This window comes from Anomaloglossus baeobatrachus, chromosome 12, assembly GCF_048569485.1.
Source record: "Anomaloglossus baeobatrachus isolate aAnoBae1 chromosome 12, aAnoBae1.hap1, whole genome shotgun sequence".
Lineage (NCBI taxonomy): Eukaryota > Metazoa > Chordata > Amphibia > Anura > Aromobatidae > Anomaloglossus > Anomaloglossus baeobatrachus.
Genome location: NC_134364.1, coordinates 21,766,217 through 21,838,305, shown reverse-complemented (window position 1 = coordinate 21,838,305; position 72,089 = coordinate 21,766,217). Strand labels below are relative to the sequence as shown.

Here is a 72,089-nt window from a genome sequence, read left to right as displayed (position 1 = left end):
AAATCCCACCTTCCCCTCCTCCATGCTGGCCCGCCACTCCTGAGAGCCTGGCCGCCCCCCGCAGCTGTGGTCCGCTCGCACGGTCGGACCGCAGACGCAGGGACACTCGCATGACACTCGGCTCCTGCTGTGCTGCCAGTGCGAGCCAAGTGTGATGCCAGCATGGCAGTAGTGCCCTGTGTGGCCCCAGCCTCTCTCTCACAGTCACACTCACTCTCTTACCCACTCACTCACCGATTAGCGGTGCGGCGCTGCACGGCTGTCACACTGCTGGCGGCTTCTCCTGATTTGAAAATGCCGGCCGCCCATTATTCAGTCTCGTATTCCCTGCCCACCGGCGCCTATGATTGGTTGCAGTCAGACACGCCCCCACGCTGAGTGACAACTGTCTCACTGCAACCAATCACAGCAGAGATGGTGCGTGCGGGAGTGCCGGCGTATGTGCAGAGATGGTGCGTGCGGGAGTGCCGGCGTATGTGCAGAGATGGTGCGTGCGGGAGTGCCGGCGTATGTGCAGAGATGGTGCGTGCGGGAGTGCCGGCGTATGTGCAGAGATGGTGCGTGCGGGAGTGCCGGCGTATGTGCAGAGATGGTGCGTGCGGGAGTGCCGGCGTATGTGCAGAGATGGTGCGTGCGGGAGTGCCGGCGTATGTGCAGAGATGGTGCGTGCGGGAGTGCCGGCGTATGTGCAGTGATGGTGCGTGCGGGAGTGCCGGTGTATGTGCAGAGATGGTGCGTGCGGGAGTGCCGGTGTATGTGCAGTGATGGTGCGTGCGGGAGTGCCGGTGTATGTGCGGGGATGGTGCGTGCGGAAGTGCCGGTGTATGTGCAGTGATGATGCCTGCGGGAGTGCCGGTGTATGTGCGGGGATGGTGCGTGCGGGAGTGTCTGTGCAGAGATGGTGCGTGCGGGAGTGTCTGTGTATGTGCGGTGATGATGCTTGCAGGAGTGCCGGTGTATGTGCGGTGATGATGCTTGCAGGAGTGCCGGTGTATGTGCAGAGATGATGCGTGCGGGAGTGCCGGTGTATGTGCGGGGATGGTGTGTGCGGGAGTGCCGGTGTATGTGCGGTGAAGATGGGTGTGGGAGTGCCGGTGTATGTGCGGTGAAGATGGGCGTGGGAGAGCCGATGTATGTGCGGTGATGATGTGTGCGGGAGAGCCGGTGTATGTGCGGTGATGATGTGTGCGGGAGAGCCGGTGTATGTGCGGTGATGATGTGTGCGGGAGAGCCGGTGTATGTGCGGTGATGATTGGGTCTCTCTCTGCCTTCAATAATAAAAAAAAAAATAAATCCATTTTTTTACTGGATCAGTCACATCAGTTTTTACACACTCAGAGACGGATCCGTTGCATCAGGCACAAACCGGATTGTGCCTGATTGCAAAAAACTGATGTGTGAAAGTAGCCGAACAGAAAGGAGAAATGTTTATACAGCTTTATTTTTATAGAGAACCATTAATTCCACGCTGCACATGGGAACGGGTAACACACAAAACACAGATATAAATTACAGTGAATAAACCAATCCTCACAGACTGGTGCAGAGGGGAGCGGACCCAGCCCTCGGGGGCTTACAGTCTACAGGGTAATGGGGAGGAGACAGAAGGTCAGGGATACAAATATATAACACTGATAGACGGGTACAGAGGGGAGCGGACCCTGCCCTCGGGCGCTTACAGTCTACAGGGTAATGGGGAGGAGACAGGAGGTCGGGGATACAAATATATAACACTGATAGACGGGTACAGAGGGGAGCGGACCCTGCCCTCGGGCGCTTACAGTCTACAGGGTAATGGGGAGGAGACAGGAGGTCGGGGATACAAATATATAACACTGACAGACGGGTGCAGAGGGGAGCGGACCCTGCCCTCGGGCGCTTACAGTCTACAGGGTAATGGGGAGGAGACAGGAGGTCGGGGATACAAATATATAACACTGATAGACGGGTACAGAGGGGAGCGGACCCTGCCCTCGGGGGCTTACAGTCTACAGGGTAATGGGGAGGAGACAGAAGGTCGGGGATACAAATATATAACAATCCACTTTACAAATCAATGTCTAGAATTAAGCCATGTTGGACATTAGCGACAATGAAAGAAAAAAAATCTTTTGTATCGGAGTCCCGTGCGTTTTAGGTGTAAAAATTTACCATAAAAATCCTCTCTCGTTGACTACATTGGAGGACACAGGAGGGTGATGGGGATTACACCGCACTGTTCTCTCAGTCTCTAAGGGGGGTCGACGGGGGGCAATTACACACAGTGCCAGTAGTCACAAGCTGTATATGAAAAACAAAGGGAGAAGATTAATAACACGCAGAGTTCCCTGTGAAAGCCCCTCCCCAACATGCAACACGGCCCCCTGCCCAGCACGAGCCCCCTGAACGTGCAACGTTGCTTCTTGCAAGCCACCACAAAGTGCAACACAGCCCCCTGAAAGCCCCAGAAAGTGCGGCGTCACCCCCTACCTAGGGCGAGCCCCACTAAAATGTGCAGCCTCCCCTGCGAGCCCCCACAACGCGCATCAACACCCCGCTGCCCAGTGCGAGCCCCCACAACTCACGCCAACACCCCGCTGCCCAGCGTGACCCCCACAACGCGCATCAACGCCCCGCTGCGATCCCCCACAACTCGCACCAACGCCCCGCTGCCCAGTGCGATCCCCCCACAATTCGCACCAACGCCCCGCTGCCCAGTGCGATCCCCGACAACTCGCACCAACGCCCCGCTGCCCAGTGCGATCCCCGACAACTCGCACCAACGCCCCGCTGCCCAGTGCGATCCCCCACAACTCGCACCAACGCCCCGCTGCCCAGTGCGACCCCCACAACGCGCATCAACGCCCCGCTGCGATCCCCCACAACTCGCACCAACGCCCCGCTGCCCAGTGCGATCCCCCCACAATTCGCACCAACGCCCCGCTGCCCAGTGCGATCCCCGACAACTCGCACCAACGCCCCGCTGCCCAGTGCGATCCCCGACAACTCGCACCAACGCCCCGCTGCCCAGTGCGATCCCCCACAACTCGCACCAACGCCCCGCTGCCCAGTGCGATCCCCCACAACTCGCACCAACGCCCCGCTGCCCAGCGCGACCCCCACAACTCGCACCAACGCCCCGCTGCCCAGTGTGAGCTCCCACAACTCGCACCAACACCCCGCTGCCCAGCGCGACCCCCACAACGCGCATCAACGCCCCGCTGCCCAGGGTGAGCCCCCACAACTCGCCCCAACGCCCCGCTGCCCAGGGTGAGCCCCCACAACTCGCCCCAACGCCCCGTTGCCCAGTGCGACCTCCCACAACTCGCACCAACACCCCGCTGCCCAGTGCGAGCCCCCACAACTCGCACCAACACCCCCGCTGCCCAGCGTGACCCCCACAACGCGCACCAACGCCCCGAAGCCCAGTGCGATCCCCCACAACTCGCACCAACGCCCCGCTGCCCAGTGCGATCCCCCACAACTCGCACCAACGCCCCGCTGCCCAGTGCGATCCCCCACAACTCGCACCAACGCCCCGCTGCCCAGTGCGATCCCCCACAACTCGCACCAACGCCCCGCTGCCCAGGGCGATCCCCCACAACTCGCACCAACGCCCCGCTGCCCAGGGCGATCCCCCACAACTCGCACCAACGCCCCGCTGCCCAGGGCGATCCCCCACAACTCGCACCAACGCCCCGCTGCCCAGGGCGATCCCCCACAACTCGCACCAACGCCCCGCTGCCCAGGGCGATCCCCCACAACTCGCACCAACGCCCCGCTGCCCAGGGCGATCCCCCACAACTCGCACCAACGCCCCGCTGCCCAGGGCGATCCCCCACAACTCGCACCAACGCCCCGCTGCCCAGTGCGATCCCCCACAACTCGCACCAACGCCCCGCTGCCCAGTGCGATCCCCCACAACTCGCACCAACGCCCCGCTGCCCAGTGCGATCCCCCACAACTCGCACCAATGCCCCGCTGCCCAGTGCGATCCCCCACAACTCGCACCAATGCCCCGCTGCCCAGTGCGATCCCCCACAACTCGCACCAACGCCCCGCTGCCCAGTGCGATCCCCCACAACTCGCACCAACGCCCCGCTGCCCAGTGCGATCCCCCACAACTCGCACCAACGCCCCGCTGCCCAGTGCGATCCCCCACAACTCGCACCAACGCCCCGCTGCCCAGGGCGATCCCCCACAACTCGCACCAACGCCCCGCTGCCCAGGGCGATCCCCCACAACTCGCACCAACGCCCCGCTGCCCAGGGCGATCCCCCACAACTCGCACCAACGCCCCGCTGCCCAGGGCGATCCCCCACAACTCGCACCAACGCCCCGCTGCCCAGTGCGATCCCCCACAACTCGCACCAACGCCCCGCTGCCCAGTGCGATCCCCCACAACTCGCACCAATGCCCCCGCTGCCCAGTGCGATCCCCCACAACTCGCACCAATGCCCCGCTGCCCAGTGCGATCCCCCACAACTCGCACCAACGCCCCGCTGCCCAGTGCGATCCCCCACAACTCGCACCAACGCCCCGCTGCCCAGTGCGATCCCCCACAACTCGCACCAACGCCCCGCTGCCCAGTGCGATCCCCCACAACTCGCACCAACGCCCCGCTGCCCAGTGCGATCCCCCACAACTCGCACCAACGCCCCGCTGCCCAGTGCGATCCCCCACAACTCGCACCAACGCCCCGCTGCCCAGTGCGATCCCCCACAACTCGCACCAACGCCCCGCTGCCCAGTGCGATCCCCCACAACTCGCACCAACGCCCCGCTGCCCAGTGCGATCCCCCACAACTCGCACCAACGCCCCGCTGCCCAGTGCGATCCCCCACAACGCGCACCAACGCCCCGCTGCCCAGGGCGAGCCCCCACAACGCGCACCATTGCCCCGTGCGAGCCCCCCAAATGTGCAGCGTCACCCCCTGCTAGCACCCCTAAATGTACAGTATAGCCCCCTGCAAGCACTTCCAAACGTGCAGCATCGCCCCCTGCCCAGTGCAAGCCCCCCCAAGCGTTCAGTCACCCCCTGTGAGCCCCCCCCAAACAGGCAACGTTGCCTCCTGCCCAGTGCGAGCCCCCTAAACGTGCAGTGACACCCCCTGCCCAGTGCAAGCCCCCCAAAAAGGTGGAGTCGCTCCCTAGCAAGTGCAAGACCCCAAAAACATGCAGCTTCACCTCCTGCCTAGTGTAACCCCCACACATCATGCAAGCCTCCAAAGCATCACCCCCTGCACCGTGTAACCCGTCTTTCTTATTGAAGCCTCAACAGTACGGTGCTGCAGCTTCAGTACATTCCCTGTGACATATACACGAGCCCCCAGCACTGACAGGAGACGCTGCTCTGTGCCCCCAGCACTGACAGGAGACGCTGCTCTGTGCCCCCAGCACTGACAGGAGACGCTGCTCTGTGCCCCCAGCACTGACAGGAGACGCTGCTCTGTGCCCCCAGCACTGACAGGAGACGCTGCTCTGTGCCCCCCGCACTGACAGGAGACGCTGCTCTGTGCCCCCAGCACTGACAGGAGACGCTGCTCTGTGCCCCCAGCACTGACAGGAGACGCTGCTCTGTGCCCCCAGCACTGACAGGAGACGCTGCTCTGTGCCCCCAGCACTGACAGGAGACGCTGCTCTGTGCCCCCAGCACTGACAGGAGACTCTGCTCTGTGCCCCCAATAGTGACAGGAGACGCTGCTCTGTGCCCCCAATAGTGACAGGAGACGCTGCTCTGTGCCCCCAGCAGTGACAGGAGACGCTGCTCTGTGCCCCCAGCAGTGACAGGAGACTCTGCTCTGTGCCCCCAGCAGTGACAGGAGACTCTGCTCTGTGCCCCCAGCACTGACAGGAGACTCTGCTCTGTGCCCCCAGCAGTGACAGGAGACTCTGCTCTGTGCCCCCAGCAGTGACAGGAGACTCTGCTCTGTGCCCCCAGCAGTGACAGGAGACTCTGCTCTGTGCCCCCAGCAGTGACAGGAGACTCTGCTCTGTGCCCCCAATAGTGACAGGAGACGCTGCTCTGTGCCCCCAAAATACAGTCTGACTCCCCAGAGTTATAACTGAACCAGATACAAGTTAGTCTGCAGTTAGACGTTAGCTATTAGATACTCATTCATGGTGACCAACTGTCATAGATGAATGAGTATCTAATAGCTGACGTCTGACTGTAGACTAACTGGAATCTGGTCTAGACACTTCAGCAGTGACCGACTAGAGCAGAGTGGAGAAAATGAGGCCTCCAATAATCAGCGCCGATACAGCCGATACAGCCGATACAGCCGGCTCACTGCTGAAGGAGAGGAGCACAAAACATCAACTCTCAACTAGCCTCTACCCTGCTGCTTCCCGCCCTCTGCACGGCCATGAAAAGGCCCCGCCCCTTCCGGTGACGTCATTCCCTCAAAATATCAACTCTAGTCCGGAAGTTCGTTCAAAATAATGGCGCTGGATGATGTCATGCGCCACACAGCTGCGGCGGTATCATCCCCCGTACTCCTGTATAAAGGCGGCCACACTCTACACACCACCCTGAGGATGCCGCCATAGAGCTCCAGGTACTGGCGGTGGCGGTTTTGATGGGTGGGTGTGTGTGTGTGTTTTGATGGGGAGGGGTGTGTGTGTGTGTGTGTTTTGATGGGGAGGGGTGTGTGTGTGTGATTTGATGGGGAGGTGGGTGTGTGTGGGTGTGATTTGATGGGGAGGGGGGTGTGTGTGGGTGTGATTTGATGGGGAGGGGTGTGTGTGTGTGTGTTTTGATGGGGAGGGGTGTGTGTGTGTGTGTGTGTTTTGATGGGGAGGGGTGTGTGTGTGCGTGTTTTCATGGGGAAGGGTGTGTGTGTGTGTGCGTGTTTTCATGGGGAAGGGTGTGTGTGTGCGTGTGTGTTTTCATGGGGAGGGGGGTGTGCGTGTGTGTTTTGATGGGGAGGGGGGTGTGCGTGTGTGTTTTGATGGGGAGGGGGGTGTGCGTGTGTGTTTTGATGGGGAGGGGGGTGTGCGTGTGTGTTTTGATGGGGAGGGGGGTGTGCGTGTGTGTTTTGATGGGGAGGGGGGTGTGCGTGTGTGTTTTGATGGGGAGGGGGGTGTGCGTGTGTGTTTTGATGGGGAGGGGGGTGTGCGTGTGTGTTTTGATGGGGAGGGGGGTGTGCGTGTGTGTTTTGATGGGGAGGGGGGTGTGCGTGTGTGTTTTGATGGGGAGGGGGGTGTGCGTGTGTGTTTTGATGGGGAGGGGGGTGTGCGTGTGTGTTTTGATGGGGAGGGGGGTGTGCGTGTGTGTTTTGATGGGGAGGGGGCTGTGCGTGTGTGTTTTGATGGGGAGGGGGGTCTGCGTGTGTGTTTTGATGGGGAGGGGGGTGTGCGTGTGTGTTTTGATGGGGAGGGGGGTGTGCGTGTGTGTTTTGATGGGGAGGGGGGTGTGCGTGTGTGTTTTGATGGGGAGGGGGGTGTGCGTGTGTGTTTTGATGGGGAGGGGGGTGTGCGTGTGTGTTTTGATGGGGAGGGGGGTCTGCGTGTGTGTTTTTTTTTTTAACTATATTTTTATTCAAATTTTTCAATAACATAACACTGGCATAAGCGAATTCAGCATTGCAAATTCAACATTACATTGTCATGTTTGATCATCCCAAATTCCATACCAATTTTTAAAATCAATAACCGTAACATGGCAAGATAAAGCAAAGGAAAGCAGCGACCCCTTAACCCATCATTCTTATCATTCCCCCCATTGAACTCTTGTGAACATGGTAATGACATACAATAAAGAAGTCCCACTCAAATCGGTTATTTCCCCCTCTCCTTTTAGTCAGCTTTCAACCTTTCCTCCCCCACCTCCAAGCCATCCAATGTACCCTTCAATTTTTCAGTATGATACCAGACTGTGTCTTTGAAAGGTGACATAATCCTGACTATCTCCTCCCGAGTACAATAGGCCAGTATGAATTTCTTCCATTTGGTAAAGTGCTGTCGTATTCTATCCGCCCTCCTTTCTGCATCCAATCCTTCTATTTCAAGAAGATGCATGAGCTGACCCAAGATCTCTTCAATCGCGGGGACCCTAGACTCCAACCAATTTTTTAGTATCGCTCTCTTGGCTGCCAGAAGTATCACATGTATAAGTCTGGGTGGGTTAGTCATCTTCCCTTTGGTATCGTTCCCCTCCTCCCAATGGTGAAAAATAGCGAACCCAGGTGAGAGCCGAACTTCAAGACCCCACACCTTTTGTATACAACTTTTGATCTGTGACCATAATGGACTCAAATGGGGGCAGGACCACAACCCGTGAAGGAGATCAGTTCCACTACTCTTACACTTAGGGCAATACGTAAGCCTGTCTGGCTTTGTTGCTGATGGAGGGAGATTGAAACCATAAATTGCCTTGTGCATAATTCTAAATTGGGTTTCTCGCCAATTCTCATTTAAAATTGATTTACGAAGAGCATTCCACCCTCCCCTAATTTTTACCCCCATAGACGGGTCCTCAAATTGTTTTTCCCAAGATTTAAATAAACCTTCCGGGTGCTGTCCTATTAGTATATCACGCATGGCTCCATAAAGAAAAGAGATAGATGATGAAGTTATTGAGTTCTTTACCAGACAATCAAAAGAGTTAAATACTACCTCCTGGGTCACATCATGCAACTGAGTCATAATACTATATCTCACTTGGTCATATTGGATTACTTGGTTAGGCCCCAGGCCATACTGCGCTATAATTTCGTCTCTACTCAACCATCTAGGCTCTGAGGTGTGCAAGAGATGAGCAACAGTCCTTATACCCCGCACCTTCCACTCTTCAAACAGCTTATTGCTTGTCCCCTGCACAAACTCTGGATTCCCCCATATAGGCAAGTATTTGGATATTTTATGGGGAAGTTTGTAATTTTTCCTCAACGCCTTCCACGCTGCAATCGTGTCTTTAAATAAGGAAGAGTGCTTGACTTTCACTGGGAGATTAGCCTGCCTAGTATGAAGCAATGCCACCAGATCCCAAGGTTGTGCATAGTCTCTCTCAAGCTCCAGCGCTGAATAATGCCTAGAGCCTTTAATCCAATCCAATATATATCTAGTCAAACAGGCTATATTGTAACCCCGAATGTTCGGCAAACTCAGACCTCCATGAACCTTAGATGCCATCAGCTTCTTAAGCCCTATACGAGGGCGTTTCCCCCTCCAAATGAAGTGTGAAAAAGCTCTATTTAGCTGGACAATATCTTTATGCTTGAGAAGCAGGGGAAGTGTTTGAAGATGATACATTAATTTTGATATCGACATCATCTTAATTAGGTGGACTCTACCAATTATGTTCAATGGAAGGTCGTGCCATCTTTTAAGATCTTGCTCTATTTGGCTCAGAAGGGGTGGATAGTTTAGACTATAAAGGGTTGCCGGAACCTTACCTATTTTAACTCCCAGGTATGTGATATATGACTTAGCCACTGTAATTCCTTCAAAAGGGTTCTGCTCCCGTGTTTGAACATTTGTCCCTCCCAGGTATAGGAGCTCGCATTTTGATGCATTAATCTTGAAGCCTGAGTACGCTCCAAACTCTCGCAAAATTTGTAAAATCTCGGGGACCTGCTGAGCTGGATTCGAAAGGAAAAGCAAAATGTCATCCGCAAAAAAAGCTGACCGAATTTGTCTATTATTTACAGAAATACCCTGGAAGGTGCTATGTGTAGATAACAATCGTACCAATGGTTCCAGAGCCAGATTAAAAAGTAATGGGGAAAGGGGGCAACCCTGTCTGGTTCCTTTCAGTAACGGAAAAGGGGCTGACAGATATCCTGGAATGTAAACTTGAGCCTTCGGATTTGTGTAAATTTCTCTAATGTAGGTATAAAATGACCCCGAAAAACGCATTTCATCTAGAACTATATAAAGCCATGACCACTCAATATTGTCAAAGGCTTTCTCGGCATCTATTGTAAGCAAAGCGGGAGATTCTCCTTTCAGAGGCTGAAGGTTAACCCTATCCAGGACAAGAAGAACTTTTCTAATATTTAGTGTCCCTGATCTTTTCTGAATGAAACCGGCCTGTGCTGGGGAAATCAGTTGGGGAAGAATTATAGCTAGACGATTTGCCATAATCTTTGACATTATCTTCATATCTAGGTTGATAAGTGATATGGGCCTATACGAACCCGGATCCTTCGGGTCCTTCCCCTGTTTAGGGATCAATTTTATATATGCCCGGTTATTATTTTGGAAAGACGCATTACCGTCTAGTATGCTATTATACAGCTCTAGTAATGTAGGTAAGATCTCTTCCTTTACTGTTTTATAGAATTCTCCCGTAAATCCGTCAGGGCCAGGGGCTTTATAATTATGCATGGAGTTGATTGTCCCCAATACTTCTTCCCCCGTAATTTTGGCATTCAGAAAAGTGCGATGCTCTTCTGTGAGTCGAGGTAGTGTCACTTTAGATAAAAGATTATTATCGGGAAATTTGTCTCGCTTTTCCGACGAATAAAGGTTTCTATAATACGTGCCTAAAGTCTCAATTATTGTCTTAGGGTTTTTGTGTATCTCCCCCTTTTGATTTTTTATTTGCATGGGTCCCTGAGTTATAATCCTATTTTTCGCTAAGTTGGCCAGTATTTTCCCTGCTTTATTTCCAAAGCGATGTAATGTAGCTTCTTGCATTGACCTAGCCATTTGTTCCCGTTTTTCCGCCCACTCATTAAAAGCTCTTTGGGCTATTACCCATCTATCTCTATGGTCCCTATCAGGATGCTTTTGAAAAGAAGTATATGCTTCCCTCAATTTATGGGAGGTTTCAGTAAATTTAAGATGAGCCTTTTTCTTCAAATAGGAAACATGTGCTATCGTTCTGCCCCGTAATACTGCCTTCGCCGTGTCCCATAATAACATAGGTGTGTCTTTATGTTGATCATTATGTACCATAAATTCCGTCCACCATTCCTTTAATTTCAAGGAAAAATCTTCGTTATCTTTAAGGAAGGAAGGATATCTCCACAGATAGTCCGTTCCTCTGGGATAAATGTTTGCTAGGTCTAGCACCACCGGGGCATGGTCAGAAATCACCAAATCCTGGATAGTAGCTGAGTGGAGCGCACGTACCAGGTTCCCTGAAATAAGGAAGTAGTCAATGCGAGACCAGGAGCTATTAGCATGTGAATAGTGCGTAAATTCCCTATCCTGAGGGTGCAATAGTCTCCACGCATCCCATAAGGCCGTGGCATTTAACAGAGGACGCATAACTTTATCATGGCCGCGCGGTACATTTGGGGGGCCTTTAGCATTTTTCCTGTCCTCTAGCACAGATCCCACCGAGTTGAAATCCCCCCCAATTATTAGATTAAAATGGGCATGTTCTAAAATTTTGGCCTCAAGTCGTTGAAAGAATGATTTGTTGTTTTCGTTCGGGGCATAAATATTAAAGATTTTATAAATTCCTCCAGGTATCTCCACTGAGACCATCTGAACCCTACCTTCCGTGTCCGCATATGTTTCCAGGACTTGATGTTGTAATCTCCTACTGACTAATGTAATAACCCCTGCTTTCCTTTTAACTGAAGATGACCCATAGACTCCTCCAACCCACAATTTCCCCATCCTCTGCATGTCTGAACCTTCCAGATGAGTTTCCTGAAGAAGTGCAATGTCCGGTTTGAGGCGATTAAGGTGGCGTAATATCTTAATTCTTTTTTGGGGGGAACGTAACCCCTTAACATTCCAGGTGACTATTCTCATAAAGCACATGTAATAAATGGAAATCCTGCCTTTCGTTTACCATGTTTTTGCTGCCCTCCCTTGCCAAAAAAAAATTCAACCAATTAGACAATTGAACATAGTGCTCACTTGCAATAATGAGAGTAGTAGTAATAATAATAACTCTGTGTAAAATCTTTGCTACTTCACTTGAATCCAAAATCCCCAAACATTTCAAACATCTCCCTCCCCTCCCCCCCCCAACTATACCAAAATACTCAGACTTCACTTTTTTCTGATCACTTTCCAAGCTCAGTCAACCTTATACTTATAGCATTTAACCAATATAAAGGACTGTCCCACCTACAAAGAAAGAGAGAAGGAAAAAAAAAAAAAAAAAAAAAAAAAGTTCTCTTTCCTTTCCTCCGCCTCAGATTTCTTAAACTTTTTCCACTGCGGCTTCTCCAGCCTAAATCAAAAACAGGTGTCCCACCTTGAACTTTACACATCCGACATTTGTCTATTTGTCTCAGGTTCCCTTAAGTTCCTTGTTTTGCTGTCTCCGGTCCTTCAGGGAAGCTGTAGCGAGCTTCACAGAGCTCCCTTTGGTCACTCTCTGGTTCGGTGAGTCGTTGCGCCCTTGTACTGGAGAATTCCTGAGGTCACGAGGACTGCTGATCCGCTCAATAAAGGCCTCTGCCTCCTTTGGACTTGAGAAAGAATTGTAGGATCCATCCTGATGTCTGATAATCAACGTTGCCGGGTACTTTAACTGGAAGCGTATATTTCTCTTAAATAAGGCAGAGCATATGTATGAGAATGCCCTCCGCTGCCGTGCGACCTCCGCAGAAAAATCCTCGAAGAGTAAGATGCGCGAGCCTTTCACCTCCAAGGGATGTTTCAATTTCCTGTATGCCTGTAATATTTCCTGTTTATCGGAGAAGTCCAAGTATTTCATTATGACTTGTCTTGGGCGTCTGTTATTTTCACTCTCATCACCTCTCCTTGGCGGACCAATGCGGTGCACCCTTTCCACTTTTCTCCTTCCTGCTACTCCCAGGGTTGTAGGAATAGTGGATTCACACAATGTACGTAGCTCACCAACTGGGTATGTTTCAGGCAGGCCGACAATGCGCAAATTGCTTCTTCTGGAGCGGTTCTCCAGATCGTCCACACGGTCCCTCAGGATCAGATTCTCCCTGGCCAGACGCATGACTGTAGTGTGGTCAGAGCCGAAGTCCTCCTCTAGCGTCGACATTCTGGTTTCCATAGCCGCAACCTGTTCCACCGTCTCATCAAGTTGGTTCTGTATGGCACTGAGAGCTGTTGCTATTGATGCTTTAATTGTAGCGGAGATGTCAGGTAGCAAACGATTGGCGACTTCATCAGCCAGACGCTTATAATCCATACCCTCCATTGTTTTGAATACATCCGGGGTCCCCTGGGAATCCTCCATCTCCATCTGATGAGTATTTTCAGGTGACCTAGGGACACTTAATTCTGTATGGGCAGTCACAATCTTTTTTTCACACTGTACGCTGGATGTATGAGGATTTTGTGTTTTGGAGCTGCTGCGCAGCAGGTATCTTTCCATCAAATAGTGAATGAAGGGACGCAAGTTTTGACACTGATTTAGTGTGGGTTGTCAGACAAATCTTGATTCTGCTCCCCCTTTTGTTTATTCTCACTTTCACCCCTTTCTCCCCCCTGCCAGAGTTATATGAATTCTCACTGTCCTGTAACTTTGCAGGGATGTATGTTTAAACTTCCCTCCTTCAGCTTCTTTCACTTTCTCCAGAGCTTTGCATTGATTCTGTATGCCTAGAGATTCAGCTCCTGCTTATGCACAGGTCTGGACAAGATGGGGGAAGGGCCCAGGGATTCTCTGCTCTTTGCAGAACTTGTCAGTAGCGTTGTTTGCTGCTGATATCTTATCAGGACTCCAGGAGATTTATTATTCTGCTGCCGGTTAACTGTTTAGTGCTGGGGGAGTGAGTGATCTGTGCAAGGTAAGCCGTCAGCTGTGTCCTGCTCTCTGTGTGCAGATCTGATTTTAGTGCAGGGAAGGCTCCGGCGCCATCTTTATCACGCTGCCAGACCTTGAGAGGGAGGGGGAGAGCGAAGTTCACCGCGCTGTTTCAAGTGATTATCTCCACGGCTCCCCTGCATGTAGCAACTTCACTCACCGGTGGAATGGAGCGGGGGAGGCTGATGGGTTGTCCGGTATATATGTCAGAGCTGCAGGGAATGACAGAGCTCAGGCGTCCTGTGTCCTACATGATCAGCGCAGGAGCCGGAAGTCTTCCCCAATTTATTTCTCTATCAAAGCCCTAATCCTGGTCTGCTGAAATCCAATTTGGGCGGCCATGTCGATTTCATACTGCTGTCACATTCAACGGAGAACCGAACGTTTCTAATTGATTGTGAGAGCACAGACACACACTGCTGTGGATGCTTCCGTTCGGTGACCTGGACCTCATAAGGTGAGCTCAGGTCACCGCAGTGACTACCTCAGCAGTATGTGCGGGCGTGGCAGTGATGTCACGGGTTAATCCGAGTTCACAATGAACTCAGATGACATCCTGATGACACCCCTGTGACGTACGCGCTATTGTTGTTGCCGCCGCAGTAACGTCATGGGTTTATCCGAGTTCCCAATGAACTTTGATGAACCCGTGAAGTCACGGTCACTACACCCGCAGTAGCATGGGTGTAGGCAGGATATCATTAGAGTTCCTTGGATACTCCTGACCTCACTGCACACACACTGCAGGATACTCACCTGTCCCCAGCGATGCTGTCCCTGGCACTGATGTCTCTAGTGCTGCTGCTTCCAGGTCCTCCGTGCAGTGCATATTCATTGAGTATAATGAGCGGGGATCGGAAGGAAGTGACAGCAGGGCTGGAGACAAGAGAGTATATAAAAAAATGTTTATTTTAGAGACACGTATTTTCTCCGGTACGTGTCACATGGATCACATCAGTGTGTGACACCCGTGCTGCCGGAGTAAATACTGACATGTCTGCGTGCAGGGAAACATGGGGCCACACGGTCCATGTGAAAACACGCATGTGTGAGGAACACCATAGAATAACATGAGTACGTGTGGCATCCGTGTTTAAAATGGATGTCACACATACCTGAAACATGGATAAAAATTCCCTGTTTTCCCAATCAGTGCGGGACTCAGTGATCGGACACTGATCAGCAGGTGATCACCTGGCCCATGGAGAGGTGATAACTTGTGATAACTTGTTTTCACTAAACAAACCCTTTAAGGCCCCTAAACAATCCCTACAATCATTTGGCCTCCAGCTCTCGTGACTATCACATACAGGAGTGCTCGGCGAAATGTTCTTGTGTTCTCTATCTGAGAGCAGATGTTGACTTCTCTGGTGGTGGATTATCTTTCAAGAGAACAAAGGGATTAACAAGTGGAATTCCAACACTCCAGTTCCTACCCTCCCTTGACAGCCATTCTCAAGGTAAAGGTACCGTCACACTAAGCGACGCTCCAGCGATCCCACCAGCGACCTGACCTGGCAGGGATCGCTAGAGCGTCGCTACACGGGTTGCTGGTGAGCTGTCAAACAGGCAGATCTCACCAGTGACCAGCCCCCAGCCAGCAGCGACACGTGGAAGCGATGCTGCGCTTGGTAACTAAGGTAAATATCAGGTAACCAAGCGCTTGGTTACATGATATTTACCTTGGTTGCCAGCGCACACCGCTTAGCGCTGGCTCCCTGCACTCCTAGCCAGAGTACACATCGGGTTAATAAGCAAACCACTTTGCTTATTTACCCAATGTGTACTCTGGCTACGTGTGCAGGGAGCAGGGAGCCGGCACTGGCAGCCTGAGAGCGGTGGACGCTAGTAACCAAGGTAAATATCCAAGGGTAACCAAGCAAAGGGCTTCTTGGTTGGGCCCCCCCCCAACATAAGACACATGGGGTACGGGATAATGCACCGACACTCGGGGTATGGGATAATGACGCTAACACCCGGGGTATGGGATAATGACACCGACACTCGGGGTACGGGATAATGACACCGACACTCGGGGTACGGGATAATGACGTTAACGCTTGGCTCTTTCCCTCAGCACCCAGGTTTCCCATGATTTGAAATCCTTCTTTATATCATCATCCAGCTTTACTGTTTATGTTCTGATATCCATCTTGTCCTCAGGACCCAGCATCCCTGTGCTCTGCTATACATCTTTCCCTCAGCACCGAGCTTTCCTATATCAGAGTATCGGAAAGCTGGGTGCTGCGGGACAGAGCCTCTTTCCATCAGCACAAAACTTTCCCAGTCCAAGCTTGTGTCTTTGTGCCCCCTCGTATATATAGTTCTCCAAATACTATAATGTCTCCCACATAGCCTTGCATATAGTGTATTGGGTCCCACGCAACCCTTCATTTTATTAGAATGTACCTCATAGTCCTTGTATTATAATGCATTTCCCATAGTCCTCCATTTATAAGGTAGCTCTTATAGCCCTCCAATTATTATAATACAACTCCCATAGTCCTCCATGTATTATACTGCACCACATAGTTCTCCATATATTATAATGCAGCCACCATAGTCCTGCATGTATTATAATGCACCGCCATAGTCCGTCATGTTTTATAATGCAGGGTTCTGTTCCTTCTCTCATCATTCATTTCAATTGTATTGGCATCTGTGATGCCGATATAAATGAAAGTGCGATCCTTGGCACGGGGCCCGCGGGAGGGGAAGGGGGTCTATGCCAGCACTGGCATCGGGCCCCAGTGACTCACGGGCCTTATAGCGGTGAAGTGACCTGCCTCTATTGGTGGTGTGCCCCTGGTGGAGGCTACAGGGAGATCATCAAAAAATCCACTCCAATCTAGACAGCTCACTAATGAATCATCTAGAATGGAGTTCCTAAAATGAGGTCCTCAAAAAGTAACTACAATCCAATATTGTAGATTGTGACGACTCTGCTGCGCTCTGTTACGCTTCTCCCTGTGAGGCTCTGCCCAATCTTCAGAAAAACATCCATTCTAGTCACCTCAGCATCGACCTGTCCATAGTGGAGGCTACGATGAGGTCCTCAAAAAATCCACTCCAATCTAGACAGCTCACTAATGAATCATCTAGAATGGAGTGGCTAAAATGAGGTCCTCAAAAAACCCACTCTGATGTAGACGGCTCACTGCTGAATCAGCTAGAATGGAGTGGCTAAAATGAGGTCCTCAAAATATCCACTCTGATGTAGATGGCTCACTACTGAAGCAGCTAGAACGGAGTGGCTAAAATGAGGTCCTCAAACTATCCACTCCAATACAATGTGTGAAATTTTAAGCAGTTTCTCGGCTGCGCTCTGTTACGTTTTTTGCTTTGAGGCTCCTCCCACACTTCAAAAAACTGAATTCCAGTCACCTCAGTACCAAACTGTACAGAATGAAGGCTACAGGGAGATCCTCAAAAAATCCACTCTGATCCAACATTGTAAGTTATGAAGACTGTCAGCTGCGCGGTTCCGTTTTTCCTTGTGAGGCTCCGCCCACTCTTTCAATGTCAGTCCTGCGGCCACGACTCGTGGAAATACAGTAAAATTAAAATTCTAGCAAAATTAAACAATCAGCGCTGTGTGAAATTATTTATATTGCAAAAAGCAATAATAAAATGTAAGTTATAATAATAATGAAAATAAAAATTTGCCCTTTGGAAAAAAATAATAAATATAACAGTTTGAGTACCTATGGCTGCTTTCAAACATCAGTTTTTTTGCATCTGTACCGCTCCGTGCTCAGCTGCAGCCGAGCCGCTCGGATCCGGACTCGCTGCTGGATGGCTCGAGCGTCTTCGGACCCGGGGGTCCTGTGGTCACTACGGTCTAAAAGGGGCTGGCGGTTTAGGGGACGTAGGTGTACAGCCGGAGCCATGTTAGGTTCGTGATGCCACCCACGGGATGTGGTGAAGGTGGACACTAGAGATGAGCCACCCCCCTAGAGTTCGAGTTCGGTTCGGTTCGTCGATTGGTACCCCGTTCGACGAACCTCTCGAACCCCATTGAAAACAATGGGAGGCAATCAGAAACACATAAAAACACATTATAAATATACACATACAGTTAATAAACATTGCCATAACACTTACCTGTCGCCGCAATGCGTCCTGCACTCTGTCTCCCGCAGCTTTTCCATCGGTAATCGCTGCGTCCTCCCGGTAACCAGCACTGATGACAGGAGCTATCGTGACGTCAAAATAGCATGTGACCAGTCACGTGTCTATTAGCTCATTGGCTACAGACTGGTCATATGGCTTTGACGTCATGCTAGGTACTGTCATTGCATCTCTCCGGTACACGGTACACGGTGCACGTTTGTGTATCGCCGTGTACCGGTGACATGCTCTGGCACATGGTCGACTCCCCGTTCTGCTTCCCCGTTCCGTTATTGACCGGCTGACACAGCCGGTCAATAACGGAGATCACCGTTGCCATAGCAACGCGCCCGTTAGCGGTGACGCCACCGCTAACAGCACACAGCGGCACCGGGAATCACGTGATCGGAGCACCGTTGCTATGGTAACCCGTCTGTCAGCAATGATGTTACCACTAACAGCCAACAGCACTGATCACTAACGGAGTGAAAAGCCTGCACGGGGAGCAGCAGCGTTCTTACTCCCATGCTGTGCTGTCGGATGTAGCAGAGCTGCATGGGTTAAAGGAGAAAGAAGACAGAAGACCATGGATCGAGGAGGGCTGTCAGGGAGTAATAAACATGGAGTCTCTAAGTGTGTCTGTGTATTTATTTCTATTAAAGTATTTTTTCTCTGTGTGGTGTCTTTTTTTAACCCTTTATTGGAGATTCTTAATGGCCGGGTCAAACTTGCCTGACATTAAGAATCTCTGACTTAATACTAGCTAGTAAAACAAAGTTACTATTAACTCATCATTACCCAGCGAGCCACCGGCATCAGGGCAGCTGGAAGAGTTGGATACAGTGCCAGATGATGGCGCTTCTATGAGAGCGCCATTTTCTGGGGCGGCTGCGGACTGCAATTCGCAGCAGGGAGGCCCAGAAAGCTCGGGCTAACCTATGCTGCGGATCCAATCCCCAGCTGCCTAGTTGTACCTGGCTGGACACAAAAATGGGGCGAAGCCCACGTCGTGTTTTTTTTTTATTATTTCATGAAATAATTAAAAAAAAGGGCTTCTCTATAATTTTAGTTCCCAGCCGGGTACAAATAGGCAGCTGGGGGTTGGGGGCAGCCATACCTGCCTGCTGTACCTGGCTAGCATACAAAAATATGGCGAAGCTCACGTCATTTTTTTTGTAGTTTTTTTGGCAAAAAAAATAAAAAATGCTTCCCTGGATTTTCCATTGCCAGTGAAGGTAACACCAAGCAGTGGGGGTTAGCAGCCAGTAGCTGCTTGGATTACCCTTGGCAAGCAATACAAAAAATGCAGCGGGAGCCCATATATATATTTTTTTAATTATTTATTTAAATAACTAAAAACAAAAAGGGCTTCCCTGTATTTTGATTGCGTGACATCACAGTGCTGTAAAAATAAATCATTAAAAAAAATGACGTAGCGCTCCGCGGTGTTTTTGATTCTCAGCGCAGATAAAGCAGACAGCTACGGGATGCTACCCCCATCTGCCTGGCGTTACCTTGTCTGCCAATCAAAATACAGGGAAGCCCATTAATTTTTTTTATTTATAAAAAATAGTTAAATAAAAATGACGTTGGGTCCCCCCATTTTTGACAGCCAGCTAGGGTAAAGCAGACGGCTGTAGCCTGAAAACCACAGCTGGCAGCTTTACCGTGGTTGGTGATCCAATGTGGAGGTCACCCCAAGCTCTTTTTTATAATTGTTTTATAAATATTAATAATTACAAAAAAAAAGTAGGGTCCCCCCCAAATTGGATCACCAGCCAAGGTAAAGCGGACAGCTCTGGTCTGGTATTCTCAGGGTGGGAAGGTCCATAGTTATTGGCCCTTCACAGCCTAAAAATAGCAGGCCGCAGGCGCCCCAGAAGTGGCGCAGCCACTAGATGCGCCAATCCTGGCGCTTCACCCCAGCCCATCCCGTGCCCTGGTGCGGTGGCAAACGGGGTAATAAATGGGGTTGATACTAGCTGTAAGGTCACCTGACATCAAGCCCAGCAGTTTGTGATGTCATGGCGTCTATCAGATACCCGACATCACAAACTGCCAGTACTAACAAAAAAAATAGACAAAAAAAATGTATTTGAAAAAACACTCCCCAAAACATTCCCTCTTTCACCAATTTATTGTAAGGAAAAAAAATAAGGGGGTCCCAAGACGACTCTGGACCGTCTAGAATATGGGGGGGGGGACACCCTCAGGGAACGTATCCCCCATTTTCTAGGAGTGCAAACCCTCCATGTGAGGAGTGTGGGTGCAATGAATCTGCACCCACTCTCCCCGGATCCACAGCAGCAGAGTCTATGTCGTAACTGTTGCTATCAAAGTTGCAATGCCCTGCTCATGAGGTAAGGGCATGCCTAATCAGGAGAACTATTCTACATTTCCAAATATTGGTATTTGCTGATATTATTGCTATTCCACCTACTATATATTGGGGATAGGATCTTGGAGATGGAATACCCCTTTAAGTCCAGTTATCCAGCTGAATGAATACTAAACAACAGAGCTCGCTATTTAGACATGTTTTCGTGTGGCGTATAACGGACTCTCATGTTTGGTAGTTGTTCAGCAGGGCAACTATAAAATCAAATACCTCCATTTGAAAATGTAGTATAGCTCTCCTGATTAACTATGTTCCTTACCTCATGAGTAGAGATGAGCGAACCGGTCCCGGTTCGGCTCGAGGCGGTTCGCCGAACGGGGGGTCTGGCTCGAGTTCGGCTCGTCGAACGTTCGACGAACCGAACTCGAGCCCATAGGAAACAATGGCAGGCAATCACAAACACAGTAAAACACCTAGAAAACACCCTCAAAGGTGTCCAAAAGGTGACAAACAACTCACAACACAACACAAACACATGGGAAAGTGACAAGGACATGTACTCATGCGAAAACAAAACAGCTGGACAAGGAAAAAGAGGAGGACACACAGATATAGGCATGGCACGCCCTTCTAAAGTCATGTAAAACACCGCAAGGTGACTCCAAGCGGAGTCTCCCTTTTTTCCAAAAATTGGGCCCCACACACCCACCCCTTCAGTGGCAGCAGTTGTGCCCCAGTTGTACACTTCACAGCTAGATTTGCATCAAGCACATTCAAAAATACGCCATTCTTATCCGTCCCCAGGATGACACCGGGGTAGGTAGCAAAGTCTTTCCTGATCCCAGCTCTGTTCATCTTGGCTTCTTTTAAAAACACAGCAAGCAAGGGTTACTCCAAGCGGAGTCTCCCTTTTTTCCAAAAATTGGGCCCCACACACACCCACCCCTTCAGTGGCAGCAGTTGTGCCCCAGTTGTACACTTCACAGCTAGATTTGCATCAAGCACATTCAAAAATACGCTATTCTTAACCGTCCCCAGGATGACACCGGGGTAGGTAGCAAAGTCTTTCCTGATCCCAGCTCTGTTCATCTTGGCTTCTTTTAAAAACACAGCAAGCAAGGGTTACTCCAAGCGGAGTCTCCCTTTTTTCCAAAAATTGGGCCACACAGACACCCACCCCATCAGTGGCAGCACTTGGGCCCTAGTTGCAAACAGGATGTTTTGATTTGCATCAAGCACATTCAAAAATACGCTATTCTTAGCCGTCCCCAGGATGACACTGGGGTAGGTAGCAAAGTCTTTGCTGACCCATGACTTGTTCATCTTGGCTTCTTTTAAAAACAATGTAAGCAAGGGTTACTCCAAGCGGAGTCTCCCTTTTTTCCAAAAATTGGGCCACACAGACACCCACCCCATCAGTGGCAGCACTTGGGCCCTAGTTGCAAACAGGATGTTTTGATTTGCATCAAGCACATTCAAAAATACGCTATTCTTAGCCGTCCCCAGGATGACACCGGGGTAGGTAGCAAAGTCTTTCCTGATCCCAGCTCTGTTCATCTTGGCTTCTTTTAAAAACACAGCAAGCAAGGGTTACTCCAAGCGGAGTCTCCCTTTTTTCCAAAAATTGGGCCCCACACACACCCACCCCTTCAGTGGCAGCAGTTGTGCCCCAGTTGTACACTTCACAGCTAGATTTGCATCAAGCACATTCAAAAATACGCTATTCTTAACCGTCCCCAGGATGACACCGGGGTAGGTAGCAAAGTCTTTCCTGATCCCAGCTCTGTTCATCTTGGCTTCTTTTAAAAACACAGCAAGCAAGGGTTACTCCAAGCGGAGTCTCCCTTTTTTCCAAAAATTGGGCCACACAGACACCCACCCCATCAGTGGCAGCACTTGGGCCCTAGTTGCAAACAGGATGTTTTGATTTGCATCAAGCACATTCAAAAATACGCTATTCTTAGCCGTCCCCAGGATGACACTGGGGTAGGTAGCAAAGTCTTTGCTGACCCATGACTTGTTCATCTTGGCTTCTTTTAAAAACAATGTAAGCAAGGGTTACTCCAAGCGGAGTCTCCCCTTTTTTCCAAAAATTGGGCCCCACACACACCCACCCATTCAGTGGCAGCAGTTGTGCCCCAGTTGTACACTTCACAGCTAGATTTGCATCAAGCACATTCAAAAATACGCCATTCTTATCCGTCCCCAGGATGACACCGGGGTAGGTAGCAAAGTCTTTCCTGATCCCAGCTCTGTTCATCTTGGCTTCTTTTAAAAACACAGCAAGCAAGGGTTACTCCAAGCGGAGTCTCCCTTTTTTCCAAAAATTGGGCCCCACACACACCCACCCCTTCAGTGGCAGCAGTTGTGCCCCAGTTGTACACTTCACAGCTAGATTTGCATCAAGCACATTCAAAAATACGCTATTCTTAACCGTCCCCAGGATGACACCGGGGTAGGTAGCAAAGTCTTTCCTGATCCCAGCTCTGTTCATCTTGGCTTCTTTTAAAAACACAGCAAGCAAGGGTTACTCCAAGCGGAGTCTCCCTTTTTTCCAAAAATTGGGCCACACAGACACCCACCCCATCAGTGGCAGCACTTGGGCCCTAGTTGCAAACAGGATGTTTTGATTTGCATCAAGCACATTCAAAAATACGCTATTCTTAGCCGTCCCCAGGATGACACTGGGGTAGGTAGCAAAGTCTTTGCTGACCCATGACTTGTTCATCTTGGCTTCTTTTAAAAACAATGTAAGCAAGGGTTACTCCAAGCGGAGTCTCCCCTTTTTTCCAAAAATTGGGCCCCACACACACCCACCCATTCAGTGGCAGCAGTTGTGCCCCAGTTGTACACTTCACAGCTAGATTTGCATCAAGCACATTCAAAAATACGCCATTCTTATCCGTCCCCAGGATGACACCGGGGTAGGTAGCAAAGTCTTTCCTGATCCCAGCTCTGTTCATCTTGGCTTCTTTTAAAAACACAGCAAGCAAGGGTTACTCCAAGCGGAGTCTCCCTTTTTTCCAAAAATTGGGCCACACAGACACCCACCCCATCAGTGGCAGCACTTGGGCCCTAGTTGCAAACAGGATGTTTTGATTTGCATCAAGCACATTCCAAATCCACAAGCATTTACTCTCCCCAGGATGACACAGGGGTAGTAAATTCCTTCTGGATCCATGACTTGTTCATTTTGATGAACGTCAGTCTGTCCACATTGTCACTGGACAGACGCGTGCGCTTATCTGTCAGCACACACCCAGCAACACTGAATACACGTTCAGAGACAACGCTGGCAGCTGGACACGACAAAATCTCCAAGGCGTAAGTTGCGAGCTCTGGCCATTTTTGTAGGTTTGAAGCCCAAAAGGAGCAAGGCTCCAGTTGCACAGTCATGGCATCGATGTTCATTTGGAGATACTCCTGTATCATCCTCTCCAGCCGTTGACTATGTGTCAGACTTGTTGTCTCTGGTGGCCTTGCAAAAGAGGGTCTAAAAAAATTATGAAAAGATTCCATAAAATTGCTGTTACCGGCACCAGAAAAGGTCCTACTGGTACGGGTAGACTGTTGAAGATGACGAGACCGTCCCATGTTTGTCAAGTTACAACTGGGAGATTCACTCCCTGCACCTGCACGGTTGTTTGGTGGAAAAGCCGAGCTAAGATCTAGTAACAGCTTCTGCTGATACTCCTGCATACGTGCGTCCCTTTCTATGGCTGGAATTATGTCACAAAATTTGGACTTGTACCGGGGATCTAATAGTGTGGCAATCCAGTAGTCATCATCACTTCTAATTTTGACAATACGACTGTCATGTTGGAGGTAGTGCAACAAAAAGGCACTCATGTGTCTTGCGCAGCCATGCGGACCAAGTCCATGCTGTGTTTGTGGCATAGAGGTGCTACCCGTTCTTTCTTCCTCTGACATCTGACCCCAACCTCTTTCAACTGAAATTTGACCAAGGTCTCCCTCATCCGCTGAGTCTTCCATGTCCATGGACAGTTCGTCCTCCATTTCTTCATGTTCTCCTGCACCTTGCTCAACATTTCGCCTGCTACTATGCGCCCTTGTCGATCCCTGTCCCCCATGGTCCCATGCCTGCTGCGTTGGTGATGATGAACGTCTGGACCTTCGTGATGTTGTTGTCCCTTGCGCATATGAATCCTCCTGTAGTTCCTCCCCTTCATGTTGTCCCACCCCCTGACTCCGAATAGTGTTTAGCGTGTGCTCCAGCATGTAAATGACTGGAATCGTCATGCTGATAATGGCATTGTCAGAGCTAAACATATTCGTCGCCATGTCGAAACTGTGCAGAAGGGTGCATAGGTCCTTGATCTGAGACCACTCCATCAGGGTGATCTGCCCCACCTCTGCATCTCGTTGGCCCAGGCTATACGTCATGACGTATTGCACCAGGGCTCTGCGGTGCTGCCACAGTCGCTGTAACATGTGGAGAGTTGAATTCCAGCGTGTCGCCACATCGCATTTCAGGCGATGAACCGGCAGGCCGAAAGACTTCTGGAGCGATGCAAGTCGCTCTGCTGCGGCGCTTGAACGGCGGAAGTGAGCTGACAGTTTTCGTGCCCTGTTCAGAAGGCCATCTAGGCCGGGATAGTGTGTTAAAAATTGCTGCACGACAAGGTTCAACACGTGAGCCATACAAGGTACGTGTGTCACCTTGCCCAGGCGAAGTGCCGCACCCAGGTTTGCAGCATTGTCGCACACGGCCTTACCAGGCTGCAGTTTGAGTGGAGACAACCATTTATTAAACTCGGACCGCAAAGCTGACCACAACTCCTCAGCTGTGTGACTCTTATTACCAAGACATGTCAAGCTAAAGACCGCCTGATGCCGTTGCGCTCTGCTGCCAGCATAGTAATGAGGGGTGCGTGATTCCTTCTGCGCAGTGAGAACGCTGGTGGCCTGACCAGGCAGGCTTGGGGCGGAGGTGGAGGACCCAGATGAGGTGGAGGATGCAGAAGCAGTGGCGGAACTTGGACAGACAGAGGATTGACACACAAGTCGTGGGGACGGCAAGACTTGTGCAGCAGACCCTTCACCATCTATCACCATAGTTACCCAGTGCCCAGTCAGCGACATGTAACGTCCCTGTCCATGCTTACTGGTCCAAGTATCGGTGGTGAAATGCACCCGTTCACACACAGAGTTTCTCAAGGAAGCGGTGATGTTGTGTGCGACATGCTGGTGTAGCGCGGGCACACCTTTCTTAGAGAAGTAGTGGCGACTAGGCATCTGGTACTGGGGCACAGCGACAGACATAAGGTCTCTAAAATCCTGTGTGTCCACTAGGCGGAAAGGCAGCATTTCGGTAGCCAACAGCTTACAGAGGGATAGAGTCAACCTCTTAGCTTTGTCATGGGTCGGAGGAAGTGGCCTTTTATTTGACCACATCTGAGGGACAGAGATCTGGCTGCTGTGTGTAGACGGTGTTGAGTAGGGTGTCCCTTGAAAAATGCAGGTTTGTGAGGAAAGTGCAGGCGGAGACATGATGTTGCCTTCATCCAACGTTGGTGCTATCGATGTCTGAGAGAGCTGTACACACTCACTTGTTTCCCCTTCCAAACCAACTGACGACCTTACAAGCAAACTGCCTGTTGCGGTTACAGTGGTGGAAGTTTTGCGTGGAAAAACAGGTGTGGCAGCTGTCCCCACAGTCCTAGAAGATGAAGAGCGCGCGGATGCAGTGGAAGGGGCGGGCGGTGGATGGTTCGCTCCACTAGGCCGCATTGCAGCACGGTGAGCTTCCCACCGGGACTTATGATATTTAGTCATGTGACGATTCATGGAAGAAGTTGTCAAACTGCTGAGGTTTTGACCTCTACTAACAGAATCATGACAAATGTTACATATCACATGAGTTGGGCGATCTTTTTCGATGTGAAAAAAGGACCAGGCTAGGCAAGGCTTAGAGGCCATGCGACCTGTTGATCCACCCCGAATAATGCTCATAGGCAGAGTGGTGGCTGAGGATGCAGTTGTAGACGTGCTACCAGTGCTCCGACTCTGTCCAGGAAGGCGCAAGGTAACTTCGTCGTCGGTTGCATCCTCCTCCACCGCCTCTGTTGACCTCCTCGAGTGCCTGACTGGGGGTTGACAGTAGGTGGGATCTAGAACGTCATCATCAATTGTTGTGTTTGCACTCCCCTCCCCCTCAGACCGAGCCTCTTCTTGCCCTGACGGAATATTTAAGTTGTCATCCCAATCGGGTATCTGCGTCTCATCTTCATCAGTATGTTCCTCATTGTCTATAACCACAGGTGTTACAGTTTGTGACAAAGGGTCAACATTATGCTCAGAAACTTGGTCCTCACGGCCTGAATCTGAGTCACAAAGGTTCTGGGCATCACTGCAGACCATTTCCTGTTCTGTACTCACTGTAGCTTGGGAGCAGACCTCTGATTCCCAGGCTATAGTGTGACTGAACAGCTCTGCAGACTCAGCCATCTCAGTTCCACCATACTGTGCAGGGCTGATGGAGACTTCAGAGCTGGGAGAAAGCAAGTTTGATTGGGATGACAACTCAGAGGACTGGTGTTTTTTGGATGCGGTACTTGAAGTGGCAGAGAGGGCACTTGTTGGACCACTTGAGATCCATTCAAGCATTTTCCTTTTTTGCCCATCATCTACCTTTGTTCCTGTTGTTCGTGTCCGTAACAAAGGGAGCACATCGGATTGTCCACGGTAAGTAGTAGACATCTTACTTTTGCTGGTAGATGGTCTATCTTCAGCAGATGATAATGGAGCTTTGCCACCTTCCCCACGGACAAAACCTTTTTTGCCTTTTCCACCACGCCTCTTCCCCTTTCCACCAGCATCTGTCATTTTGCCACTCATGTTGATTGCGACAAGATTGTGGACTGAAAATGTGGTAGTAAAAATTGAGAGGTGGTGAAGATTGCAGTGGTGGTCTAGCTTTATTAACAGCAGAATAATAAAGAATAAATATCCCTGACAATGCAACTTAGTTATAATTAGTTGGAGTGTGCAACGCAGGCAGACGTGCTGCAAATGTCTTTGCACTAGTGGGACTATAGCAAAGTCCAATAGCCACGTATAGGATGCCACTAGGTACACTGAGTGTTTGCTAGTATAATGGCTTGGTTAGAATGAGTTGTAGTGTGCAACGCAGGCAGACGCGCTCTGCAAATGTCTTTGCACTAGTGGGACTATAGCAAAGTCCAATAGCCACGTATAGGATGCCACTAGGTACACTGAGTGTTTGCTAGTATAATGGCTTGGTTAGAATGAGTTGTAGTGTGCAACGCAGGCAGACGCGCTCTGCAAATGTCTTTGCACTAGTGGGACTATAGCAAAGTCCAATAGCCACGTATAGGATGCCACTAGGTACACTGAGTGTTTGCTAGTATAATGGCTTGGTTAGAATGAGTTGTAGTGTGCAACGCAGGCAGACGCGCTCTGCAAATGTCTTTGCACTAGTGGGACTATAGCAAAGTCCAATAGCCACGTATAGGATGCCACTAGGTACACTGAGTGTTTGCTAGTATAATGGCTTGGTTAGAATGAGTTGTAGTGTGCAACGCAGGCAGACGCGCTCTGCAAATGTCTTTGCACTAGTGGGACTATAGCAAAGTCCAATAGCCACGTATAGGATGCCACTAGGTACACTGAGTGTTTGCTAGTATAATGGCTTGGTTAGAATGAGTTGTAGTGTGCAACGCAGGCAGACGCGCTCTGCAAATGTCTTTGCACTAGTGGGACTATAGCAAAGTCCAATAGCCACGTATAGGATGCCACTAGGTACACTGAGTGTTTGCTAGTATAATGGCTTGGTTAGAATGAGTTGTAGTGTGCAACGCAGGCAGACGCGCTCTGCAAATGTCTTTGCACTAGTGGGACTATAGCAAAGTCCAATAGCCACGTATAGGATGCCACTAGGTACACTGAGTGTTTGCTAGTATAATGGCTTGGTTAGAATGAGTTGTAGTGTGCAACGCAGGCAGACGCGCTCTGCAAATGTCTTTGCACTAGTGGGACTATAGCAAAGTCCAATAGCCACGTATAGGATGCCACTAGGTACACTGAGTGTTTGCTAGTATAATGGCTTGGTTAGAATGAGTTGTAGTGTGCAACGCAGGCAGACGCGCTCTGCAAATGTCTTTGCACTAGTGGGACTATAGCAAAGTCCAATAGCCACGTATAGGATGCCACTAGGTACACTGAGTGTTTGCTAGTATAATGGCTTGGTTAGAATGAGTTGTAGTGTGCAACGCAGGCAGACGCGCTCTGCAAATGTCTTTGCACTAGTGGGACTATAGCAAAGTCCAATAGCCACGTATAGGATGCCACTAGGTACACTGAGTGTTTGCTAGTATAATGGCTTGGTTAGAATGAGTTGTAGTGTGCAACGCAGGCAGACGCGCTCTGCAAATGTCTTTGCACTAGTGGGACTATAGCAAAGTCCAATAGCCACGTATAGGATGCCACTAGGTACACTGAGTGTTTGCTAGTATAATGGCTTGGTTAGAATGAGTTGTAGTGTGCAACGCAGGCAGACGCGCTCTGCAAATGTCTTTGCACTAGTGGGACTATAGCAAAGTCCAATAGCCACGTATAGGATGCCACTAGGTACACTGAGTGTTTGCTAGTATAATGGCTTGGTTAGAATGAGTTGTAGTGTGCAACGCAGGCAGACGCGCTCTGCAAATGTCTTTGCACTAGTGGGACTATAGCAAAGTCCAATAGCCACGTATAGGATGCCACTAGGTACACTGAGTGTTTGCTAGTATAATGGCTTGGTTAGAATGAGTTGTAGTGTGCAACGCAGGCAGACGCGCTCTGCAAATGTCTTTGCACTAGTGGGACTATAGCAAAGTCCAATAGCCACGTATAGGATGCCACTAGGTACACTGAGTGTTTGCTAGTATAATGGCTTGGTTAGAATGAGTTGTAGTGTGCAACGCAGGCAGACGCGCTCTGCAAATGTCTTTGCACTAGTGGGACTATAGCAAAGTCCAATAGCCACGTATAGGATGCCACTAGGTACACTGAGTGTTTGCTAGTATAATGGCTTGGTTAGAATGAGTTGTAGTGTGCAACGCAGGCAGACGCGCTCTGCAAATGTCTTTGCACTAGTGGGACTATAGCAAAGTCCAATAGCCACGTATAGGATGCCACTAGGTACACTGAGTGTTTGCTAGTATAATGGCTTGGTTAGAATGAGTTGTAGTGTGCAACGCAGGCAGACGCGCTCTGCAAATGTCTTTGCACTAGTGGGACTATAGCAAAGTCCAATAGCCACGTATAGGATGCCACTAGGTACACTGAGTGTTTGCTAGTATAATGGCTTGGTTAGAATGAGTTGTAGTGTGCAACGCAGGCAGACGCGCTCTGCAAATGTCTTTGCACTAGTGGGACTATAGCAAAGTCCAATAGCCACGTATAGGATGCCACTAGGTACACTGAGTGTTTGCTAGTATAATGGCTTGGTTAGAATGAGTTGTAGTGTGCAATGCAGGCAGACGCGCTCTGCAAATGTCTTTGCACTAGTGGGACTATAGCAAAGTCCAATAGCCACGTATAGGATGCCACTAGGTACACTGAGTGTTTGCTAGTATAATGGCTTAGTTATCAGTTGGAGTGTGCAGAGGACAAGAGGGTACAGTGGCAGGATTGTGGTGCTCTGGGTAGAGGAATGGAAGACTGCCTTTCTATTCCCTCCTAATGGTGAAATGCAGGTAGGAAATCCCTGACCTGGGCTACACAGACGCTGTTGCTGTTTGCAGGACCTGTCACCTATGGCTCTCTGACCCTGCCGGTTGGAGCCCTTAAAAGGACTGCTATAAAGTGCTCTCCCTAAGCTGTCTAACGCTGTGTATGCAGCGCATACAGCTGTATCGGCTATAGGACTCAGGAAGACGGAGCTGCGACAGTGATGTCTGACACCAAAGACGCAGAAGGCAGATAATGGCGTCCGTGAAGAAAATGTCCGGTTTTATAATGCAGGGACATGTGACATGCAGATCCTATCACACATGCCGTTGCTTCTCTGGCTCAAAGTCCACTTAGCTGTGTGTGTGTCTGGGATTGGCTGACATGCTGGCCCGCCCCACAAGACGCGCGCGCTTAGGGAAGGAAGACAAGAAAAAAAAAAAAAAAAAATGGCGATCGCCATTATAGAAACAGCAGTGATCTGAAGGCGCTGTTCACGCACACTATACACTGAAATGTGATAATAGTTTGATTCACAGAGTGACTTACACTATTACAGCAGAAACCAAGCTATGATTTAGCTGTTTTTTGGCTGCTAGAACCGTTCTCGAACGTTTCTAGAACTACCGAGCTTTTGCAAAAAGCTCGAGTTCTAGTTCGATCTAGAACATGCCCCAAAATCACTCGAGCCGCGAACTGGAGAACCACGAACCACGAACCGCGCTCAACTCTACTCATGAGCAGGGCATTGCAGTAGCTTACAGATGCATGGTTACCGCCACTCACTGTGTCTGAACACAGGAAGCTGAGCTGACAGCCGCTCTGTGCATGCGGCAGGGTCTATTGTGAAGGAGGGGGCCGCGAGGGATGAACGCTGCACAGGTACCGTGGGACACCAGGGAACACCGGTGGGTTTATAGGGGGTGACCTGGCAGGGCCTGGGGAAGAGTTTTCTGTCGCATGTGTCATGGCACATGCGACAGAAATCAGAGGAGTAGGGTGAATGCGGTCGGCACACAGCTGTGCGCGCGGCCATCTTGGATTTTCGGGAGGGGGGGACACTTTGGCGACACCGGGGGACCGGGGAGGAGATTTTTCTCCCATCTGAGATGTTTGTTCATGCCAGATGGGAGATAAATTATTTTTTACCGGCGCTGTCATTTACTGTAACGTGATCATCAGTGTACGGTGTATACCGGTGATCACGTGAGCGGGGATCGGAAAAACCGGCCTGAATCATGATCTACAGGGTCTCAGCTACCCCTGAAACCCCAGAGATTTTCTGACGCTGGGGGGCGCTATTCACTTATTTCTGCCTGCTGTTTATAAACGGCAGATCAGGATAAGGCTACATTCACATAAGCGATCCGTTTTTGCGGTCCGCAAAAAACGGTTCGTTTTTTTCACGGATGCATCCGTGTGGCATCCGTTTCCGTTCCGTATACGGTCCGTATGTCATCCGTGTGCCTTCCGTTTTTTTTTGCGTACTGCACAAAAACTGAAAGAGGGAAAATACATAAATTTACCCAGGGTCCATAGCTTCAACCTACATGAGGTGGTCACATGTTCACTCCAGTGCCATTTTCTACTGCTTTTCACAGCGTAGAGCGCTCTGGTGATTTTCCTGTGCTTGTACACTTCATATCAGTCTTTTCTGTCATTATAATGGCAGAAAGACACATCATGTCCCACTCTCCTGCATTTTGTAATTTTGCACCCTTTGGTGCCTTTCATGTGGTACTAAGAGGTGCTTAGCCTTGTATTTAGGCTAAAAAATAAAGTAAAAAAAAAAATGACGTAGGGTTCCCCCTATTTTTGATAGCCAGCTAGGGTAAAGCAGACAGCTGCAGCCTGCAGACCACAGCTGGCAGCTTCAACTTGGCTGTTAATCCAAAACTGAGGGCACCCCACGCTGTTATTTTAAATTAAATAATTAAAAAAAAAAAAAACCCACGTGGGGGTCCCCCCAAAATTGGATCACCAGCCAAGGTAAAGCGGACAGCTGGGGTCTGATATTCTCAGACTAGGGAGGTCCATGGTTATTGGACTCTCCCCAGCCTAAAAATAGCAGGCCGCAGCCGCCCCAGAAGTGGCGCATCCATTAGATGCGCCAATCCTGGTGCTTCGCCCCAGCTCATCCCGTGCCCTGGTGCGGTGGCAAACGGGGTAATATATGGGGTTAATACCAGATGTGTAATGTCACCTGGCATCAAGCCTTGGGGTTCGTGAGGTCTGGCGTCTATCAGATACCCGACATCACCAACCCAGTCAGTAATAAAAAAAAAATAGAAGACAAACACATTTTTATTTCAAAAAACACTCCTCAACACATTTCCTCTTTAACCAATTTATTAGAAAGAAAAACAACTCCAGGTCTGCTGTAATCCAAGGGGTTCCCATGACGCTCCATACCATAGTCACTGTCCCAGTCAATGAAGAACAGAATGTTCCCCATTGGCTGGGAGAGCAATGCAGTGACCTGAGCTAACATCAATGGGTCAGCCCAGGTCACTGCAGGGCATGACAAGTGCTGCTGTCAGGAGCGAGGTACATTACCTGCAGTGACGATCTCCTGCACTGCTGATAGCAGAGCTGTCACTGACTTCAATGACCGCCGCCTTCACAGCCAAGTATCGCGGGAGCCTGTGACGTCACCGCTAGTCACAGTCTCGGGTCGGCAGCGAGAGGAGCAGATGTGACAAGCGGTGGCCATGGAGGACAGTGACAGCGCTGAGGTCGGGAGGGCGGGACTTCATCACCGCAGGTAAGCCGAGCAGGGTAATGTGTGCGGAGTGCGAGGTGGGTGGAGCCAAGCGGGGTAATGTGTGCGGAGTGCGAGGTGGGTGGAGCCAAGCAGGGTAATGTGTGCGGAGTGCGAGGTGGGTGGAACCTAGCGGGGTAATGTGTGCGGAGTGCGAGGTGGGTGGAGCCGAGCGGGGCCAAGTGTGCGGAGTGCGAGGTGGGTGGAGCCTAGCGGGGCCATGTGTGCAGGTGGCGGAGTGCAAAGTGGGTGGAGCCTAGCGGGGCCATGTGTGCAGGCGGCGGAGTGCGAGGTGAGTGGAGCCTAGCGGGGCCATGTGGCGCTGAGGATGTCAGTGCCGGGGACTGCATGGCTGGGGACAGGTGAGTGTGTGTGTGTGTGTACATGCCGAGTGCAGAAGGGGGCGGAACCGAGCGGGGGAAGTGTCGACTCCCTGCACACGTAACCAGGCTAAATATTTGGTTACTAACCAAAGCGCTTTGCTTGGATACCCGATATTTACATTGGTTACCAGCTTACCACAGGCTGCCAGTGATGGCTCCCTGCACACTGTAGCTGTAAAAAGCCCTGCTTTTGGTGATCGAACCGTTCTCAAACGTAACTCGAACTGTCGAGCTTTTAGCAAAAAGCTCGAGTTCGATCTCGAGCACCCCCAAAATCACTCGAACATGAAATTGGCGAACCTCGAACATCGCTCATCTCTACATGTGAGGACTGTGAGTTAATCTGGAAACTACCTACAGCAATGTGTGACCGCAGCCCAATACAGATCCAACCGGCAGTGACTGATCACTAATGTCACACCGCGCTTTATCATTCTAGAAATGAACATTCTTCCCACTTCTAGAACAGTTTTATTAAAACAAGTATCAAATTCTAAGGCTACTTTCACACATCAGTTTTTTTCCATCAGGCACAATCCGGAAAAAAACGGATACAACGGATCCGGCACCGGATCAGTTTTATCCCCATTGATTTGTATTAGCGCCGGATTGTGCCTGATGGTCTTGCGTTGCATCCGGCTTTTGCCGGATCCGTCTTAATTGGCAAATGCGGCGGCCGGATGGAACGTCTCTTGCAACGTTTTTTGTCTGACAAAAAACTGCATCGCGCCGGGTGCGGCATGGTGCATAATGAAAGTCTATGCATGCCGAATCCGGTGGCATGCATCAAATGCCGGAAGCATGTACCGGATTCGGTTTTTACTTCTGAGCATGCTCAGAAGTGATATAAATTCATTGCTTGTCAGAAAATCTCTCTCTGGCCTAAGAAAATCGGTGCGAGTGGAGTGCGATAAAACCTGGCATTCCACTCGCACCAATTCTAGCCTGTGTGACAGCACACACGAGCGATTATTTTCTCAGCCCTAATCGGACCGAGAAAACAATTGCAGCATGCTGCGGGTGCAATGCGAGACTCTTTTCTCTCACCCCCATTCAAGTGAATGGGGGTGAGAGAAAAATCACACTGCACTCGCGGTACACTGGTGTACTGCGCGTGCAGAGCGAGAATCGCAATAACCGGCTACGGAGGAGAGAGGGAGAGAAATCCCACCTTCCCCTCCTCCATGCTGGCCCGCCACTCCTGAGAGCCTGGCCGCCCCCCGCAGCTGTGGTCCGCTCGCACGGTCGGACCGCAGACGCAGGGACACTCGCATGACACTCGGCTCCTGCTGTGCTGCCAGTGCGAGCCAAGTGTGATGCCAGCATGGCAGTAGTGCCCTGTGTGGCCCCAGCCTCTCTCTCACAGTCACACTCACTCTCTTACCCACTCACTCACCGATTAGCGGTGCGGCGCTGCACGGCTGTCACACTGCTGGCGGCTTCTCCTGATTTGAAAATGCCGGCCGCCCATTATTCAGTCTCGTATTCCCTGCCCACCGGCGCCTATGATTGGTTGCAGTCAGACACGCCCCCACGCTGAGTGACAACTGTCTCACTGCAACCAATCACAGCAGAGATGGTGCGTGCGGGAGTGCCGGCGTATGTGCAGAGATGGTGCGTGCGGGAGTGCCGGCGTATGTGCAGAGATGGTGCGTGCGGGAGTGCCGGCGTATGTGCAGAGATGGTGCGTGCGGGAGTGCCGGCGTATGTGCAGAGATGGTGCGTGCGGGAGTGCCGGCGTATGTGCAGAGATGGTGCGTGCGGGAGTGCCGGCGTATGTGCAGAGATGGTGCGTGCGGGAGTGCCGGCGTATGTGCAGAGATGGTGCGTGCGGGAGTGCCGTTGTATGTGCAGTGATGGTGCGTGCGGGAGTGCCGGTGTATGTGCAGAGATGGTGCGTGCGGGAGTGCCGGTGTATGTGCAGTGATGGTGCGTGCGGGAGTGCCGGTGTATGTGCGGGGATGGTGCGTGCGGAAGTGCCGGTGTATGTGCAGTGATGATGCCTGCGGGAGTGCCGGTGTATGTGCGGGGATGGTGCGTGCGGGAGTGTCTGTGCAGAGATGGTGCGTGCGGGAGTGTCTGTGTATGTGCGGTGATGATGCTTGCAGGAGTGCCGGTGTATGTGCGGTGATGATGCTTGCAGGAGTGCCGGTGTATGTGCAGAGATGATGCGTGCGGGAGTGCCGGTGTATGTGCGGGGATGGTGTGTGCGGGAGTGCCGGTGTATGTGCGGTGAAGATGGGTGTGGGAGTGCCGGTGTATGTGCGGTGAAGATGGGCGTGGGAGTGCCGATGTATGTGCGGTGATGATGTGTGCGGGAGAGCCGGTGTATGTGCGGTGATGATGTGTGCGGGAGAGCCGGTGTATGTGCGGTGATGATGTGTGCGGGAGAGCCGGTGTATGTGCGGTGATGATTGGGTCTCTCTCTGCCTTCAATAATAAAAAAAAAAATAAATCCATTTTTTTACTGGATCAGTCACATCAGTTTTTACACACTCAGAGACGGATCCGTTGCATCAGGCACAAACCGGATTGTGCCTGATTGCAAAAAACTGATGTGTGAAAGTAGCCGAACAGAAAGGAGAAATGTTTATACAGCTTTATTTTTATAGAGAACCATTAATTCCACGCTGCACATGGGAACGGGTAACACACAAAACACAGATATAAATTACAGTGAATAAACCAATCCTCACAGACTGGTGCAGAGGGGAGCGGACCCAGCCCTCGGGGGCTTACAGTCTACAGGGTAATGGGGAGGAGACAGAAGGTCAGGGATACAAATATATAACACTGATAGACGGGTACAGAGGGGAGCGGACCCTGCCCTCGGGCGCTTACAGTCTACAGGGTAATGGGGAGGAGACAGGAGGTCGGGGATACAAATATATAACACTGACAGACGGGTGCAGAGGGGAGCGGACCCTGCCCTCGGGCGCTTACAGTCTACAGGGTAATGGGGAGGAGACAGGAGGTCGGGGATACAAATATATAACACTGATAGACGGGTACAGAGGGGAGCGGACCCTGCCCTCGGGGGCTTACAGTCTACAGGGTAATGGGGAGGAGACAGAAGGTCGGGGATACAAATATATAACAATCCACTTTACAAATCAATGTCTAGAATTAAGCCATGTTGGACATTAGCGACAATGAAAGAAAAAAAATCTTTTGTATCGGAGTCCCGTGCGTTTTAGGTGTAAAAATTTACCATAAAAATCCTCTCTCGTTGACTACATTGGAGGACACAGGAGGGTGATGGGGATTACACCGCACTGTTCTCTCAGTCTCTAAGGGGGGTCGACGGGGGGCAATTACACACAGTGCCAGTAGTCACAAGCTGTATATGAAAAACAAAGGGAGAAGATTAATAACACGCAGAGTTCCCTGTGAAAGCCCCTCCCCAACATGCAACACGGCCCCCTGCCCAGCACGAGCCCCCTGAACGTGCAACGTTGCTTCTTGCAAGCCACCACAAAGTGCAACACAGCCCCCTGAAAGCCCCAGAAAGTGCGGCGTCACCCCCTACCTAGGGCGAGCCCCACTAAAATGTGCAGCCTCCCCTGCGAGCCCCCACAACGCGCATCAACACCCCGCTGCCCAGTGCGAGCCCCCACAACTCACGCCAACACCCCGCTGCCCAGCGTGACCCCAACAACGCGCATCAACGCCCCGCTGCGATCCCCCACAACTCGCACCAACGCCCCGCTGCCCAGTGCGATCCCCCCACAATTCGCACCAACGCCCCGCTGCCCAGTGCGATCCCCGACAACTCGCACCAACGCCCCGCTGCCCAGTGCGATCCCCCACAACTCGCACCAACGCCCCGCTGCCCAGTGCGACCCCCACAACGCGCATCAACGCCCCGCTGCGATCCCCCACAACTCGCACCAACGCCCCGCTGCCCAGTGCGATCCCCCCACAATTCGCACCAACGCCCCGCTGCCCAGTGCGATCCCCGACAACTCGCACCAACGCCCCGCTGCCCAGTGCGATCCCCGACAACTCGCACCAACGCCCCGCTGCCCAGTGCGATCCCCCACAACTCGCACCAACGCCCCGCTGCCCAGTGCGATCCCCCACAACTCGCACCAACGCCCCGCTGCCCAGCGCGACCCCCACAACTCGCACCAACGCCCCGCTGCCCAGTGTGAGCTCCCACAACTCGCACCAACACCCCGCTGCCCAGCGCGACCCCCACAACGCGCATCAACGCCCCGCTGCCCAGGGTGAGCCCCCACAACTCGCCCCAACGCCCCGCTGCCCAGGGTGAGCCCCCACAACTCGCCCCAACGCCCCGTTGCCCAGTGCGACCTCCCACAACTCGCACCAACACCCCGCTGCCCAGTGCGAGCCCTCACAACTCGCACCAACACCCCGCTGCCCAGCGTGACCCCCACAACGCGCACCAACGCCCCGAAGCCCAGTGCGATCCCCCACAACTCGCACCAACGCCCCGCTGCCCAGTGCGATCCCCCACAACTCGCACCAACGCCCCGCTGCCCAGTGCGATCCCCCACAACTCGCACCAACGCCCCGCTGCCCAGTGCGATCCCCCACAACTCGCACCAACGCCCCGCTGCCCAGGGCGATCCCCCACAACTCGCACCAACGCCCCGCTGCCCAGGGCGATCCCCCACAACTCGCACCAACGCCCCGCTGCCCAGGGCGATCCCCCACAACTCGCACCAACGCCCCGCTGCCCAGGGCGATCCCCCACAACTCGCACCAACGCCCCGCTGCCCAGTGCGATCCCCCACAACTCGCACCAACGCCCCGCTGCCCAGTGCGATCCCCCACAACTCGCACCAATGCCCCGCTGCCCAGTGCGATCCCCCACAACTCGCACCAATGCCCCGCTGCCCAGTGCGATCCCCCACAACTCGCACCAACGCCCCGCTGCCCAGTGCGATCCCCCACAACTCGCACCAACGCCCCGCTGCCCAGTGCGATCCCCCACAACTCGCACCAACGCCCCGCTGCCCAGTGCGATCCCCCACAACTCGCACCAACGCCCCGCTGCCCAGTGCGATCCCCCACAACTCGCACCAACGCCCCGCTGCCCAGTGCGATCCCCCACAACTCGCACCAACGCCCCGCTGCCCAGTGCGATCCCCCACAACGCGCACCAACGCCCCGCTGCCCAGGGCGAGCCCCCACAACGCGCACCATTGCCCCGTGCGAGCCCCCCAAATGTGCAGCGTCACCCCCTGCTAGCACCCCTAAATGTACAGTATAGCCCCCTGCAAGCACTTCCAAACGTGCAGCATCGCCCCCTGCCCAGTGCAAGCCCCCCCAAGCGTTCAGTCACCCCCTGTGAGCCCCCCCCAAACAGGCAACGTTGCCTCCTGCCCAGTGCGAGCCCCCTAAACGTGCAGTGACACCCCCTGCCCAGTGCAAGCCCCCCAAAAAGGTGGAGTCGCTCCCTAGCAAGTGCAAGACCCCAAAAACATGCAGCTTCACCTCCTGCCTAGTGTAACCCCCACACATCATGCAAGCCTCCAAAGCATCACCCCCTGCACCGTGTAACCCGTCTTTCTTATTGAAGCCTCAACAGTACGGTGCTGCAGCTTCAGTACATTCCCTGTGACATATACACGAGCCCCCAGCACTGACAGGAGACGCTGCTCTGTGCCCCCAGCACTGACAGGAGACGCTGCTCTGTGCCCCCAGCACTGACAGGAGACGCTGCTCTGTGCCCCCAGCACTGACAGGAGACGCTGCTCTGTGCCCCCAGCACTGACAGGAGACGCTGCTCTGTGCCCCCAGCACTGACAGGAGACGCTGCTCTGTGCCCCCCGCACTGACAGGAGACGCTGCTCTGTGCCCCCAGCACTGACAGGAGACGCTGCTCTGTGCCCCCAGCACTGACAGGAGACGCTGCTCTGTGCCCCCAGCACTGACAGGAGACGCTGCTCTGTGACCCCAGCACTGACAGGAGACGCTGCTCTGTGCCCCCAGCACTGACAGGAGACTCTGCTCTGTGCCCCCAATAGTGACAGGAGACGCTGCTCTGTGCCCCCAATAGTGACAGGAGACGCTGCTCTGTGCCCCCAGCAGTGACAGGAGACGCTGCTCTGTGCCCCCAGCAGTGACAGGAGACGCTGCTCTGTGCCCCCAGCAGTGACAGGAGACTCTGCTCTGTGCCCCCAGCACTGACAGGAGACGCTGCTCTGTGCCCCCAGCAGTGACAGGAGACTCTGCTCTGTGCCCCCAGCACTGACAGGAGACTCTGCTCTGTGCCCCCAGCAGTGACAGGAGACTCTGCTCTGTGCCCCCAGCAGTGACAGGAGACTCTGCTCTGTGCCCCCAGCAGTGACAGGAGACTCTGCTCTGTGCCCCCAGCAGTGACAGGAGACTCTGCTCTGTGCCCCCAATAGTGACAGGAGACGCTGCTCTGTGCCCCCAAAATACAGTCTGACTCCCCAGAGTTATAACTGAACCAGATACAAGTTAGTCTGCAGTTAGACGTTAGCTATTAGATACTCATTCATGGTGACCAACTGTCATAGATGAATGAGTATCTAATAGCTGACGTCTGACTGTAGACTAACTGGAATCTGGTCTAGACACTTCAGCAGTGACCGACTAGAGCAGAGTGGAGAAAATGAGGCCTCCAATAATCAGCGCCGATACAGCCGATACAGCCGATACAGCCGGCTCACTGCTGAAGGAGAGGAGCACAAAACATCAACTCTCAACTAGCCTCTACCCTGCTGCTTCCCGCCCTCTGCACGGCCATGAAAAGGCCCCGCCCCTTCCGGTGACGTCATTCCCTCAAAATATCAACTCTAGTCCGGAAGTTCGTTCAAAATAATGGCGCTGGATGATGTCATGCGCCACACAGCTGCGGCGGTATCATCCCCCGTACTCCTGTATAAAGGCGGCCACACTCTACACACCACCCTGAGGATGCCGCCATAGAGCTCCAGGTACTGGCGGTGGCGGTTTTGATGGGTGGGTGTGTGTGTGTGTTTTGATGGGGAGGGGTGTGTGTGTGTGTGTGTTTTGATGGGGAGGGGTGTGTGTGTGTGTGATTTGATGGGGAGGTGGGTGTGTGTGGGTGTGATTTGATGGGGAGGGGGGTGTGTGTGGGTGTGATTTGATGGGGAGGGGTGTGTGTGTGTGTGTTTTGATGGGGAGGGGTGTGTGTGTGTGTGTGTGTTTTGATGGGGAGGGGTGTGTGTGTGTTTTGATGGGGAGGGGTGTGTGTGTGTGTTTTGATGGGGAGGGGTGTGTGTGTGTGTGTTTTCATGGGGAGGGGTGTGTGTGTGCGTGTTTTCATGGGGAAGGGTGTGTGTGTGCGTGTTTTCATGGGGAAGGGTGTGTGTGTGCGTGTGTGTTTTCATGGGGAGGGGGGTGTGCGTGTGTGTTTTGATGGGGAGGGGGGTGTGCGTGTGTGTTTTGATGGGGAGGGGGGTGTGCGTGTGTGTTTTGATGGGGAGGGGGGTGTGCGTGTGTGTTTTGATGGGGAGGGGGGTGTGCGTGTGTGTTTTGATGGGGAGGGGGGTGTGCGTGTGTGTTTTGATGGGGAGGGGGGTGTGCGTGTGTGTTTTGATGGGGAGGGGGCTGTGCGTGTGTGTTTTGATGGGGAGGGGGGTGTGCGTGTGTGTTTTGATGGGGAGGGGGGTGTGCGTGTGTGTTTTGATGGGGAGGGGGGTGTGCGTGTGTGTTTTGATGGGGAGGGGGCTGTGCGTGTGTGTTTTGATGGGGAGGGGGGTGTGCGTGTGTGTTTTGATGGGGAGGGGGGTGTGCGTGTGTGTTTTGATGGGGAGGGGGGTGTGCGTGTGTGTTTTGATGGGGAGGGGGGTGTGCGTGTGTGTTTTGATGGGGAGGGGGGTGTGCGTGTGTGTTTTGATGGGGAGGGGGGTGTGCGTGTGTGTTTTGATGGGGAGGGGGGTGTGCGTGTGTGTTTTGATGGGGAGGGGGGTCTGCGTGTGTGTTTTTTTTTTTAACTATATTTTTATTCAAATTTTTCAATAACATAACACTGGCATAAGCGAATTCAGCATTGCAAATTCAACATTACATTGTCATGTTTGATCATCCCAAATTCCATACCAATTTTTAAAATCAATAACCGTAACATGGCAAGATAAAGCAAAGGAAAGCAGCGACCCCTTAACCCATCATTCTTATCATTCCCCCCATTGAACTCTTGTGAACATGGTAATGACATACAATAAAGAAGTCCCACTCAAATCGGTTATTTCCCCCTCTCCTTTTAGTCAGCTTTCAACCTTTCCTCCCCCACCTCCAAGCCATCCAATGTACCCTTCAATTTTTCAGTATGATACCAGACTGTGTCTTTGAAAGGTGACATAATCCTGACTATCTCCTCCCGAGTACAATAGGCCAGTATGAATTTCTTCCATTTGGTAAAGTGCTGTCGTATTCTATCCGCCCTCCTTTCTGCATCCAATCCTTCTATTTCAAGAAGATGCATGAGCTGACCCAAGATCTCTTCAATCGCGGGGACCCTAGACTCCAACCAATTTTTTAGTATCGCTCTCTTGGCTGCCAGAAGTATCACATGTATAAGTCTGGGTGGGTTAGTCATCTTCCCTTTGGTATCGTTCCCCTCCTCCCAATGGTGAAAAATAGCGAACCCAGGTGAGAGCCGAACTTCAAGACCCCACACCTTTTGTATACAACTTTTGATCTGTGACCATAATGGACTCAAATGGGGGCAGGACCACAACCCGTGAAGGAGATCAGTTCCACTACTCTTACACTTAGGGCAATACGTAAGCCTGTCTGGCTTTGTTGCTGATGGAGGGAGATTGAAACCATAAATTGCCTTGTGCATAATTCTAAATTGGGTTTCTCGCCAATTCTCATTTAAAATTGATTTACGAAGAGCATTCCACCCTCCCCTAATTTTTACCCCCATAGACGGGTCCTCAAATTGTTTTTCCCAAGATTTAAATAAACCTTCCGGGTGCTGTCCTATTAGTATATCACGCATGGCTCCATAAAGAAAAGAGATAGATGATGAAGTTATTGAGTTCTTTACCAGACAATCAAAAGAGTTAAATACTACCTCCTGGGTCACATCATGCAACTGAGTCATAATACTATATCTCACTTGGTCATATTGGATTACTTGGTTAGGCCCCAGGCCATACTGCGCTATAATTTCGTCTCTACTCAACCATCTAGGCTCTGAGGTGTGCAAGAGATGAGCAACAGTCCTTATACCCCGCACCTTCCACTCTTCAAACAGCTTATTGCTTGTCCCCTGCACAAACTCTGGATTCCCCCATATAGGCAAGTATTTGGATATTTTATGGGGAAGTTTGTAATTTTTCCTCAACGCCTTCCACGCTGCAATCGTGTCTTTAAATAAGGAAGAGTGCTTGACTTTCACTGGGAGATTAGCCTGCCTAGTATGAAGCAATGCCACCAGATCCCAAGGTTGTGCATAGTCTCTCTCAAGCTCCAGCGCTGAATAATGCCTAGAGCCTTTAATCCAATCCAATATATATCTAGTCAAACAGGCTATATTGTAACCCCGAATGTTCGGCAAACTCAGACCTCCATGAACCTTAGATGCCATCAGCTTCTTAAGCCCTATACGAGGGCGTTTCCCCCTCCAAATGAAGTGTGAAAAAGCTCTATTTAGCTGGACAATATCTTTATGCTTGAGAAGCAGGGGAAGTGTTTGAAGATGATACATTAATTTTGATATCGACATCATCTTAATTAGGTGGACTCTACCAATTATGTTCAATGGAAGGTCGTGCCATCTTTTAAGATCTTGCTCTATTTGGCTCAGAAGGGGTGGATAGTTTAGACTATAAAGGGTTGCCGGAACCTTACCTATTTTAACTCCCAGGTATGTGATATATGACTTAGCCACTGTAATTCCTTCAAAAGGGTTCTGCTCCCGTGTTTGAACATTTGTCCCTCCCAGGTATAGGAGCTCGCATTTTGATGCATTAATCTTGAAGCCTGAGTACGCTCCAAACTCTCGCAAAATTTGTAAAATCTCGGGGACCTGCTGAGCTGGATTCGAAAGGAAAAGCAAAATGTCATCCGCAAAAAAAGCTGACTGAATTTGTCTATTATTTACAGAAATACCCTGGAAGGTGCTATGTGTAGATAACAATCGTACCAATGGTTCCAGAGCCAGATTAAAAAGTAATGGGGAAAGGGGGCAACCCTGTCTGGTTCCTTTCAGTAACGGAAAAGGGGCTGACAGATATCCTGGAATGTAAACTTGAGCCTTCGGATTTGTGTAAATTTCTCTAATGTAGGTATAAAATGACCCCGAAAAACGCATTTCATCTAGAACTCTATAAAGCCATGACCACTCAATATTGTCAAAGGCTTTCTCGGCATCTATTGTAAGCAAAGCGGGAGATTCTCCTTTCAGAGGCTGAAGGTTAACCCTATCCAGGACAAGAAGAACTTTTCTAATATTTAGTGTCCCTGATCTTTTCTGAATGAAACCGGCCTGTGCTGGGGAAATCAGTTGGGGAAGAATTATAGCTAGACGATTTGCCATAATCTTTGACATTATCTTCATATCTAGGTTGATAAGTGATATGGGCCTATACGAACCCGGATCCTTCGGGTCCTTCCCCTGTTTAGGGATCAATTTTATATATGCCCGGTTATTATTTTGGAAAGACGCATTACCGTCTAGTATGCTATTATACAGCTCTAGTAATGTAGGTAAGATCTCTTCCTTTACTGTTTTATAGAATTCTCCCGTAAATCCGTCAGGGCCAGGGGCTTTATAATTATGCATGGAGTTGATTGTCCCCAATACTTCTTCCCCCGTAATTTTGGCATTCAGAAAAGTGCGATGCTCTTCTGTGAGTCGAGGTAGTGTCACTTTAGATAAAAGATTATTATCGGGAAATTTGTCTCGCTTTTCCGACGAATAAAGGTTTCTATAATACGTGCCTAAAGTCTCAATTATTGTCTTAGGGTTTTTGTGTATCTCCCCCTTTTGATTTTTTATTTGCATGGGTCCCTGAGTTATAATCCTATTTTTCGCTAAGTTGGCCAGTATTTTCCCTGCTTTATTTCCAAAGCGATGTAATGTAGCTTCTGGCATTGACCTAGCCATTTGTTCCCGTTTTTCCGCCCACTCATTAAAAGCTCTTTGGGCTATTACCCATCTATCTCTATGGTCCCTGTGAGGTAAATCCGGAGATATGACGATAAATCATGACATTCAAGTCATGTCAGGAAGCCCTCTCCTGGTGTCACTACCCCCTTCCCTTCACACAACTGGTTTAGCAACAAATCCATGGCCATGTCCTGTGATATGGAAATTAGGTGGCTTTAGGACAATGTACACAGGATGACTCCCTGCCGTCACCCTGTAGTAGGAGCTGCTAGCTAGTTAGCAAGGCTATGGAAATAGCCAGACAGAACGACTCCAGTAAAAAATGGTTCATATCTCGCAAGCCATATTTCCGATAAATATGGCAACCATAACAATGGTGTCTCCGCATGTGGACGATGCTGGCACACCCTTTTTATGGAAGTAGGACATTGGGAAACACACCAAACGTGATATCAGCCATATGGGAACTCGTAGACAGGTCATGAGTCCCCTCGTTCTGCAGCGAAATTCATAACTGTCACAATGAGAGCATTGGCGTCCGTCTACGACGCTCCCAGGCACAGTTATGGCCAAAATCCCCTTTTCTGGATAATTCTGATCCATGCAGGGGGAGTGGCAGTGCTTCCCCGTGAGGTCACTAAGGTAGGAGGAGACCTGGATTTGCCGAGGTTGATAACCCTGCTTCGGCCATTTTCCAAGGTTCTTTTCGCTGGGGGCACGTGCAGGAAACATCTGTGGGAGTTCCTAGAAACCTGGTCTACAGCGCCCCCCTGTGGCCAGACGCAACAAGGTAACTGATTGAACTGTGTATGCCTGTTTGTAACCCATGCTTTATCTGTAACTGTACTCTGACGTATGTATATTCTGTAGATTCCCTATTGTATATATTGTAGTTTCTAGTGTGCTTTAGGCTGATTAAATTATATAATTAATCTTGGGCTGTTCTGTTATCTCGATCTTGAATCCCACGTCTGTGTGTTCGGCTAATAGTTACCGTAAATCGGTTGGTGGCAGCGAGTTTGTGCCAAGGATTATTGTGGGGAGGCCAGTGAGATTCGGGAAGATATTATATATTCCGCCCGCGGAGGTCGGGGGAATATATACCTTACTCTCACCGGGGACCCTTCAATAATCGGCATAAGTAGTATAGCGGCCTCCTTGCTTATTGTCGGGCAATTCCATAATTGGCCTGACTATAAGAGGGGCGCTAGAGAGCGCGTCACGTGCTCTGTCTGTCGGTCGGGAGGTATAAAGGAGGGGTGACCCCCACTTGTTACCCCCCGATTGTGACGTACTGGTAGCCAGCGCGGGGGATTTCTGAGTGACCCCCCCGGTGGTTTGTGACATATTGGTGGCATAGCGGTGGGATCGAGATAATAGTGTGTGTGAGGTGTGAGACCCATACTCCCAGACACTAAAGACTGCCTGCAGCAGCTGTGGCTGCTGGGGTCTTCAGACTAGCTCAACACTAGAGTGTCAGAGTGCAGATACTGTAAGGTGTGTGGAGGCATCAGGTGTCAGTTCTGTGTCAGTGACCAAAAGTCTGCAAGAATGGCTGATGGCACCAGGAGCAGAGCTATGCAACTGGCCATTGCTAAAGCAGGAGCCGAAGAGAGGGAGGACGGTGCTGTGGACAGCAATGAGGAGGTTGCCCACGAGTCCTCCAGGAGCTCGACGCCAGAAAACAGCTCTGCAGAGGACATTGCACAACCGGGCACTGCTGGACAAGATGAGGAGCAGCTCGCCCAAGGGTCCTCAACGAGCCAGATGCCAGCCCTCCGCTCTGCAATGGACAGTGAATCACCAGGCTCCGCAGCGGGCCGCAGATCACCACGTGCCATTCCACCGAGCCTGGGAGGCTCGGATAGCCTTCTTCAAATGGCTATGGCCCTACGCCAGGCTGGAGACCGGGAGGGCTACAAGGAACTCATGGCCGAGCGTGAGCGGCAAGCAGCGCGTGAAGAGCGCCAGGCAGAGCGTAACTACCAGCTGCAGCTAGCTCAGCTCCGGCCCTCATCAGCCACCCGTGACCTTCCAGACACCAAACTTCCAAAGGTCCGTGTTGAGGACTTCCCAGTGCTGGAGAAGGATGGAGACTTGGACTCTTTCTTGACTGCTTTTGAACGGACTTGCTTGCAGCATCATCTGAACAAGGACCAGTGGGCCAAATACCTGACCCCCCGTTTAAGGGGTAAGGCCCTGGATATCCTTGGGGACTTGCCTGCTGAGGCGGATCAGGGCTACGACACCATCAAGCGGGCCCTGATCCAACAGTACAACCTCACCCCGGAGTCCTACCGCAAGAAGTTCCGGACGCTGCAGAAGGGACCAAAGGACTCCTGGGCTGACCACCGGCGGGCACTTGCCCGAGCTGCCGACCACTGGACCCAAGGCCTGCAGCTTTCCACCGGACCGGAGATCCTGGACTTGTTCATCACGGAGCAACTCTTGTGGAACTGCCCTGAGGATCTCCGCCAGTTCATCCGAGACCAGAAGCCAAAGGGATCCACGGCTACAGCTGCCCTGGCAGATGACTACACCAACAATCGGGCTCCTGAAGCCAGGAGAGCAGCCACCAGCAGCACCTGGAGAGGGGGTAAGATGAACTCTGCGACTGCCCCACCTGCCCCTAGACTGCAGGGGGTGTCCCCCTCAACTCCCCTCTCCAGGCCCGTGGCAGAGCCAAGACGGTGCCACCAGTGCAACCTACCTGGACACTTCAAGGCCATGTGCCCTCAGCGTCCCAAGGCCCCGGCTCCGTCCCCGTCCCAAGGGCCGCCCAAGGTGTATTGTGTGGGGTGGGGGTGGTGGTAGGTCCCTGGACAGCTTCCAACCTGTCACCGTCGGCCAGTCTGTGACCATAGGACTGCGAGACAGCGCCTCGGAGGTGACTCTGGTGCGGCCTGAGATGGTGTCCCCCCAAGACTTGATCCCTGGAAAAACCCTCGCTGTCTCCGGGATTGGAGGCATTGACCCGGCGCTGCCTGTTGCTGACATTTATGTGGACTGGGGCGCAGGGCGGGGGGTGAGGGAGGTGGGGGTAACTGATCGGATCCCTGCAAACGTGCTACTTGGGACAGATTTGGGGCAAATAACCTCCCAGTTTGGCCCCGCCCCAAAGGCTGAACCTTCAGCCAGTGCTGACGTGCCTCCGGACAATGTTAATGTGTTATCTATGAATGATGTAAGGGAGGAGGGAGTGAACTCTGATATTTCTGCTTGCACAGACACCATAGACACACACACAGCTGCAGCTGTGACAGGGGAGGGGGTCAGAGAAAGGTGTGACAATGCCTCTACAAGTAATCAGCCTGTGAGCTGGGATCTGTTGCCCTCTGCAGGGATAAGCAGAGAGCAGGGTGCTGCAGGGGGAGGACCAGTGTGTGGGGTGGGGGCTACCACAGCAAATGTGGGGTCCCCAGAGATTTCACAGCGGGGTTCTGTTGCTGCAGGAGGGGAACAGGCAGGTGAGATTGGGGCCGGTCCAGGAGCGGAAGTGCTCCCAGGTAAGATCTCGGTGCAGGGTTCCCCCACAACCGGGGTGTCAGGAAGCCAGGTAGGTCTGCCTGAGCCGGCGACTTGGTCAGGAACGGAGGAGGAGCAGGCACGACCCACGGTCGCAGCGGCTGTGGCCGCTGTCACCCGCAGTGGGAGTGCTGGAAGCCAAGGGGCCTCCCGGAGGTCCGATAGCTCTTCCCCTTCTGACCAAGTGGCAGCCGAGTCAGGTGGAGGCCAGGACACAGGTCCCGGGGTACTGACTGAAGATGTGACAGTCTCGTCGATTCTGGCCACATCTAGTCAGGAGTTTCAGGCAGCGTTAGAAGCTGACGACAGCCTGAAAGCTCTAAAGGAGCAGGCGGCACAGCCTCCCTCGGACTCGGACCCGGAGCGAGTGGTCTGGGACCAAGGACGGCTGTACCGGGCCACGGTCCAGCAGGGTTCACCGGAGGCGTGGCCCAGGGACCGACAGTTGGTGGTACCCTATCCGTTCCGGACGGAGTTGTTGCGGATCGCACATGAGATTCCGATGGCCGGACACCTAGGGATCGCTAAGACCAAGGCCAGGTTAAACCAGCATTTCTACTGGCCAAAAATGGGGGCCGATGTGGCTGCCTACTGCCGTTCGTGTGAAACCTGTCAGAGAGTGGGGAAGGCGGGGCCACGCCCCAAAGCCCCACTGGTATCTCTGCCAATCATCGATGAGCCTTTCAGGAGGGTGGCTGTGGATCTGGTCGGCCCGCTGGCCATCCCCAGCAGCTCCGGGAAACGCTTCATACTGACGGTAGTGGACTATGCCACCCGGTACCCAGAAGCAGTGGCCTTGTCGTCCATTCGGGCTGACAAGGTGGCCACCGCATTGCTGGAGATTTTCTCCCGAGTGGGTTTTCCCCAGGAAATGCTCACCGACCGGGGGACCCAATTCATGTCCCAGCTGATGGAGGCCCTCTGTAAGCAAGTCCAGGTGCGACATCTGGTGGCCAGCCCGTACCATCCACAGACTAATGGCCTGTGCGAGCGGTTCAATGGCACCTTAAAGCAGATGCTTAAGATGTTGGTCGACTCCCATGGGCGTGACTGGGAGCGGTATCTCCCACACCTGTTATTTGCTTACCGGGAGGTTCCACAGGCCTCAACGGGATTCTCACCGTTTGAGCTCCTGTACGGGCGACGTGTGCGGGGCCCCCTGGCTCTGGTGAAAGAGGCTTGGGAAGGGGATTTGGCCACCCCTGGAGTGTCGGTTATCGAGTATGTCATGCGCTTCCGGGACAAAATGCAGGCCTTGACGCAACTGGTACACGACAATATGGCTCAAGCCCAGGCTGATCAGAAGCGTTGGTACGACCAGAACGCTTGTGAGAGGACCTACCAAGTGGGTCAAGAGGTGTGGGTACTGGTCCCCGTACCACAGGACAAGCTTCAGGCAGCCTGGGAAGGCCCATACCTCGTGTACCAGCAGCTCAACCCTGTGACGTACCTGGTCACCCTGGACCCTGCCCGTGGAAGGCGGAAGCCCTTCCATGTGAACATGATGAAGGCACATCATGAGCGGGAGGCATGTGCGCTCCCCGTGTGCAACCTGCCCGAGGAGGGAGAAGCGGAAACCCTCTTGGATATGCTAGCCCAGGTTAGGGCAGGCGGATCCATTGAGGATGTGGAGGTTGGCCACCAGCTCTTGGAGGACCAACGGTCCCAGCTGTGGGCCACCCTACACCCCTTCCGGGGGTTGTTTACCAACCAGCCCGGAAGGACTGACTTGGCTGTCCATCACGTGGACACTGGGGATCATCCCCCGATCCGGCGTTCAGCATATCGGGTCTCCCTGGAGGTGCAGCAACACATGCGCCAGGAGATTGACGAGATGCTGAAGCTGGGGGTGATCCAGGCATCCAACAGCGCTTGGGCCTCGCCTGTAGTCCTCGTCCCTAAGAAGGACCGAACCACTCGGTTCTGCGTGGACTACAGGGGGCTCAATGCTGTCACGGTCGCCGATGCGTACCCAATGCCACGCATCGATGACCTGCTCGATCAGTTGGCCGGGGCTCAGTACCTGACCATCATGGATCTGAGCCGGGGATATTGGCAGATCCCCCTGACTCGCAAGGCCAGGGAACGCTCTGCCTTTATTACCCCATTTGGACTGTACGAGTCCACGGTGATGCCATTCGGGATGAGGAATGCCCCTGCCACTTTCCAGCGGATGGTCAACACCCTGCTCAAGGGACTTGAAGGGTACGCGGCCGCGTACCTGGATGACATTGCCGTCTTCAGTCCCACCTGGGAAGATCACCTAGAGCATCTAGCACAGGTGCTCAGGCGGGTCCACCGGGCAGGTTTGACCATCAAGCCGGGCAAGTGTCAGCTGGCCATGAGCGAGGTCCAGTACCTCGGTCACCGGGTAGGCGGGGGAACACTGAAGCCCGAGCCTGAGAAAGTGGAAGCCATCGCATCCTGGCCCACCCCCAGGACCAAGAAGCAGGTGATGTCCTTCTTGGGGACCGCGGGGTACTATAGGAGGTTTGTTCCATGCTATAGTAGCCTGGCAAAGCCCTTGACGGACCTCACCAAGAAGAAGCTGCCCTCTGCAGTCGATTGGACAATGGACTGCGAGACAGCCTTCCGGGCCCTAAAGGACGCCCTGTCCAGCCCGCCCGTGCTACAGGCAGCCGACTTCACGCGGCCGTTTGTAGTACAGACCGACGCCAGTGACTTCGGCCTCGGTGCGGTGCTCAGCCAGGTGGACTCTGCGAGCCAAGAGCACCCAGTCTTGTACCTGAGCAGGAAGCTGCTACCAAGGGAAGTTGCCTATTCCACGATGGAGAAGGAGTGCCTGGCCATAGTGTGGGCCCTGCAGCGTCTGCAACCCTATCTATACGGGCGCCACTTCATCGTGGAGACGGACCACAATCCCCTCAGCTGGTTGCACACCGTCTCTGGGACGAATGGGCGATTGTTGCGATGGAGCCTTGCGCTCCAGCAATACAACTTCACCATTCGCCACAAAAGGGGCCGTGACCACGGTAACGCAGACGGGCTGTCCCGACAAGGAGAGGTCGCGGACGGGCGCACGGGGGAACACCGGAGTGTGCTGCCCCCTAGCGCCCTCAAAAGGGGGGAGGTGTGAGGTAAATCCGGAGATATGACGATAAATCATGACATTCAAGTCATGTCAGGAAGCCCTCTCCTGGTGTCACTACCCCCTTCCCTTCACACAACTGGTTTAGCAACAAATCCATGGCCATGTCCTGTGATATGGAAATTAGGTGGCTTTAGGACAATGTACACAGGATGACTCCCTGCCGTCACCCTGTAGTAGGAGCTGCTAGCTAGTTAGCAAGGCTATGGAAATAGCCAGACAGAACGACTCCAGTAAAAAATGGTTCATATCTCGCAAGCCATATTTCCGATAAATATGGCAACCATAACAATGGTGTCTCCGCATGTGGACGATGCTGGCACACCCTTTTTATGGAAGTAGGACATTGGGAAACACACCAAACGTGATATCAGCCATATGGGAACTCGTAGACAGGTCATGAGTCCCCTCGTTCTGCAGCGAAATTCATAACTGTCACAATGAGAGCATTGGCGTCCGTCTACGACGCTCCCAGGCACAGTTATGGCCAAAATCCCCTTTTCTGGATAATTCTGATCCATGCAGGGGGAGTGGCAGTGCTTCCCCGTGAGGTCACTAAGGTAGGAGGAGACCTGGATTTGCCCAGGTTGATAACCCTGCTTCGGCCATTTTCCAAGGTTCTTTTCGCTGGGGGCACGTGCAGGAAACATCTGTGGGAGTTCCTAGAAACCTGGTCTACAGCGCCCCCCTGTGGCCAGACGCAACAAGGTAACTGATTGAACTGTGTATGCCTGTTTGTAACCCATGCTTTATCTGTAACTGTACTCTGACGTATGTATATTCTGTAGATTCCCTATTGTATATATTGTAGTTTCTAGTGTGCTTTAGGCTGATTAAATTATATAATTAATCTTGGGCTGTTCTGTTATCTCGATCTTGAATCCCACGTCTGTGTGTTCGGCTAATAGTTACCGTAAATCGGTTGGTGGCAGCGAGTTTGTGCCAAGGATTATTGTGGGGAGGCCAGTGAGATTCGGGAAGATATTATATATTCCGCCCGCGGAGGTCGGGGGAATATATACCTTACTCTCACCGGGGACCCTTCAATAATCGGCATAAGTAGTATAGCGGCCTCCTTGCTTATTGTCGGGCAATTCCATAATTGGCCTGACTATAAGAGGGGCGCTAGAGAGCGCGTCACGTGCTCTGTCTGTCGGTCGGGAGGTATAAAGGAGGGGTGACCCCCACTTGTTACCCCCCGATTGTGACGTACTGGTAGCCAGCGCGGGGGATTTCTGAGTGACCCCCCCGGTGGTTTGTGACAGTCCCTATCAGGATGCTTTTGAAAAGAAGTATATGCTTCCCTCAATTTATGGGAGGTTTCAGTAAATTTAAGATGAGCCTTTTTCTTCAAATAGGAAACATGTGCTATCGTTCTGCCCCGTAATACTGCCTTCGCCGTGTCCCATAATAACATAGGTGTGTCTTTATGTTGATCATTATGTACCATAAATTCCGTCCACCATTCCTTTAATTTCAAGGAAAAATCTTCGTTATCTTTAAGGAAGGAAGGATATCTCCACAGATAGTCCGTTCCTCTGGGATAAATGTTTGCTAGGTCTAGCACCACCGGGGCATGGTCAGAAATCACCAAATCCTGGATAGTAGCTGAGTGGAGCGCACGTACCAGGTTCCCTGAAATAAGGAAGTAGTCAATGCGAGACCAGGAGCTATTAGCATGTGAATAGTGCGTAAATTCCCTATCCTGAGGGTGCAATAGTCTCCACGCATCCCATAAGGCCGTGGCATTTAACAGAGGACGCATAACTTTATCATGGCCGCGCGGTACATTTGGGGGGCCTTTAGCATTTTTCCTGTCCTCTAGCACAGATACCACCGAGTTGAAATCCCCCCCAATTATTAGATTAAAATGGGCATGTTCTAAAATTTTGGCCTCAAGTCGTTGAAAGAATGATTTGTTGTTTTCGTTCGGGGCATAAATATTAAAGATTTTATAAATTCCTCCAGGTATCTCCACTGAGACCATCTGAACCCTACCTTCCGTGTCCGCATATGTTTCCAGGACTTGATGTTGTAATCTCCTACTGACTAATGTAATAACCCCTGCTTTCCTTTTAACTGAAGATGACCCATAGACTCCTCCAACCCACAATTTCCCCATCCTCTGCATGTCTGAACCTTCCAGATGAGTTTCCTGAAGAAGTGCAATGTCCGGTTTGAGGCGATTAAGGTGGCGTAATATCTTAATTCTTTTTTGGGGGGAACGTAACCCCTTAACATTCCAGGTGACTATTCTCATAAAGCACATGTAATAAATGGAAATCCTGCCTTTCGTTTACCATGTTTTTGCTGCCCTCCCTTGCCAAAAAAAAATTCAACCAATTAGACAATTGAACATAGTGCTCACTTGCAATAGTGAGAGTAGTAGTAATAATAATAACTCTGTGTAAAATCTTTGCTACTTCACTTGAATCCAAAATCCCCAAACATTTCAAACATCTCCCTCCCCTCCCCCCCCCCAACTATACCAAAATACTCAGACTTCACTTTTTTCTGATCACTTTCCAAGCTCAGTCAACCTTATACTTATAGCATTTAACCAATATAAAGGACTGTCCCACCTACAAAGAAAGAGAGAAGGAAAAAAAAAAAAAAAAAAAAAAAAAAGTTCTCTTTCCTTTCCTCCGCCTCAGATTTCTTAAACTTTTTCCACTGCGGCTTCTCCAGCCTAAATCAAAAAATGGTGTCCCACCTTGAACTTTACACATCCGACATTTGTCTATTTGTCTCAGGTTCCCTTAAGTTCCTTGTTTTGCTGTCTCCGGTCCTTCGGGGAAGCTGTAGCGAGCTTCACAGAGCTCCCTTTGGTCACTCTCTGGTTCGGTGAGTCGTTGCGCCCTTGTCCTGGAGAATTCCTGAGGTCACGAGGACTGCTGATCCGCTCAATAAAGGCCTCTGCCTCCTTTGGACTTGAGAAAGAATTGTAGGATCCATCCTGATGTCTGATAATCAACGTTGCCGGGTACTTTAACTGGAAGCGTATATTTCTCTTAAATAAGGCAGAGCATATGTATGAGAATGCCCTCCGCTGCCGTGCGACCTCCGCAGAAAAATCCTCGAAGAGTAAGATGCGCGAGCCTTTCACCTCCAAGGGATGTTTCAATTTCCTGTATGCCTGTAATATTTCCTGTTTATCGGAGAAGTCCAAGTATTTCATTATGACTTGTCTTGGGCGTCTGTTATTTTCACTCTCATCACCTCTCCTTGGCGGACCAATGCGGTGCACCCTTTCCACTTTTCTCCTTCCTGCTACTCCCAGGGTTGTAGGAATAGTGGATTCACACAATGTACGTAGCTCACCAACTGGGTATGTTTCAGGCAGGCCGACAATGCGCAAATTGCTTCTTCTGGAGCGGTTCTCCAGATCGTCCACACGGTCCCTCAGGATCAGATTCTCCCTGGCCAGACGCATGACTGTAGTGTGGTCAGAGCCGAAGTCCTCCTCTAGCGTCGACATTCTGGTTTCCATAGCCGCAACCTGTTCCACCGTCTCATCAAGTTGGTTCTGTATGGCACTGAGAGCTGTTGCTATTGATGCTTTAATTGTAGCGGAGATGTCAGGTAGCAAACGATTGGCGACTTCATCAGCCAGACGCTTATAATCCATACCCTCCATTGTTTTGAATACATCCGGGGTCCCCTGGGAATCCTCCATCTCCATCTGATGAGTATTTTCAGGTGACCTAGGGACACTTAATTCTGTATGGGCAGTCACAATCTTTTTTTCACACTGTACGCTGGATGTATGAGGATTTTGTGTTTTGGAGCTGCTGCGCAGCAGGTATCTTTCCATCAAATAGTGAATGAAGGGACGCAAGTTTTGACACTGATTTAGTGTGGGTTGTCAGACAAATCTTGATTCTGCTCCCCCTTTTGTTTATTCTCACTTTCACCCCTTTCTCCCCCCTGCCAGAGTTATATGAATTCTCACTGTCCTGTAACTTTGCAGGGATGTATGTTTAAACTTCCCTCCTTCAGCTTCTTTCACTTTCTCCAGAGCTTTGCATTGATTCTGTATGCCTAGAGATTCAGCTCCTGCTTATGCACAGGTCTGGACAAGATGGGGGAAGGGCCCAGGGATTCTCTGCTCTTTGCAGAACTTGTCAGTAGCGTTGTTTGCTGCTGATATCTTATCAGGACTCCAGGAGATTTATTATTCTGCTGCCGGTTAACTGTTTAGTGCTGGGGGAGTGAGTGATCTGTGCAAGGTAAGCCGTCAGCTGTGTCCTGCTCTCTGTGTGCAGATCTGATTTTAGTGCAGGGAAGGCTCCGGCGCCATCTTTATCACGCTGCCAGACCTTGAGAGGGAGGGGGAGAGCGAAGTTCACCGCGCTGTTTCAAGTGATTATCTCCACGGCTCCCCTGCATGTAGCAACTTCACTCACCGGTGGAATGGAGCGGGGGAGGCTGATGGGTTGTCCGGTATATATGTCAGAGCTGCAGGGAATGACAGAGCTCAGGCGTCCTGTGTCCTACATGATCAGCGCAGGAGCCGGAAGTCTGCGTGTGTGTTTTGATGGGGAGGGGGGTCTGCGTGTGTGTTTTGATGGGGAGGGGGGTGTGCGTGTGTGTTTTGATGGGGAGGGGGGTGTGCGTGTGTGTTTTGATGGGGAGGGGGGTGTGCGTGTGTGTTTTGATGGGGAGGGGGGTGTGCGTGTGTGTTTTGATGGGGAGGGCGGTGTGCGTGTGTGTTTTGATGGGGAGGGCGGTGTGCGTGTGTGTTTTGATGGGGAGGGCGGTGTGCGTGTGTGTTTTGATGGGGAGGGCGGTGTGCGTGTGTGTTTTGATGGGGAGGGCGGTGTGCGTGTGTGTTTTGATGGGGAGGGCGGTGTGCGTGTGTGTTTTGATGGGGAGGGCGGTGTGCGTGTGTGTTTTGATGGGGAGGGCGGTGTGCGTGTGTGTTTTGATGGGGAGGGCGGTGTGCGTGTGTGTTTTGATGGGGAGGGCGGTGTGCGTGTGTGTTTTGTTGGGGAGGGCGGTGTGCGTGTGTGTTTTGATGGGGAGGGCGGTGTGCGTGTGTGTTTTGATGGGGAGGGCGGTGTGCGTGTGTGTTTTGATGGGGAGGGCGGTGTGCGTGTGTGTTTTGTTGGGGAGGGCGGTGTGCGTGTGTGTGTTGATGGGGAGGGCGGTGTGCGTGTGTTTTGATGGGGAGGGCGGTGTGCGTGTGTGTTTTCATGGGGAGGGGGGTGTGTGTGTGTCACCCCCTGGCCACTGCGAGCCCCCCAAACATGCAGCCTCACCCCCTGGCCACTGCGAGCCCCCCAAACATGCAGTGTCACCCCATGCAAGCCCCCCAAACATGCAGTGTCATCCCCTGGCCAGTGCGAGTCCTCCAAACATGCGTCACCCCCTGGCCACTGCGAGCCCCCCAAACATGCAGCCTCACCCCCTGGCCAGTGCGAGTCCTCCAAACATGCGTCACCCCCTGGCCAGTGCGAGCCCCCCCAAAACATGCAGCGTCGCTCCCCGGCCAGTGCGAGCCCTCCAACCGTGGAGCGTCGCTCCCCGGCCAGTGCGAGCCCCCCAACCGTGGAGCGTCGCTCCCCGGCCAGTGCGAGCCCCCCAACCGTGGAGCGTCGCTCCCCGGCCAGTGCGAGCCCCCCAACCGTGGAGCGTCGCTCCCCGGCCAGTGCGAGCCCCCCAACCGTGGAGCGTTCGCTCCCCGGCCAGTGCGAGCCCCCCAACCGTGGAGCGTTCGCTCCCCGGCCAGTGCGAGCCCCCCAACCGTGGAGCGTCGCTCCCCGGCCAGTGCGAGCCCCCCAACCGTGGAGCGTCGCTCCCCGGCCAGTGCGAGCCCCCCAACCGTGGAGCGTCGCTCCCCGGCCAGTGCGAGCCCCCCAACCGTGGAGCGTCGCTCCCCGGCCAGTGCGAGCCCCCCAACCGTGGAGCGTCGCTCCCCGGCCAGTGCGAGCCCCCCAACCGTGGAGCGTCGCTCCCCGGCCAGTGCGAGCCCCCCCAACCGTGGAGCGTCGCTCCCCGGCCAGTGCGAGCCCCCCAAACGTGCAGCTTCACCCCCTTTCCAGTGCGAATCCACCCCAAAGATGCAAAGTCGCTCCCCGGCCAGTGCGAGCCCCCCAAACGTGCAGCTTCACCCCCTTTCCAGTGCGAGTCCACCCCAAACATGCAAAGTCGCTCCCTGGCAAGTGTGAGCCGCCAAAACGTTCCACATTGCCTCCTGCAAGCCCCCCAAACGTGCAGCCTCACCTCCTGCCTAGAGTAACCCCCACATTCCTTATGAAACCTCCACAGCATCACCCCCTGCTCCGTGTAACCCACCATAAGCCACTTACCTTATTAAAGCCTGAGATATACACGAGCTGCAGCCCCCAACACAGACAGGAGACACTGCTCTGTGCCCCCCAACAATCAGGCTGAGACCCCAGAGCTATAACTAATGAGGAAACGCTGAATCTTCTCCACCTCAGGGTCAGGATCCTCCGCTCTGCACAGGAGCCCGAGCACTGCTGCTTCCCGCCCACAGATCAGCACGGCACCGAGGAAGCCCCGCCCCTTCCGGTGACATCATGATTCCATGAAATCACTCCTCCCCCTCAAAAAATCAACTCCGATCTAGCCTCTACCCTGCTGCTTCGGTAGAGGCTAGATCGGAGTTGATTTTTTGAGGTGGGAGGAGTGATTTCATGAAATCATGATGTCACCGGAAAAGGCGGGGCTTTCTCAGTGCCTTGCAGATCTGTGGGCGGGAAGCTGCAGTGCTCGGCTCCTCTGTGCAGAGCGGATGGATCCTGACCCTGAGGTGGAGAAGAGTCAGCGGTTCCTCATTAGTTATAGCTCTGGGGGCTCGCAGGGGGCAACGCTGCATGTTTGGGGGGGGGTAACTCGCACTGGCCAGGGGGTGACGCTGCACGTTTGGGGGGGGCTCGCACTGGCCAGGGGGCAGGGCCGGCTCCAGGTTTTTGTGGGCCCCGGGCGGAAGAGTCCCAGTGGGCCCCATCCACACGCAGACACACATACGTACACATACATATACATATTTAACGACAAACTCACAAAAATACATATAGAACTGACACATCTATACAGTCATATACACTGACATACATAGATACACATCATACATGCATACAGACACACACAGCTCTGCTGGATACATACATACAGACACAGCGCTGCTACATACATACACACATAGCTCTGCCACATACATACACACATAGCTCTGCCACATACATACACACATAGCTCTGCTATATACATGCACACATAGCTCTGCTACATACATGCACACCTAGCTCTGCTATATACATGCACACATAGCTCTGCTATATACATGCACACATAGCTCTGCTATATACATGCACACATAGCTCTGCTATATACATGCACACATAGCTCTGCTATATACATGCACACATAGCTCTGCTATATACATGCACACATAGCTCTGCTATATACATGCACACATAGCTCTGCTATATACATGCACACATAGCTCTGCTATATACATGCACACATAGCTCTGCTATATACATGCACACATAGCTCTGCTATATACATGCACACATAGCTCTGCTATATACATGCACACATAGCTCTGCTATATACATGCACACATAGCTCTGCTATATACATGCACACATAGCTCTGCTATATACATGCACACATAGCTCTGCTATATACATGCACACATAGCTCTGCTATATACATGCACACATAGCTCTGCTACATACATGCACACCTAGCTCTGCTACATACATACACACCTAGCTCTGCTACATACATACACACCTAGCTCTGCTACATACATACACACCTAGCTCTGCTACATACATACACACCTAGCTCTGCTACATACATACACACCTAGCTCTGCTACATACATACACACCTAGCTCTGCTACATACATACACACATAGCTCTGCTACATACATACACACATAGCTCTGCTACATACATACACACATAGCTCTGCTACATACATACACACATAGCTCTGCTACATACATACACACATAGCTCTGCTACATACATACACACATAGCTCTGCTACATACATACACACATAGCTCTGCTATATACATACACACCTAGCTCTGCTATATACATACACACCTAGCTCTGCTATATACATACACACCTAGCTCTGCTATATACATACACACCTAGCTCTGCTATATACATACACACCTAGCTCTGCTATATACATACACACCTAGCTCTGCTATATACATACACACCTAGCTCTGCTATATACATACACACATAGCTCTGCTATATACATACACACATAGCTCTGCTATATACATACACACATAGCTCTGCTATATACATACACACATAGCTCTGCTATATACATACACACATAGCTCTGCTATATACATACACACATAGCTCTGCTATATACATACACACATAGCTCTGCTATATACATACACACATAGCTCTGCTATATACATACACACATAGCTCTGCTATATACATACACACATAGCTCTGCTATATACATACACACCTAGCTCTGCTATATACATACACACCTAGCTCTGCTATATACATGCACACATAGCTCTGCTACATACACACATAGCTCTGCTATATACATACACACATAGCTCTGCTATATACATACACACATAGCTCTGCTATATACATGCACACATAGCTCTGCTACATACACACATAACTCTGCTATATACATACACACCTAGCTCTGCTATATACATACACACCTAGCTCTGCTATATACATACACACCTAGCTCTGCTATATACATACACACCTAGCTCTGCTATATACATACACACCTAGCTCTGCTATATACATACACACCTAGCTCTGCTATATACATACACACATAGCTCTGCTATATACATACACACATAGCTCTGCTATATACATACACACATAGCTCTGCTATATACATACACACATAGCTCTGCTATATACATACACACATAGCTCTGCTATATACATACACACATAGCTCTGCTATATACATGCACACATAGCTCTGCTATATACATGCACACATAGCTCTGCTATATACATGCACACATAGCTCTGCTATATACATGCACACATAGCTCTGCTATATACATACACACATAGCTCTGCTATATACATACACACATAGCTCTGCTATATACATGCACACATAGCTCTGCTATATACATGCACACATAGCTCTGCTATATACATGCACACATAGCTCTGCTATATACATGCACACATAGCTCTGCTATATACATACACACATAGCTCTGCTATATACATACACACATAGCTCTGCTATATACATGCACACATAGCTCTGCTATATACATACACACATAGCTCTGCTATATACATACACACATAGCTCTGCTATATACATACACACATAGCTCTGCTATATACATACACACATAGCTCTGCTATATACATACACACATAGCTCTGCTATATACATGCACACAGCTCTGCTATATACATACACACATAGCTCTGCTACATACATGCACACATAGCTCTGCTATATACATGCACACATAGCTCTGCTATATACATACACACATAGCTCTGCTATATACATACACACATAGCTCTGCTATATACATGCACACATAGCTCTGCTATATACATACACACCTAGCTCTGCTATATACATACACACATAGCTCTGCTATATACATACACACATAGCTCTGCTATATACATACACACATAGCTCTGCTATATACATACACACATAGCTCTGCTATATACATACACACCTAGCTCTGCTATATACATGCACACATAGCTCTGCTATATACATACACACATAGCTCTGCTATATACATACACACATAGCTCTGCTATATACATACACACATAGCTCTGCTATATACATACACACCTAGCTCTGCTATATACATACACACCTAGCTCTGCTATATACATACACACATAGCTCTGCTATATACATACACACATAGCTCTGCTATATACATACACACATAGCTCTGCTATATACATACACACATAGCTCTGCTATATACATACACACATAGCTCTGCTATATACATACACACATAGCTCTGCTATATACATACACACATAGCTCTGCTATATACATACACACATAGCTCTGCTATATACATACACACCTAGCTCTGCTATATACATGCACACATAGCTCTGCTATATACATACACACATAGCTCTGCTATATACATACACACATAGCTCTGCTATATACATGCACACATAGCTCTGCTATATACATACACACATAGCTCTGCTACATACAGACAGCGACAGACACGCGCGGCTCCGGGGGGGGCATAAATCGGGGGGTGGGGAGGGCACATACCGCTCAGGTCACGGTGGAGAGGGGGCCCACACAGCGCCGGAGGGACACGCTGTGCTGGGGGTCGCTGGCTGGCACTGCAACTCTCATCTGTGGGACTGAGCAGGATGCCGGTCTGTAGCTCCGCCCACAGATGAAGTTCAAACCAGGAAGTCTGCGCGCCTTAAAGAGACGGCGCCGCAGATTCCTGCCAAGGACTGCGGTCCCCGAAACTCGGCCCGGGGACCGCAGAACTAAGGAGAGTGGGCCCCGGCCAAGGTGCACCAGAGCTGACGAGGCCGAGTGGGCCCCCCCGGCTCTCCAGGGCCCCGGCATTTGCCCGGGTATGCCGGGTGCTGACGCCGGCCCTGCCAGGGGGTGATGCTGCATGTTTGGGGGGCTCGCACTGGCCAGGGGGGGGGAGGCTGCACGTTTGGGGGGATGGCACTGGCCGGGGGGCCACGCTGCATGTTTGGGGGGATGGCACTGGCCGGGTTGGTGACGCTGCACGTTTGGGGGGGGGCTCGCACTAGCCGGGGGGCGACGCTGCACGTTTGGGGGGGGTCTCGCACTGGCCGGGGGGTGACGCTGCATGTTTGGGGGGCTCGCACTGGTCAGGGGGTGACGCTGCATGTTTGGGGGGGGCTCGCACTGGCCAGGGGGTGAGGCTGCATGTTTGGGGGGGGCTCGCACTGGCCAGGGGGGTGACGCTGCATGTTTGGGGGGGGGCTCGCACTGGCCAGGGGGTGAGGCTGCATGTTTGGGGGGGGCTCGCACTGGCCAGGGGGTGAGGCTGCATGTTTGGGGGGGGCTCGCACTGGCCAGGGGGTGAGGCTGCATGTTTGGGGGGGCTCGCACTGGCCAGGGGGGGAGACGTGCAGCCTCTCTCCCTGCGAGCCCCCCCCCGACGTGCAGCCTCTCTCCCTGCGAGCCCCCCCCCCGACGTGCAGCCTCTCTCCCTGCGAGCCCCCCCCCGACGTGCAGCCTCTCTCCCTGCGAGCCCCCCCGACGTGCAGCCTCTCTCCCTGCGAGCCCCCCCGACGGGCAGCCTCTCTCCCTGCGAGCCCCCCCGACGGGCAGCCTCTCTCCCTGCGAGCCCCCCCGACGGGCAGCCTCTCTCCCTGCGAGCCCCCCCCGACGGGCAGCCTCTCTCCCTGCGAGCCCCCCCGACGGGCAGCCTCTCTCCCTGCGAGCCCCCCCGACGGGGGGGTGACGCTGCACGTTGTGAGGGGGGGCCGGCACTGGGCAGGGGGTGACGCTGCACGTTGTGAGGGGGGGCCGGCACTGGGCAGGGGGGTGACGCTGCACGTTGTGAGGGGGGGCCGGCACTGGGCAGGGGGGTGACGCTGCACGTTGTGAGGGGGGGCCGGCACTGGGCAGGGGGGTGACGCTGCACGTTGTGAGGGGGGGGCCGGCACTGGGCAGGGGGTGACGCTGCACGTTGTGAGGGGGGGCCGGCACTGGGCAGGGGGTGACGCTGCACGTTGTGAGGGGGGGGCCGGCACTGGGCAGGGGGTGACGCTGCTCGTTGTGAGGGGGGGCCGGCACTGGGCAGGGGGTGACGCTGCACGTTGTGAGGGGGGGCCGGCACTGGGCAGGGGGGTGACGCTGCACGTTGTGAGGGGGGGCCGGCACTGGGCAGGGGGGTGACGCTGCACGTTGTGAGGGGGGGCCGGCACTGGGCAGGGGGTGACGCTGCACGTTGTGACGGGGGGGCCGGCACTGGGCAGGGGGTGACGCTGCGCGTTGTGACGGGGGGCCGGCACTGGGCAGGGGGGTGACGCTGCGCGTTGTGAGGGGGGGCCGGCACTGGGCAGGGGGTGACGCTGCGCGTTGTGAGGGGGGGCCGGCACTGGGCAGGGGGTGACGCTGCACGTTGTGAGGGGGGGGCCGGCACTGGGCAGGGGGTGACGCTGCACGTTGTGACGGGGGGGCCGGCACTGGGCAGGGGGGTGACGCTGCACGTTGTGAGGGGGGGCCGGCACTGGGCAGGGGGTGACGCTGCACATTTGGTGGGGGCTCGCACTGGGCAGGGGGCGAAGGGGGGCCCTGTGTGTGTGTGCTGGGGGGGGCCTGTGTGTGTGGGCCGTGTGTGTGTGTGGGCCGTGTGTGTGTGTGGGCCGTGTGTGTGTGTGGGCCGTGTGTGTGTGTGCGCGCCGTGTGTGTGCGCCGTGTGTGTGTGCGTGTGTGTGGGCCGTGTGTGTGTGTGTGTGTGGGCCGTGTGTGTGTGTGTGGGCCGTGTGTGTGTGTGTGTGGGCCGTGTGTGTGTGTGTGGGGTGTGTGTGTGTGGGGTGTGTGTGTGTGTGTGGGCCGTGTGTGTGTGTGTGTGTGTGGGCCGTGTGTGTGGGCCGTGTGTGTGTGTGTGGGCCGTGTGTGTGTGTGTGGGCCGTGTGTGTGTGTGTGGGGTGTGTGTGGGGTGTGTGTGTGTGTGGGCCGTGTGTGTGTGTGGGCCGTGTGTGTGTGTGTGTGGCCGTGTGTGTGTGTGGGCCGTGTGTGTGTGTGTGGGCCGTGTGTGTGTGTGTGGGCCGTGTGTGTGTGTGTGGGCCGTGTGTGTGTGTGTGTGGGCCGTGTGTGTGTGGGCCGTGTGTGTGTGGGTGGGCCGTGTGTGTGGGCCGTGTGTGTGGGCCGTGTGTGTGTGTGTGGGCCGTGTGTGTGTGTGTGGGCCGTGTGTGTGTGTGTGGGCCGTGTGTGTGTGTGTGGGCCGTGTGTGTGTGTGTGGGCCGTGTGTGTGTGTGTGGGCCGTGTGTGTGTGTGTGGGGTGTGTGTGTGTGTGTGTGGGCCGTGTGTGTGTGTGTGTGGGCCGTGTGTGTGGGCCGTGTGTGTGTGTGTGGGCCGTGTGTGTGTGTGTGGGCCGTGTGTGTGTGTGTGGGCCGTGTGTGTGTGTGTGTGGGCCGTGTGTGTGTGTGTGTGGGCCGTGTGTGTGTGTGTGTGGGCCGTGTGTGTGTGTGTGGGCCGTGTGTGTGTGTGTGTGGGCCGTGTGTGTGTGTGTGTGGGCCGTGTGTGTGTGTGTGTGGGCCGTGTGTGTGTGTGGGCCGTGTGTGTGTGTGTGTGGGCCGTGTGTGTGTGTGTGGGCCGTGTGTGTGTGTGTGGGCCGTGTGTGTGTGTGTGGGCCGTGTGTGTGTGTGTGTGGGCCGTGTGTGTGTGTGTGTGGGCCGTGTGTGTGTGTGTGGGCCGTGTGTGTGTGTGTGTGGGGCCGTGTGTGTGGGCCGTGTGTGTGTGTGTGTGGGCCGTGTGTGTGTGTGTGTGTGTGTGGGCCGTGTGTGTGTGGGCCGTGTGTGTGTGTGTGTGTGTGTGGGCCGTGTGTGTGTGTGTGTGGGCCGTGTGTGTGTGTGTGTGGGCCGTGTTGTGTGTGTGTGTGTGGGCCGTGTGTGTGTGTGTGTGTGTGGGCCGTGTGTGTGTGTGTGGGCCGTGTGTGTGTGTGTGGGCCGTGTGTGTGTGTGGGCCGTGTGTGTGTGTGTGTGGGCCGTGTGTGTGTGTGTGGGCCGTGTGTGTGTGTGTGTGGGCCGTGTGTGTGTGTGGGCCGTGTGTGTGTGTGTGGGCCGTGTGTGTGTGTGTGGGCCGTGTGTGTGTGTGGGCCGTGTGTGTGTGTGTGTGGGCCGTGTGTGTGTGTGTGTGGGCCGTGTGTGTGTGTGTGTGGGCCGTGTGTGTGTGTGTGTGTGTGGGGCCGTGTGTGTGTGTGTGTGGGCCGTGTGTGTGTGTGTGTGGGCCGTGTGTGTGTGTGTGGGCCGTGTGTGTGTGTGTGGGCCGTGTGTGTGTGTGTGTGGGCCGTGTGTGTGTGTGTGTGGGCCGTGTGTGTGTGTGTGTGGGCCGTGTGTGGTGTGTGTGTGTGGGGCCGTGTGTGTGTGTGTGTGTGGGCCGTGTGTGTGTGTGTGTGTGCCTGTGTGTGTGGGCCGTGTGTGTGTGTGTGTGGGGCCGTGTGTGTGTGGGCCGTGTGTGTGTGTGGGGCCGTGTGTGTGTGTGTGTGGGCCGTGTGTGTGTGTGGGCCGTGTGTGTGTGTGTGGGCCGTGTGTGTGTGGGCCGTGTGTGTGTGGGCCGTGTGTGTGTGGGCCGTGTGTGTGTGTGGGCCGTGTGTGTGTGGGCCGTGTGTGTGTGTGTGTGTGGGCCGTGTGTGTGTGTGTGTGGGCCGTGTGTGTGTGTGTGTGGGCCGTGTGTGTGTGTGTGTGGGCCGTGTGTGTGTGTGTGTGGGCCGTGTGTGTGTGTGTGTGGGCCGTGTGTGTGTGTGTGTGTGGGCCGTGTGTGTGTGTGTGTGGGCCGTGTGTGTGTGTGTGGGCCGTGTGTGTGTGTGTGTGGGCCGTGTGTGTGTGGGGCCGTGTGTGTGTGTGTGGGCCGTGTGTGTGTGGGCCGTGTGTGTGTGGGCCGTGTGTGTGTGTGTGTGTGGGCCGTGTGTGTGTGTGGGCCGTGTGTGTGTGTGGGCCGTGTGTGTGGGCCGTGTGTGTGTGTGTGTGTGTGTGTGGGCCGTGTGTGTGTGTGTGTGTGTGGGCCGTGTGTGTGTGTGTGGGCCGTGTGTGTGTGTGTGGGCCGTGTGTGTGTGTGGGCCGTGTGTGTGTGTGGGCCGTGTGTGTGTGTGTGGGCCGTGTGTGTGTGTGGGCCGTGTGTGTGTGTGGGCCGTGTGTGTGTGTGTGGGCCGTGTGTGTGTGTGTGGGCCGTGTGTGTGTGTGTGGGCCGTGTGTGTGTGTGTGGGCCGTGTGTGTGTGTGGGCCGTGTGTGTGTGTGGGCGCCGTGTGTGTGTGGGGGCCGTGTGTGTGTGTGTGTGTGTGTGGGGGCCGTGTGTGTGTGGGGGCCGTGTGTGTGTGTGTGGGCCGTGTGTGTGTGTGGGCCGTGTGTGTGTGTGGGCCGTGTGTGTGTGTGTGTGGGCCGTGTGTGTGTGTGTGTGGGCCGTGTGTGTGGGCCGTGTGTGTGTGTGTGTGGGCCGTGTGTGTGTGTGTGGGCCGTGTGTGTGTGTGTGTGGGCCGTGTGTGTGTGTGTGGGCCGTGTGTGTGTGTGTGGGCCGTGTGTGTGGGCCGTGTGTGTGTGGGGCCGTGTGTGTGTGTGTGTGGGCCGTGTGTGTGTGTGTGTGGGCCGTGTGTGTGGGCCGTGTGTGTGGGCCGTGTGTGTGTGTGTGTGGGCCGTGTGTGTGTGTGTGTGGGCCGTGTGTGTGTGTGGGCCGTGTGTGTGTGTGTGTGTGTGTGTGGGCCGTGTGTGTGTGTGTGGGCGTGTGGGCCGTGTGTGTGTGTGTGGGCCGTGTGTGTGTGTGTGGGCCGTGTGTGTGTGTGTGTGTGTGGGCCGTGTGTGTGTGGGCCGTGTGTGTGTGTGTGTGGGCCGTGTGTGTGTGTGTGTGGGCCGTGTGTGTGTGTGTGTGGGCCGTGTGTGTGTGTGGGCCGTGTGTGTGTGTGTGGGCCGTGTGTGTGTGGGCCGTGTGTGTGTGTGGGCCGTGTGTGTGTGTGTGTGGGCCGTGTGTGTGTGTGTGGGGGCCGTGTGTGTGTGTGTGTGTGTGTGTGTGGGGGCCGTGTGTGTGTGTGTGTGTGTGTGTGTGTGGGGGCCCGTGTGTGTGTGTGTGTGTGTGTGTGGGGGGGCCGTGTGTGTGTGTGTGTGGGGGCCGTGTGTGTGTGTGTGTGTGGGGGCCGTGTGTGTGTGGGGGGCCGTGTGTGTGTGTGTGTGGGGGCCGTGTGTGTGGGGGCCGTGTGTGTGTGGGGGCCGTGTGTGTGGGGGCCGTGTGTGTGTGTGTGGGGGCCGTGTGTGTGGGGGCCGTGTGTGTGTGTGTGTGTGTGGGGGCCGTGTGTGTGGGGGCCGTGTGTGTGTGTGTGGGGGCCGTGTGTGTGTGTGGGGGGGCCGTGTGTGTGGGGGCCGTGTGTGTGTGTGGGGGCCGTGTGTGTGTGTGTGTGTGGGCCGTGTGTGTGTGTGTGTGTGTGGGCCGTGTGTGTGTGTGTGTGTGGGGGCCGTGTGTGTGTGTGGGGGCCGTGTGTGTGTGTGGGGGCCGTGTGTGTGTGTGGGCCGTGTGTGGGGGCCGTGTGTGTGTGTGGGGGCCGTGTGTGTGTGTGTGTGTGTGTGTGTGGGGGCCGTGTGTGTGTGTGTGTGGGGGCCGTGTGTGTGTGTGTGTGTGTGTGTGGGGGCCGTGTGTGTGTGTGTGTGTGTGTGTGTGGGGGCCGTGTGTGTGTGTGTGTGGGGGCCGTGTGTGTGTGTGTGTGGGGGGCCGTGTGTGTGTGTGTGTGTGTGTGTGTGTGGGGGCCGTGTGTGTGTGTGTGTGTGTGTGTGTGTGTGTGTGTGGGGGCCGTGTGTGTGTGGGGGCCGTGTGTGTGTGGGGGCCGTGTGTGTGTGTGTGTGGGGGCCGTGTGTGTGTGGGGGCCTGTGTGTGTGTGTGTGTGTGTGTGGGGGGGGCCGTGTGTGTGTGTGTGCGTGTGTGTGTGGGGGGCCGTGTGTGTGTGTGTGGGGGGGCCGTGTGTGTTGGGTGGGGCTCGCAGGGAGAGAGGCTGCACGTTGGGAGGGGGGGAGCTTGCAGGGGGAGAGAGGCTGCACGTTGGGGGGGGGGGGATGCAGGAGGAGAGAGGCTGCACGTTGGGGGGGGGATGCAGGAGGAGAGAGGCTGCACGTTGGGGGGGGGGATGCAGGAGGAGAGAGGCTGCACGTTGGGGGGGGGGGGAGCTTGCAGGGGGAAAGAGGCTGCACGTTGGGGGGGGAGCTTGCAGGGGGAAAGAGGCTGCACGTTGGGGGGGAGCTTGCAGGGGGAAAGAGGCTGCACGTTGGGGGGGGGGGGGGCTTGCAGGGGGAAAGAGGCTGCACGTTGGGGGGGGAGCTTGCAGGGGGAGAGAGGCTGCACGTTGGGGGGGGGGGGGGATGCAGGAGGAGAGAGGCTGCACGTTGGGGGGGGGGGATGCAGGAGGAGAGAGGCTGCACGTTGGGGGGGGGGATGCAGGAGGAGAGAGGCTGCACGTTGGGGGGGAGCTTGCAGGGGGAGAGAGGCTGCACGTTGGAAGGGGAGCTTGCAGGGGGAGAGAGGCTGCATGTTGGGGGGGGGGGGGAGATTGCAGGGGGGAGAGAGGCTGCACGTTGGGGGGGGAGATTGCAGGGGGAGAGGCTGCACGTTGGGGGGGGGGAGATTGCAGGGGGAGAGGGGCTGCACGTTGGGGGGGGAGATTGCAGGGGGAGAGGGGCTGCACGTTGGGGGGGGGAGATTGCAGGGGGAGAGGGGCTGCACGTTGGGGGGGGGGAGATTGCAGGGGGAGAGGGGCTGCACGTTGGGGGGGGAGATTGCAGGGGGAGAGGGGCTGCACGTGTGGGGGGGGGAGATTGCAGGGGGAGAGGGGCTGCACGTTGGGGGGGGGGAGATTGCAGGGGGAGAGGGGCTGCACGTTGGGGGGGGGGAGATTGCAGGGGGAGAGGGGCTGCACGTTGGGGGGGGGGAGATTGCAGGGGGAGAGGGGCTGCACGTTGGGGGGGGGGGGAGCTTGCAGGGGGAGAGAGGGGGGGGGAGGCTGCACGTTGGGGGTGGAGCTTGCAGGGGGAAAGAGGCTGCACGTGGGGGCCGAGCTTGCAGGGGGAGAGAGGCTGCACGTGGGGGGCTCGTGCTGGGCAGGGGGCCGTGTTGCACTTTGTGGGAGGTGTGCTATTAATCTTCTCCCTTTGTTTTTCTAACACAGTTTGTGACTACTGGCATCTGGGTGTAATTGCCCCCCGTCGTCCCACCTTAGAGACTGAGAGAACAGTGTGGTCTAATGCACATCACACCTCCTGTGTCCTCCAATGTATTCAACAAGAGGATTTTTATGGTAAATGGAGAAATACAATTTTTACACCTAAAACGCACGGGACTCGGATACAAAAGATTTTTTTTCTTTCATTGTTGCCAATGTCCAACATGGCTTTATTCTACGTATTAATTTGTAAAGTTGATTGTTAGTGTATATTTGTATCCCCGACCTACTGTCTCCCCCTCTCTAATTACCCTGTAGACTGTGAGCCCCTGAGGACAGGGTCCGCTCCCCTCTGTACCCGTCTGTCAGTGTTATGTATTTGTACTTCTGTCTCCTCCCCTTTACCCTGTAGACTGTAAGCCCCCGAGGGCAGGGGTCCGCTCCCCTTTGTACCCGTCTGTGAGGATTGGTTTATTCACTGTAATTTATATCTGTATTTTGTGTGTTACCCGTTCCCATGTACAGCAGGGAATAAATGTTCTCTATAAAAATAAAACTGTATAAATATATTTCTCCTTTTTTTTTTTTTTTTTAAATTGATATACTTATTTTAATAAAACTGTTCTAGAAGTTTGGGCTGAATGTTCATTTCTATAATGATAAAGCTCGGAGTGACATTAGTGAGCAGTCACTGCCGGTCGGGCTGCGGTCACAGTGTTGTAGGTAGTTTCCAAAACATCTCAGTCCTCACACGTAGACCCACAGTAAACTGATCAGATCTCGCTGACAATTTATTTTCTGTCTTTAGCAGCCCCCTGATCCTCTCTCACGCCCCCCATTTATTAGACCCCAGTCATGTTTCACAGTGTTTCCCTCCTTTGGTGGCAACATAACTCCATGAGGCTCACACCGCCTGATTCCGGTCATATGGGGCGAAACGTTTTTTTTTTTTGTTTTTTTTTTTTTAATTTAAAGGGACGTAAGTTGCTTTTTGCTGAGCGTCTGAAGCTGATGCCACCGCTGTTCCATAGGACAGGCTCTGGCAGAGGTCACACTACATATTTTACAGAGGGGTAACAATACTCCTTAGAAATTTTGAGAAGTATTTTTAGCCGCTGAGGAGAACATCATAATTTGCAGCAACTCAAAATGATAGTACATATAGTAGATGGGTATCTATAAGGCCCCTTTCAGATGTCCGTGTTTTAAACAGGTGCAAGCCACACGTACCAGTATGGTTGTCCATGTGGTACCAGTAACAAAAAAAAAGTAAGATACTGAAATGAATGTTTTGGTTTGGTTTTTTTTTGGTTTCTTTTTGTTTAATGTGGAAAGCCTGAAAAATTAAAGATATAGGAAGATAAATAGAGCTTATAGAATAGTGTTCTAGAGATAGTTAGCTTGACCAGCATTTTTACACCATTTTTATTTTTTAATTTAAAAAAAAAAGTGGGGTCCCCCCAACTTCCATGTCCAGCACAGGAACAGCAGCAGCTGTAGGCTGAAATCCTCAGCTCTCTGCTGTACCTTGGCTGGTTATGAAAAATAGAGGGGATCCCACGCTTATTTTTTACATTTTTAGATTAAAAAAAAATTACGTGTGGTCCCCTCCATTTTTACTAAAAAAAGAGCCATGGTACAGCAGACAACTGGGGGATGATATTCTTAGGGTGGAAAGGGCCATGGTTATTTGGCCCTTTCCAGCCTAACAATAGCAGCCCACAGACGCCCGAGAAGTGGCACATCAATTAGATGCAGCAATTGTGGTGCTGGACCTGGCTCTTCCCATTGCTTTGGTGCAATGGCAACCTGGGTAATATTTGTGGGGTTGATGCCAGCTCCAGCATACACCCCTACTAATAATCCAGTAGATGAAAGGAGAATAACAAACTTTATTTGAACAAAAAACCTTTGACTCAGACCTCATTCACCAATTTATTTGATTTTTATAAATAAAAAACAGTTCTACCGTTATCTATGGTGAGGTCCCACGACATTCCCCAAAAGCAAACCTGGAAAGACATAAAAGAGAAAATCATTCAATAAATAAAGACAAAAGACACCCTCTTTTCCAATTTATTTCTCTATCAAAGCCCTAATCCTGGTCTGCCGAAAGCCAATTGGGGGCAGTCACGTCAATCCTATACTGCTGTCACACTCAATGGAGAACCGGACATTCCTCATTGGTTGTGAGTGTACACACACACACACACACACACACACACACTGCTGTGGATGCTTCGGTTTGATGACCTTCATCTCATAAGGTGAGCTCAGGTTATTCAGGTCAGCAGTATGTGTGCGGGCGCGGCAGTGATGTCACAGGTTAATCAGAGTTCACAATGAACTCAGATGACATCCTGATGACACCCGCGCTACTGTGGGTATTGCGGCAGTAACGTCATCAGTTCATCGGAGTTCTCAATGAACTTTGAAGAACCCGTGAAGTCACTGTCGCTACACCCGTGGTAGCGTAGGTGTCGTCAGGATATCAGAGTTCCTTAGATACTCACCTGTCCCCAGCGATGCTGATGTCTATGGTGCTGCTGCTTCCAGGTCCTCCGTTGAGTGCATATTCATTGAGTATAATGAGCGGGGATTGGAAGCAAGTGACAGCAGGGCTGGAGACAAGTAAGTATAAAAATTCATTTTATTTCAGAGACACGTGTTTTCTCCGGTTCTTGTCACACGGATCACATCAGTGTGACACCCGTGCTGCCTGAGAAAAAAAAACAATGTCTGCATGCAGGGAAATGTGGGGCAACACGGTCCATGTAAAAACATGCATGTGTGAGGAACACTATAGAATAACATGAGTACGTGTGGCATCCGTGTTAAAAATGGATGTCACACATACCTGAAACATGGATAAAAATTCCCCGTTTTCCCAATCTGTGCGGGTTCCAGTGATCGGACACCGATCAGCAGGTGATCACCTTGCCCATGGATAGGTGATAACTTGTTTTCACTAAACAATCCCTTTAAGGCGTGCAAACAATCCCTACAATTATTTGTCCGACAGCTCTCTCTTGACTATCACATACAGGAGTGCTTGGCCAAATGTTCTTGTGTTCTCTCTCTGAGAGCTGATGTCGCCTCCTCTGGGGGTGGATTATCTTTCAAGAGATCAAAAGCATCAACAAGTGGAATTCAAACGCCGGTTCCTTCCCTCCCTTTACATCCATTCTCGAGGTAAGTCGGGAAGCCCCAATACACATCAGATTGTTGTCTGATCCTGGCGACTTTAGCCCTGTGTATGGGAGCCTTCATGTAATCTGTATAAGGGCTTAGTCAAACACCTATGAACGTCAGTACAATCTCTGAACACAATGCATGGACTGGGTGAGGCCTTCCTTATAGACAGTGCTGTGAGCTCAGAAATCATGAGCCTCACTGCAGCAACTCTGATCTAGTCACCTCTAGTGAGATAGAATGGAGTTACTGTACAGGGGACGTTTCTTACAGACAGTGCTGTGAGATCAGAAATCATGAACCTTAGTGCAACAACTGT

At 52.6% G+C, this 72,089-nt stretch overlaps 2 long non-coding RNA genes across 2 annotated transcripts; one reads left to right on the top strand and one right to left on the bottom strand.

Annotated features, from left to right (window-relative positions):
- Nucleotides 1–35,546: 35,546 nt before the first annotated feature.
- On the bottom strand, nt 35,547–57,238 carry LOC142257811 (uncharacterized). The gene is made up of 2 exons (XR_012727657.1): nt 56,991–57,238; nt 35,547–36,302 (listed from the first exon to the last, which is right to left on the bottom strand). It is a non-coding gene; the product is annotated as an uncharacterized LOC142257811 (long non-coding RNA).
- A 59-nt stretch (nt 57,239–57,297) lies between these two features.
- On the top strand, nt 57,298–69,208 carry LOC142257810 (uncharacterized). The gene is made up of 2 exons (XR_012727656.1): nt 57,298–57,457; nt 68,585–69,208. It is a non-coding gene; the product is annotated as an uncharacterized LOC142257810 (long non-coding RNA).
- Nucleotides 69,209–72,089: the final 2,881 nt, after the last annotated feature.